General features: G+C 33.3%; 2 protein-coding genes across 3 annotated transcripts; one reads left to right on the forward strand and one right to left on the reverse strand.

Annotated features, from left to right (window-relative positions):
- Positions 1-3244: 3244 nt before the first annotated feature.
- LOC126768612 (dedicator of cytokinesis protein 3) lies at positions 3245-54496 on the reverse strand. Of its 2 annotated transcripts, XM_050486802.1 has the most exons (36): positions 54334-54496; positions 53055-53138; positions 50677-50870; positions 49581-49729; positions 26423-26537; positions 23186-23470; positions 22208-22414; positions 21895-21994; positions 21562-21797; positions 21005-21164; positions 20364-20487; positions 19272-19426; positions 18848-19016; positions 18627-18761; positions 17938-18184; positions 17469-17655; positions 16831-17078; positions 16314-16475; positions 15739-15867; positions 15342-15483; positions 14938-15166; positions 14353-14370; positions 13966-14122; positions 13503-13616; positions 13286-13414; positions 11160-11354; positions 10917-11058; positions 9995-10155; positions 9253-9360; positions 8849-9162; positions 8176-8265; positions 7767-7866; positions 7205-7392; positions 6943-7037; positions 5921-6061; positions 3245-5349 (listed from the first exon to the last, which is right to left on the reverse strand). In XM_050486802.1, the coding sequence occupies exons 1-36, from the start codon at positions 54368-54370 to the stop codon at positions 5183-5185; spliced, it is 5613 nt and encodes a 1870-aa protein (XP_050342759.1). In that variant the 5' UTR covers positions 54371-54496; the 3' UTR covers positions 3245-5182. The 2 variants fall into 2 exon arrangements, with proteins under 2 accessions (XP_050342759.1, XP_050342760.1); XM_050486803.1 differs by lacking the exon at positions 14353-14370 and having other exon boundaries at positions 54334-54490.
- Positions 32853-47297, forward strand: LOC126768680 (innexin inx3). The gene is made up of 9 exons (XM_050486934.1): positions 32853-33109; positions 38071-38255; positions 43049-43245; positions 43607-43729; positions 44144-44239; positions 44629-44739; positions 44929-45065; positions 45313-45460; positions 45579-47297. The coding sequence occupies exons 2-9, from the start codon at positions 38093-38095 to the stop codon at positions 45762-45764; spliced, it is 1161 nt and encodes a 386-aa protein (XP_050342891.1). The 5' UTR covers positions 32853-33109; positions 38071-38092; the 3' UTR covers positions 45765-47297.
- Positions 54497-60594: the final 6098 nt, after the last annotated feature.

A 60594-nucleotide genomic window follows, 5' to 3' on the forward strand; every position in this document is an offset into this window, starting at 1 on the left:
AAACAAAAATCCAAACATAAAATAACAGCAAAACCAACAGGGCATAAAAAAAAAACAAATAATTAGACACCGACTTGAAGATTAAGTTAAAATGTATAAAATCCTTTACCTTTGTTATTATTCAAATAAATACTTTTTGTTACTAGAATAATCAATTCATTCTATCATAAAAATAGTAGCGTTTAAACAGAAAAAAACAGCTATGATTTATGAGCGATTTATGAAATATATCTTCGGATTGATCTCGAGATGAGACGAGATTCTAGATGAATAGGTGTGTCCAATACGCTGGCTGCGCTCAATTACAGTGTAAGAGCAGTTATTATTTCGAAATGCACTCGATAAATACAATAATCGCCTCGACATGACAACGCGCCGTCGGCAATGCGCGTGCGCAAGTAGGTGGGGTTTAAAAACACTTTCCTTTTCTTATACTAAATCACAAGTTGGTTATTAGAATTTCGGTTATATTGTACGATTTGTTTGTACTTTAAATAAAGCATTTTTTGTACTAAGTATATTTGTTCTCAATTACGTGTATAAATAGCACTTTATTGTACGTACAGTATGTACGAAGTTAAAAGAATAGAGTACCTACTCTAACTTCTAACGCAATCGATGGAGTAAAGTCCATCGATTGCGTCCTAATAGCGAAAACAAACCGAGGTACCGGAATATGTTCTTCTAATGATTTGTCTTAGATTACAGACTTCTTATGATAATTTCATTGACATGTTACTTTTTTTCATTGACATGTTACGTTTATATTTATTATTTTATTATTATTTAATGTAAAAGTGTTTTTACTATAGAACTGCACGAGGTACATATAAATATTGTTATTCGAAAGATTAAAAAAACAATCCATTTCCATCTAAATATTTATTTCGCCCATTTGCATAAACATTTCAACTGCATACGGATTACATTTTATATTCAGCAAATCCTTCATAACATTAAACATTATCATTTGTACTTGACGATTTTTTGGCGATCTTCATTCATTCAAGTATTGCCAGTGGAAAAATCAAAGAAAAAATTACTTTTTAGATTACTTAAGCTCAACACAAAGAAATATAGTATTACGGACAACCGATGTTTGGTTTTATATATTTTATTTTAAAGGAGTTTAAGTAAATTCTACTCAATAATATTAGTTTTATATAGTTATTTGCTGCGCCACATATTATGAAGTGACGCAAAATATATAAAATATATAAATAAGGAATAATAGCACAAAATATATTACATATTAGAATCATTTAAAATAACGGCAACATGACTTGATTATCTGGCACTTTTATCCACTGACAATTATTCTCAAACTCTCAATAATAGCGAAGTACAAAGTGATTGCAATTACCTTAATAAAATGACGAAATAAACAATGTTACAAATCCATTTGAGATAATACGATATAAAAATAGCCGACGTTTTTTGGTAAGATTATGATACAAATTACAGAAGTTTTATTAAATTTTATTATTTAAAACTACAGCTACTGAGAAATATTCATGTAACAAACGAATATAATGATATTAAAATTCACTAATTAACTATAGAATAATATCAGTCAAAATCATACATACTTAGGTAACTCAATTTTTTTATTATTTCAGTCACTATTTACAACTTTTCTTATTCTTATTTAGAACGCAATCGAAACTGAATTTTTTTTATTACAAATATTTTTAAACCGGTGGTCGCTGGTTCGAACCGGAACTATCATTAAGTTTTCATGTGCTTTATAAATATGTGTATATAATTAATAATCTGCTTGGCGGAGAAGGAAAAATCGTGAGAAAGCCTGCCTCTGACATGTACCATTGGAGAAATACATTACAAACTTTTTTTTTATGAAGAGACTTGACTTTTAGGGGCTGTTTTTGATTAAAACTGTTTATTAAAATATAGTCATATTTTTTACTATGTATCATAATTGATCTTTTTTTTTAATACGTGACGTAAGAGTGGCGTCAAAATACAATTACAGACTAATATATAAACTTAATATGAGTCATGATACAAGTTTTATTCATGACAACTTAGCCGCTGAAATAACAAAACCGAATGTTAACTGAACGAAAGCTAAAAAAATAAGAAGAATAAACAATCAGAATCAAAAAAAGAAATCTTCAAGCGTTAAATTAATTTTTTTTTTGTTTCATTATTTGAAATAGTGACTTAAATAACAAATATTTAAAAATGTAACTATATGATTAAAATACAAATATGAACAAGTCCTAATGACAACTATAGAAGATAAATACGATTAAACACATTAGTATAATAATAGTTATAACGTTATAGACATTGTTCGTTGGAAATTTGCCTTTACGGTTAAAGACTTAAGAGCTACATATATTTAAAGATCATGTATATAATTTAAAAATATCACTTGTTTATTGGAAAGACTTGTATGAAAGACAGTTTCCGGAGTTATTGATCAATAATTATCGTGTTGTTTATACGAAACATTTAATTATATTAGTTATATAAAAATTCAATTCAAAATCGTGTCATTTTTTAAAAAAAATTATGAAATTTATCATTAACATAAGAGATCATTGAATTAAAGCCGAATAAAATATAGAATGTTCACAGTACATTAGGAATAAAACCTTTAAAATATTTATCAAAGATAATAAATGAATAAAAATCTCTTAAATTTCACTGTTAATATTAATAATACAAGTCATTGGACATATAATGCATCCAGTTTAAACCGGTTCGAAGTGAATTGATTTAGCGAAGTTCTAATATCTATTTCAAACGTTTTTCTTAACAATATCGATCAAGTAGTAAAAAAAGTCATCGTCAATACAACGAAAATAAGCATATCCAATAGAATGATGAAACAGTCATGAAAAAAATATTATATTAACTTCAATATTTATATAAAACACTATAGTATAATATTTATTTCATTAATTATTTCAATATTAAAAAGAGTAAATTGTATTAGTTATAAAAAAAATCTTTCATCATTCTATTGGACGTGATAACAGAATCAGTCCCATAAGATATACATGAATAGTAGACATTTTATTTAATTAAAGTTGATAAAAGTATTACATAATAATTCTCATTATCATAAAATCATTTCCAAATTTAAATAATGTAAAATAAATAGCATATAATAACATGATGCTAATTTAAAATATGATTTTAGTGTTTTTTGTTGAGTTAATTAAAAATTGATATTTTGAGCAATGAAATAGGATTTTGGTCAAAAAAATCACTTGCCAAAAAGCTTCTGTCGATAAAAAAATACAATTAATATATTTTTACTTAAATTGATAATAAATGAATTGAAAATAAATTTAATAAATTAATTACTAAAAATTAATACTATTAAATGATCTTAATAATAACGACGATTTCATGCATACTTTGATAAATTGAATTGTATTGATAATAAAAAAAAACTTTAGTTCATCGAAAATGCAAAATAAATTTAAAAAGAAATACTAATCAGTTTTTAAGAAAATAAATAAATAATCCATTTACTTTGACACATAATTATCACCACTAGCATGTACTTAATTAAATTTTAATAAACTAAAATATCAATATATTTGGTTAATAAAAGAAAATTACTATGAAGCTTAACAATAGCTCCTCAACAATAGAAATGTAATTAAAAACATCAAATTCACACGTAAACGTGAACAATGAAAAGCTTGACAGCGTTCCTTTAGCTATTATGAGATAACGTGACCTGCTCACTACAAGAATTAAAACAAATTATCTATCAACTGTCATATGGCCCCAATGAAAAATTAAATGATTGAATAACTATTTCAACGTCCATTCGATAACATTAAGCTAATGATACACTTATTCCTAAAAATGATATGCATATCTATATGAAAAAAGCTTCAGACTCTTTAAACATCTTCAAAACTATTTAATGAATTGTAACGCCTTATAAATGTTAGCAGCAATTTATCACAAGGTAATATTGCTATAAGCATTAAACAGGCGCAAGTTTATTGTACGATCTTTTTCATCATGCATTTACTATATTTTCTTAGCAATTAAATGCAATAGATACAACATTCCATTATAGTTCACCAAATGTTAAGCACAAGTCTAAATACGTCTATTTTTTGTTAATGTAAAAATATTATGTTTGTAAGATTATACATGCACATTACACTTCTAACATAAAATATCTATCGCTATAAAAATATAGATTATATTCTCGTACTTTCGTGTACTTAATAATAATAAATTATTCGTTTTTAATTGAAACTAATAATAAAATACACAAGTGTTGAATTGTAAATAAAAATATTTTCGGTATATGGCACACTGAAACAACCCTTTAGCAATTCTCTCTGTACAAATAATTAAAAATTAAAAAAAAAGTATTATTTTTTAGATTTATGTTTTTCAATGAATTTTATAATTATTTTGGTCATTGTTAACACTGACATTTATGAACATCTAGTAACGACGATAATTTTCGTTAAAATATGTAGCATGGACTCCTTATTCTTAGTTAAAATCACTTTATAACATATTTATAACATCTGAAATTGCATTGGCATCGATAACTGGCTTTTTATTGAAATTATTTGTCAGATATCTACTTGATTTGACACTATAACAATATTAATTATTAATAATTCTTCCTACTTTTTAACTCTTTCAAAGTGCTCATGTCAAATATACAACGATCATACTTTGAATTAATCATGTCATTTAAAACATATTTTTGAAAATTTATTATTTCAGATTACCCTGGATAAATAAGGACACACATTAGATCTAAGATACTAAGATGTACAAATCTGAAATTGGATTTTACGTTTCTCATGGTTTATAGAACTCTACATAGCTTACTTAAGCTTTATGTAAGGTATTCTTTAAAAAAGGTTTTTTTTTGTAAAAAGACAGATTTGTAAGGACACTATGTAAACAACTAGACGAATGCCGACTACCGAATAACTGCAATTAAATATCTTAGTAATTTTTTCGTGTATAATATTTGATTATTAAGTATGTCGTCAACTAGTTGAATTAATCATTTTGTCTTGCTCTTTTACGATACATGTAAACAAGATGACATCATCCTGATCATCACATACTAACAAACTCAAAAGTCTAATACAAAGTATTGTGTCAGTGTGCCCTTAATCCAATCGTCTCTGAAATAACGCCTTGGTGGTAATTGTTAGCAATGCGACTCGCCGTTCTCGTGGTGTCCTGAATCGAAGCTGCTGAGATGTCCAAGGCCCTTCGGTGGAATAGGGGGCGGAGTCTCGCCCTCGTCGACGTGTAAGGGTTCAGACATCATTGAGATTATTTCTTCATAACGAAGCGATTCAATTATGTCGATGTCTGAAGAAAAGGATATAACATTAGTATTGCGTACAAAATTATGTAGGTGAAACATATTTGTAATAAAATCTGGCTTTTAATAAGACAGCTATATTAAGTTTAAGATTTCGTAGAAAAAGAAACGGTATTTTTCTAAATTATTTGACATGATATCGCTGATTATGTCACCACAGTTAGTTACGAGAGAGTAGTTTAAAAATTTCATAGGCTTTAATAATATCTTTCATCATCATCGATACTTTTTTTTCCATATAATATGCCTGTCCAATGCACTCATTGTAATGTGTTGTCCATACTCGCCGTACTTGCGACAAAGACGCTGCTGCTTACCACTTGACCTAGTCCTTCAGTCGCCTTTACGACATATACGATGTCATAGGGGAGTGCTATACTATTCCGGTACTCCGCTGGAAGACGCAGAAGAAGTGGGAGCTGCCAAAAGGAACGGGCCGAGGAGCCGTAACTATCTATATCTATCCGAGCAGGGGATAGATTAGCCTTGATAGCGGTGACGTTTCGAGGCGTTTGACCTCTCGTCGAGATGTCGGCGCGGCGGCTTGTCCCGCATTACCGTGTTCGTGTCGCTCGTGGCGCTCGTGTCGCTCGGGCGCGTTGGTGTACAGGTGGTCGACGCTGACGCCCGAGTCGCGCTCCTCCGAGCAGCGCGCGCGCCGCGGCACCGCCGGCGCCTCGCCCCACGACCGCTTGTCGCCTGGCGGGACATACATATTGCTCGTCAGATCGTAACATATTTCATTCATGTTATTTATAAAAGTCAATAAAACCGTTTCAAATCATACTATCGCTAAAATAAAATCGATACATAATGATGCTTAATGCAGGCCGAGGTACAATCTTCGAAATTAGATACGAGCATTGTTTAACTCAATAGTTACGGGTGATGAATAAAAATTTAAAAGAATCAATCAGTTATTTTTCAGTCGAATCCATTTTAGTTAGCTGTCGAATCACTTGATTTCTGATGTGTTCTTTCAGAATAACTTTGTCCAACTTGAGTTTGGTTTCCTAATAGAGTGCAATGTCATCCCCAGATAAACATATGCTTGAACAACCTCATGAGTTCTGCATTAAGTCTGGAGCTGATCGCTCCGATGTTACGTGTTTGTAGTTTTAAATTTATTTTACCGATGTTCATTTGTAAGCCGACGCTTTAAGAATTAACTAGGTTTTCCAGCAATCGAAAATGTCTTCATTTTTAAATTATTTATTTGCAAAGTTGTAGGTTCATTTTTGATGTTATAATTCTTCAAATTGCAATTGTGAGATATACCATCTTGAATATACCATCTTTTTCCTTACAGTAAGCCTTTTCTGGGACATAATAAATAAAATAATTTAATGGGGCTCGTTTCGGACACAATTTGTGATCAACTTATAGAGGGTAATGGGTCAATTTTTTTTAACAGGTAACCTTAATATAGCGAATATCTGGATTCTTCGCAAAACCTGGCTAATATTATTAGTATGATTACCAGGGTGGCGCTCGAGTACCGGGAACTAGGGGTCGTGATAGGTGTATTCAAGTGCCATGAAAAGTTCTTTCATTTACATTTGAAAGAAGAAAATACTCACCAGATACCCTTGGCGGCAAGGGCGGAGCGTCCCCGGGCTCACTCCACGACGTGCGGCTGTGGCGACGAGTCTCGACCTCCTCGTCTACGACATCTCTGTAATAAAAAGTATAAAGTGGTAATTTATATAGGTTATGGAGATTTCGACCAATGAGCGTTCAGTATTTTGTCAAATTAGTCTTATCCCTGTCGTTTCAAAATCTGACGGTTGATCAATAAGAATGTATCATAGTATACAAATATCTGTATATTTTTTTACTTGCCTATATTTTTCTAAGGGTGGTCTAGTAGGGCTTCTTGGATCTCCCGATTTAGGTCTAGACGGCAAAGGTGGTGCCGATTTGACCATGGAATTATCGTCGTTACAATCTCTATTATCTCTATTGTCAGTCACTGGCAGACTGTTTGACATTATACCACTCTGCTGATCGGCTGAATCTTCAAGGGAATACTGAAAATTAAAAAATTAAACTTAAAACACTAACATATACAAAAATATATATTTCAATTATTGTATAAATAGTACCAATAATCAAAAGGTAATATGCAGGTATTATTATATATATATAGGTATTATTATTAGGTATGCAAGTTTCATTAAAAAGTTATATGCAATTCATACGGTACAAAAACTCTAACTCCAAATTAAAACTTCAAATTGAAATAAATCCGAATTAAATAAATTGCATCATAGTTTCCATGTATATTTGACAGTAATTTTCTTTTATTTAATTAGCTAAGTGCACTCATCTCATACAAGTGGGATCGAGGCATTAATAAATTGCATAAAAACAGTTTTTTTAATTACATTAGTATAAAACTTACAATCGGTTTGTTATAGAGATGTCCATCTTCATAATAGCTGTCATTTTGTTGAATACTATGCGACCTTTTATCCAAAGCTGGCACGGGCGGCAATGGCGTGCTAGAATAAAAAAAAATGTAATAAATTTAGTTTCATTAATCATACCATAGGTACAGATATTCTATCGCAAAACAGCAGTACTTGTTACTGTTGTGTTCCGGTTTGAAGGTTGAGTGAGCCAGTGTAATTACAGGCGCAAGGGATATAAAATCTTAGTTCCCAAGGTTGGTGGCGCATTGGCTATGTAAGCGATGGTTGACATTTCTTACAATGCCAATGTCTAAGGGCGTTAGTGACCACTTACCATCAGGTGGCCCATATGCTCGTCCGCCTTCCTATTCTATAAAAAAATGATTGAATTGTACTTACTTTACTATACTTTCCGATAGTTGTCTTCGAGCACGTGCCAATCCCGGTCCTAAGTTCTGTCTCAATTGTGTGAACCGCTCTACTAATCGCCTGTATGGACAGATATAAATTTGATTCAAATTTATTTTCTTTTACTATTTCAATTTTTAAACAATTGAAAGCGGAGAGACTTGCACATTTTAACTATAGCAAGCTCGTCTTATTTGTTTCGAAATTACATAACTGGCTACTATCGCGGTTCGCTAAGTATATATATCGATTGTATTTTTTGGATAACAGAAATAACACCAATAATCCTGGTTTCATACAATAAAGTAACAGTAACAGCCTGTTAATGTCCCACTGCTGGGCTAAGGCCTCCTCTACATTTTGAGGAGAAGGTATGGAGCTTATTCCACCACGCTGCTCCAATGTGGTTTGGTAGAATACACATTTGGCAGAATTTCAATGAAATTAGACACACGAAGGTTTCCTCACGATGTTTTCCTTCACGGTCAAGCACGAGATGAATTATAAACACAAATTAAGCACATGAATATTCAGTGGTGCTTGCCCGGGTTTGAACCCACGATCATCGGTTAAGATTCACACGTTCTTACCAATAGGCCATCTCGGCTTCATACAATATAAATTATTATTAATAATCGTTATAAATTAAAAAAAATCTATTTACCTATGTAAAGGTTTGACTTCCTCGGGTGCTAATCGACCATGTAAAGTGAGTCCCGCTTCAACGACAGCAAGCTGCGAAGAAATCAGCCTCCTCAACTTAGCCGCGGCGGCCGCCTCCCGCGTGGAGGCATTTCTACTGAACTCCGCGGTGAGGAAGGCTTGTTCGTACTTTGTGATGCCGCCTTGTACGTTCGCGTCGATAGTGCCTTGTAGCCTCATTGAGAACGGATTGATGTTCTGAGTGGGATCCGCCGTGTATTGGGATATAAGGCTACGCAGTTCACGTTCCGTTGCCTCCATTGTTTCGCATGCGAACTAAAACATATATTATTAAATAAAAATACATACATTTAAATTTAAAATAAGATTTTTATATGTATTGTGATATTATAATGTTGTGCTCACTTCGACTGGAGGTATTTCTTCGACAGACCGAGATATGACTTCAGACCACCTCAGTATCCCAGGAAGTGTGTTTTCCGTCACGAGTGTTGTACGTTCGATCCATAAACTCTACAAAAAAAAAAGAACAATATTATCAGTTTGTTTAAAGTACTGTTTTGTTTAAATAACAAATTTCGATGATAATTGTCACATATTTTGTCATTTGAAAATTACTGATTTATTATAAGAAGATTATTTTATGTATTGATCATTTATTTTCTATGCTCAACACTGTCCATAGTCAGACTATATAGAAACAACCGAATTGAAAAAAAAAAAGATAATAATTTAATAATATAAGCATTCGATATCAATCCTACTCCAAATGTGTCAGATTAAGCTGGATTTAGCAGACGCTTATGAACTATAATATCTTCAATACAGAGGGCCGGTCTTTGAAAAATGGTTCCGTGACGTGTACCTCTACGTCGCTCTACTGGTGGTAGAGCTTTGTACAAGCTTGTCTGGGTAGGGTCACAACAATACTTGGTATTGTTGTGTTCCAGTTTGAAAGGAGAGTGAGCCAGTGTAATTACAGGCACAAGGGACATAACATCATAGTTCCCAAGGTTGGTGGCGCATTGGTGATGTAAGCGATGGTTAACATTTCTTACAATGCCAATGTTAACATTAGTGAGCACTTATCATCAGGTGGCCCATCTTATTCATTATACGTCCGCGTTCTTATTCTATAAAAACAAACCTTGAACTCGTTGTCCTTGTCGATGGGCGGCTTGTGCAGCGGGCGGTCGCACAGGAAGGTGTCGACGTCGTTGCAGGCGTAGAAGCGCTTGACGGGCTCGGGCGCGCCGCCCGGCCACGAGCGCCGCGACGACACCGGCTTCACGTTGCAGATCTGGATATCTGCACAATAATAATATTTTAACACTTACTCGTTTACATTTCGTTAATTAAATATATTTTGTGTTGGAAGTAAACATACATTATTCATTTTTTACGTAAAAATTGCGTAACGTACGCACCACATTACACACTTGTAGCCATCCGACTATCCAAATTTTCTGATTAGCATTAACAATGTGTATATATAAAAATCATTTATATAGCAGTAGGCCTAAAAAGCGGCTAATTCAATTTATCGATTAATGAATTTGCTTTATATTTGAAAAATTAAAGAGAAACGGCATAAATACTTGAATAAAAATAAACAAAATAAATACTCGATTCGAATGCATTTGTTTAAGCTCGCAAAGCGTCCAATTATTGAAGCGCCTATGATGAATTCTAACGTTTATGACCAGAGATAAATCCTTACTTCTATTCCCTACTACTTGTTCGTCCATTTTCTTAAAACAATACTGATAATAATAATAATAATAATATCCTGGGACATTTTTCAGACACGGCCATCTGATCCCAAATTAAGCTTGTATAAAGCTTGTGCTATGGAAACTAGACAACTGATATACTACATATACTACTTTTTCTTTTATAAATACATACTTATATAGATAATTACACCCAGACTCAGGACAAACAGACATGTTCATGCACACAAATGTCTGTCCTGGGTGGGATACGAACCCACAACCTTCGGCGTGAAAGGCAAGTGTTCTACCAAGCACGCCAACCGGCTCGTCAACTGATAAATTATAATAGCTTACATTGACCGTCGGATGCTATGACCGAATCATCCGGTGGCGTATTCCGCATAAGAATATGCGCGGACACGTACTCGGACTGCAGACGTTGAGTGAATGCACCGATACGCTCGTAGTCAAGCCCACGATATACGAACTGCTTATTCTGTATAGGAAACAAAAAATGTTTAAACCTGTCTCATCCTATTTCGGTATATTTTATCAGTAACAAAAGCAAAACATATGACGTTTCCTTATAAAACTCACCCGAACGAATAAGGGACAGCCCTTCCCATAGAAGCCGACGCGGAAGTACTCGGGCTCGGGTCGGAGCTGGTCGAGCACGCAGTCGAGGAACGTGGCGTGCGTGCGCAGGCAGTGCGCCAGGCGCGCGTAGTCGCACAGCCGAGACTCGTACAGCGTGGCCAGCTCCCGCAGCAGCGGCAGGCCTTTTTCCCAGCACTGGATTCACATTTTAATGAATGGTTTGTAATTAATATTTTGTTTTTCTTTTCCGGTAAGGCGATTATATTTTAATGTATTTGTTTTGTATTGTATGCCCTTTTTCTTGGGAAATACATATTTATATATGTATTTATAACGTCTATTTTAGCTTAGTTATCATTTACATTTTCGTTGCTTTCGTTTTAAAAAATGTTATAACTTGTCTTTAAATTGAGTTATTTGTTTAGTAGCTAAGTTTAAAAAATATTACATAATTATTATTGCCAATTAAATTTCGTCATTAATAACTTAGTTACTTTCACTACGAAAGTAACTAAGTAATTTCAAAAAATCAATCAACAGCCAATCGTTGTCCACTGCTGAACATAGGCCTCTCCCAAGGTGCGCCAAAGCTCCCTGTCCTCCGCCTTCCGCATCCAGTTGGTGCCCGCCACCTTCTTAAGGTCGTCGGTCCACCTGGCTGGAGGGCGCCCTACGCTGCGCTTGCCGATTCGCGGTCTCCACTCTAGGACTCGTCTGCTCCAACGGCCATCGGTCCTACGACATACGTGACCAGCCCACTGCCACTTCAGCCTGCTAATTTTGCAAGCTATGTCGGTGACTCCGGTTCTTTTCCGGATAATCTCATTTCTGATCTTATCCTTCAAAGATACTCCGAGCATAGCTCGCTCCATAGCACGCTGAGCGACTTTGAATTTGTGGACTAGTCCCGCAGTTAGTGTCCACGTTTCGGCACCGTATGTCATGGCAGGTAAGACGCATTGGTTGAAGACTTTCGTCTTCAAACATTGCGGTATAGACGACTTGAGGATTTGACGAAGGTTGCCAAATGCTGCCCATCCCAAGCGAATTCTTCGATCGGCTTCCTTCTCGAAGTTGTTCCTACCGACTTGTATTATCTGTCCTAGGTAGGTATATTCACTAACAACTTCGAGAGGTTTCCCCTCGACGTATATCGGTCCCGGCACGACATGCCTATTGAACATGACCTTGGTCTTGTCCAAGTTTATACCGAGACCGACACACCGGGAAGACTCGCCTAGGCTACGCAGCATTTCGGTGAGTTGTTCCAGCGACTCTGTTATGATGACGATATCGTCGGCAAATCGAAGGTGTACTAGGGTATGTACTCGCCGTTTACATTGATTCCATACCTAGTCCAATCCAGCGTTTTGAAAACGTCTTCCAACGCGTTGGTGAACAGTTTCGGGGATATTACATCCCCCTGTCTCACCCCTCTGCGCAGTTGGATCGCCTTCGCCTTACAGTCCTGGATGTGGACAGTCATTGTAGCGGCGTTGTACAGACATCTCAGTACCTCGATATATCTCCAATCGATATGACATGTCTGCAATGAGTCGAGCACTGCCCAGGTTTCGATGGAGTCGAAGGCTTTCTCGTAGTTTACAAATGCCATACACAGCGGCTGATTGTACTCTTCGGTCTTCTGCACAATCTGCCGAACAGTATGGATGTGGTCCACGGTGCTGTAGCCTGATCGAAAGCCGGCTTGCTCTGGGGGCTGGAACTCGTCAAGTTGTCTGGCGAGACGGTTCGTGACGACTCTTGAGAACAGCTTATACACGTGATTCAGGAGGGAGATTGGTCTGTAGTTTTTCAAGAGCGTTTTATCACCTTTCTTGAAAAACAGTACCACCTCACTCCCGCTCCACGTTTCCGGGGTCTTGCCATGTTGGATGACGGAATTAAAGAGGCTTGCTAGCTCTTTCAGGACCGGAGTCCCGCCTGCCTTAAGCAACTCTGTTGTGATTCCGTCATCTCCCGGAGCTTTGTTGTTTTTAAGCTGTTCTAGAGCCGCCCTAATCTCTCCTTGGTCAACGACCGGGAGCTCCTCGGAGTAATGGTACTAAGTAAGACTAAGTAATTTACTAAAAAATATAGTGTAATAATGAACGATAATTTCTTACCTTTCCTCGATCGAAATATTGCAGAACTTGGTTATACAACGCCTCTTTACGTTTCCACTCGGGTGTTTCAGGATGTTCCGAGTCTACGCCTATTTGATCACTGTCCCAATTCAATGTTTCCGCATAAAGCTGTAAGTAATTTAAATATATATTTAATATGAATTTTCCATGAAATATATAAGTAATTATAAAACAATATTAGTTTTTCATGTCTTACCAATAGCGTACAACCAGCTTCAACCCAGTTGTCTGAAGCTATGTGTAGATCGTGAAGTTTGTAAACGTAGCGCAAATACATTTCTTTGCGGTCTATTTCGTTTTTGTAGAAGTTCTGTGAGTATATTTATAAACTTTATTATCATAGCATAGTAAGCAAAAATAATGTACCAACGTAATCGTGATATATTACAATTTTCTACATAGATGAGGAATACAAATTAAAATAATTTTAGATTATTTTACTACAGAGATACGTTGGTAACATTTTACGTTGTCAATAATACCGTTTATATATATAATATATTCGATGTTTATACGATCCTCAAAAATATAACTAAAGCAAAATAAAAACACTGATCTGACTTGTAGTTCATGATATTAACGCGTTCGTATAAACACTCTCCAGCATCAGTGATCACTAAGTCGTGGCGGGATGTGCGTCGTGGGGGGTCGGCACTCACGAGCAGGTTGACGGTGGCGGCCATGCGCTTGTCGCGGTGCTCGGCGCCCTGCATGACGGCGCGGTAGTCCAGCAGGCGCTCCAGCAGGCGCGTCACGCAGCCCACGAAGGCCGCGCCCGCCTCGCGCCAGCCCTCCGTCGACACGCGCTCCATCAGCCTGCGGACACACCTCGCGTTAGCGGAACGTGACCAAACTATATTTGTGCGAATTGCTAATATAAATTTTATTTTAGTCGTGCTAATAATTGTTTTATTATTTTGATATAAACTTTGTGGTCCCACGAAATCTTTAACTATTTTCGACTAGTCTCCAGGCTTTATAAGTATCATTACAAAATCGATAAAAAAAACCATGACAATAATTATAAAGACTAACTAAATACTTACACAGAACTCAAGTGCTCCCTGTCGTTTGCATGAACATCACAATAAGACATTTTTTTTAAATATTTTAAAATAAATCGGTAACTAAACACTAAAAAAAATGTACATTACATTTACCATTTTATAACAAAATGAGCAAGCTAGTATATGTGGGTATATTCTTATCTCTATAGCCTCCGAATAATTTATCAACGAATAACACAATATTTAGGCGAATAGTTTTTTTTTTTTTTTTATAGAATAGGAAGGTGGACGAGCATATGGGCTACCTGATGGTAAATGGTCACCAAACGCCCTTAGACATTAGCATTGTAAGAAATGTCAACCATCGCTTACATATCCCATGCGCCACCAACCTTGGGAATTAAGATTTTATGTCCCTTGTGCCTGTAATTACACTGGCTCACTCACCATTCAAACCGGAACACAACAATTCCAAGTACTGCTGTTTTGCGGTAGAATATCTGATGAGTGGGTGGTACCTACCCAGACGAGCTTGCACAAAGCCCTACCACCAGTAGTAATAGATATAAATAGTGAACTCGTACAAAAATAAAATCTGAGAGGACAAAACGGAATCCGACTAACACAGTGTCGAAGAGGCGGCGGTAGTGGTCGTCGGCCTTGTTGTCGGCGACGAGCGAGTCGAGCTTGTCGACGAGCGCGGCCTCGGTGCGGCGCGCGGAGCCCGTGGCGGCGCGCTCGGCCGCCATGAGCGCCACCAGCGCGCCCAGCGCCGCGCGCCGCAGCGAGCCCACCAGCGTCACCTCCAGCAGCGCGCCCACCGCCGGCCCGATCAGCTGCAGCTGCGCCGACCCTGCGCCCGACCAAACTCTTTCTTACACTAGCCTGCCTTGGTCTTATCCAATCGTTAGTATTTCTATCACTAAGCGACAATACGGTGCGATCGTCCGTGAGCGGTGGTGACCTCCTCCCACGAGATAGTCCATTAGCTCACGTAGGCAAGGTGTGGATGACAAGTAGTCGCGTACCGAGCCTGGTCCAGACGGCGAGCAGATGCAGCGCGGCGGCGGCCCGCATGGCGGCTCGCTGCGGGCCGCGCGCCCACTGCTCGGCCTGCAGCGCGCTCGCCGTCACCAGCGACACGCCCAGCTCCAGGTAGCCCGACCACAGCTGTGCACACACACTTATGTTACTGACGGTCCTTTTGTCATTTTAAAGATTTTATATACATTCATTTTTAAAGGAGCACAAAATTGGTAATAATACTTTTAAGGGAACTTATATTATTGAAATACAAAAATATATATTTTTTTCTATTTGAAATAACAAAGTCTGACCTTGAAAATAAAATAACAAGCGACCGCTCAATATATATTTTATACAAATATTGGCACTTTTATTAAAATTCATAATTAGAGTTTGCACCTGAGAATCAAACTGTGGTGGTTCGTCTCCTAAAAATCTCTCCAGTAGCGGCTTGGCCAAATCTTGTAAAGCGGACAGCAATACTTTGCAGCTCTGCACTCGTAGTACCATCCAGTCAGATGGAAACACCTAATATTGTGAAGTATTTAAAAACAGTTCATACATAATACTGTAATACAAAATAATTATAATCGTAAAACTATGAATAATGTCACGATTACAATTTTATCAATACTTACAAGTATTAAAACATGCACAAAAAGCAAAAGATACAGGAACAGCATTCGTTTTCAACGGTACACACATTTACAATATGTATTTTTTTAATTTAAAGTTAATAAATCAAATAAAAAGATTATTGTATAACTAAAACAATTACTTGCATAAAAATATTTTTAGATAATTTTATTTCTTAATTCTAGCATAATATATTTCACTATATCATCCATTATTCTACAAAATTATGAAATACGAAATACGGTATTTCATAATAAAATAAACAATAAACAGATTTACGCATTTGCAATATCAAAATCTTGAAAAATGACCCTTGAGGTATATAATGTAATACATACATCTTGCTCGATCAGATGTCTGAAGACCAGAAAAGCTCGCATAAGAAAGTCTTTAAGCGGTTTTCGGTCGTGTGGGTGAGGCGCTAGGTGACTCCACAGACGTTGGTAGTGCGCTGGCTTCAGTAACTCCATCACGCCCAGCAACCCGGCTACCATCGGACCCTGAAATATGAAAATAATTACAAAATATTTTATTAAACACATCTAAACGAATGTTATTAAGCAGATTTATACAAATCTATACAAATATTATAAATGCGATGGTAACCCTGTTTGTCTGTTACGCTTTTACGGCTAAACCACTGAACTATATTTTAATGAAATTTGGTATAAAGCAAATTTGAGCCCCAAGCAAGGACATAGGCTACTTCCCCCTTTGCCTAAAATGCGCACGAAAACTAGTACCCAATAAATGTTAAATATATAAACGCCGGATTGTTATCTAATTCTAATGTTCTTCTCAATTGAACTGAAAGTATTGTGAATTATATTTTTTAGAAATTAAATAAAAACTTACCAATACAGGAGAATTGCCACCAATCAAGTGTAGCACTGTCTCCACTAACACATCCAAAGTGTTCAAGCACAATACGTCCACGTCTGGGTCTAATTCGTCCTCGTCTACTGGTTGATCGGGATCTTCCTTCTTCCACAGTAAAGTGACTAATTCTCCAAGCATATTAGCACATTGAGATAATTCGTCACGTCTTGCGAGATGTACGCGTAGGTGATGACAGGCGGTTGTCAATACGATGTTGCGTGCCTCTGTAATTATTGTAAATGTGTTTTTTTATTGTTTATTTATTTTGAACGAATTATACATATCATAAACAATATATATGATAGTAACTACAATAGTATAATACTGTGTCGTGGCTACTTACTTTATGTTTAGAACTTAATTTATATTGAATATGAGATTTATTTGTTTTTAAAATACGTACTAATCGGAGAAAACTCATTTTATTTTTGTATCTCCTAACATTAAAACACACACGGAAACTTATCAAAATTCGTGTTCAATATATAATATGTAAAATACTTTTATTATTTTATGCTCTAGTGGTTTACCAAACAATGTCAACATATTTTCATTTGGTTTCGAATTACGAAATATGAAAAAAAGTGTGCCATTTTGAACAGTTTAATAAATACCGGGATCTTGTCCAAGTGGCCCTTTCAGTATGTCCTGTGCAGCTGAAAGTCGGGCCTTGGCTAGAGCTGGGGGGGCATTTGCCGCGGGAGCGTCCAACATGGCCGCAGTGATGCGTCCGGCCTCGACAGGTCCTAGGGCTGAAGCGACTTCCTTCGCTACACTCGCCCACGATGTCATAAGAGCGATCTGAAACAACATTCCTTACAACTACATTTTCAGTTACATGATGTACATTTTAATGAGTGCATCTCAAACTTTAATACTAAATAATAAAATTATAATAGTATATAGTTGAGGCCGACTGCGATTGAGCATATAGCAATAACCGTTATTATACTTTCATTATGGTGGTGGACCACCACCACCTTTTACTTTACTTATTTACATCTTTGACAAGAAATCGGGCTCATTACCATAACTTCCAAATGGAACCTTAAAGATTACAAACTGATCCCGCCAGTCACGGACCTGCGCGGGCGCCAGGTGGTCGCGGTGCGGGTGCTGCGCGAGCGCCTTGAGCGCGTGCAGCGCGGCGCGCACGTCGCGGCGGAAGCTGTCCTCGTACTGGCCGCCCGTGGCGCGCGCGAACAGGCAGCGCGAGCGCACCGCCAGCCGGAACACGGCGCCCAGCGAGCGCAGGCACTTGCGGATCGGCTCCTGCCCCTCCGCGCCCGCCGCCCACTCCGCGCAGTGCTGCACCGACGACAGCAGCCCCCTGCGAACCATCCGGACTTGGCATATCGAGCCGTGCGACAGAATCACTTCTAAACACTTTGCGGCCTCTGACTTTATTGCGAGTGCGAGCTTTGAAAGAAGTACACTTGAATTCTTTGTAGCAATCGAATTAGTAACTTAAAACTCTTTATATATTTTTTGATGTTCATGAGAGTATCGATTTAAGCCGCATCGATAGTAGAGATTCGATAAATGCACAGGAGATATTATGGCAATCCGATACGAACAGAGAGCATTCAGTCGCAGGAGCAAAAAAGAAATTGTAATTTAAAAAAAAAGCCACTTCAAACTGATTAAGAATTTTTAGCAGAACCCAATTGCATTTTGTAGTCTTGATCAACAGCCTTAGTAGCTGGATACTCTACCAACGAGACCGTCATATAACCAAAATACGACAAAAAAAATAACAATATGTAACTTACTTGTAAACGAGAGCGGCTGAAAAATGCTCCTCTATATAAACGTCCAGAACGGGTCGGAAGTGTTGGAACCGAGTTTCATCAAGCAAACTGCAGATTGACACCAGCACGAGGAAGACTGTGCCCGAATGCGGTGTGCTGAAAAATTAAATTATATTATTAATTTTATGCTTAAAATCAACTCATATCTAATTAGTTCACTAAAAAAACATTACAACTCTTACCTATTACCATCCTCAGTGGAGAACAAAGCAAATAAAGCATCTAAGACGTCTCTTAGGAACTTTATTAGTTCCTCGCAGCTCAAACCGTCTCCCAGTCGTAAGACACGTAGTAATGTTTCTTGTACCTTTTCTGGTCTCGCGCGCCATTGTAACAACGCTAGTAAGTCCTCTGTGAATATTATTTAGAATTAAAGCTAATGGAGGACATTCTACAAACATTTCTAATATTAAAACAAAACGATTAATATGGGTATGTTAAAATGTACTCCAAAAAAAAAATAGTATACTTTGATTGTACTTTATTCAAAGGAAGTACATAGCATAACGTATTTTCCTTCGTAGTTCAAATTAACTAGTATCAAGATGACAAAATACTATAATCCTGAAATTATTCTTGATCATAGAAAATGATGTCTTTATTTACCATTTTGCGTCAACTTCGTGGAACAAAGTAAAGTGCTAATAATACAGTTTTCTTTTGTACTCCGTTGGAATGTCGCGAGCACACCGTTCGTTGCTGGTGATCGAGCGGTGTCATTAGCACAGGAAGGTAGGGATAGATAACTGCCTGAAAGTAACCTGTTAAAGAACATTGAGGTTAAAAAAATATATACACAGTACAGCACAGCACAGTAGTGAAACATTAACAGTAATGGGTAATGTAATGCGATAAGGTGGTGGTTTAACTTGTGGTAGGGCTTTGTGCAAGCTCGTCTGGGTAGGTACCACCCACTCATCAGATATTCTACCGCAAAACAGCATTACTTGATATTGTTGTGTTCCGGTTTGAAGGGTGAGTGAGCCAGTGTAATTACAGGCACAAGGGACATAAAATCTTAGTTCCCAAGGTTGGTGGCGCATTGGATATGTAAGCGATGGTTGACATTTCTTACAATGCCAATGTCTAAGGGCGTTAGTGACCACTTACCATCAGGTGGCCCATATGCTCGTCCGCCTTCCTATTCTATAAAAAAAAAGGTCGACATTACTTACTTTCTATAACAAACAAACTAACAGATTCAAATCAAGTCGACGAAGACTACAGAAGACGTATCATGAAGAAGGTATAGTTAAGCTTTTTTATTAAGTATATAAAAATAATTGTTATCGCTACTCTCTCTCTCTATCGTTCGAGATCATCTGTTAGTGGTGGGGCTTTGTGCAAGCCCGTCAGTGTAGGTACCACCTACTAATCACTTATTCTTTCGCTATATATAAATTATTTGTATAGCTGTGTAAAAGTTTAATTACAGACAAGGAAAATCACATAATTAATCCCACGGTGCCACAGCGGAGCATTGTCGGAGTTAGGGATATTATTATTTACCGATTCCGATTTCACCAACGTAGGCGACGTGATTTCGACCGTAGTCGAAACACGTGGAGTATTCGTCCATAAATAACGTCAATGATACCGGAACAGTTAATAACAGTATCGCGAGGATCACTTGCGGCTCATTCCGTTGCGATAAAGGTCTAAAAATTGGTTAGCACTAGTTGGGGGGCGGGGTCTCACTTGGAGGGGTCGTCGCACTTGTAGACGTAGAGGTCGTGCGCGCCGTCCCGCAGCGTGGCGCCGCTCGCCTCCATGAGGCGCGCGAACGAGAAGCCGAACAGCTTGCGCTCGTTCTTGTCGCGCGCTGCAAGCGGACACGGACGTACAGCTCACTCCGACCACAGGAGCACAGACAAACAACTTTGATGTCATTGGTATCAACTTGATATCAAATCTTAAATAGTCTACGATATCGATAAACGTTGATCGAATCTTTGCAAGTAAAATAAAACTGCATTTAAGTAGTAATAAAGTAAGATATAAGCCGAGATGGCCTAGTGGTTAGAACGCGTGAATCTTAACCGATGATCGTGGGTTCAAACCCGGACAAGCACCACTGAATTATCATGTGCTTAATTTGTGTTTATAATTAAACTCGTGCTTGACGGTGAAGGAAAACATCGTGAGGAAGGCTTCATGTGTCTAATTCCATTGAAATTCTGCCACATGTGTATTCTACCGACCCGCATTGGAGCAGCGTGGTGGAATAAGCTCCAAACCTTCTCCTCAAAATGGAGAGGAGGCCTTAGCCCAGCAGTGGGACATTAACAGGCTGTTACTGATAATTAGTCCATAACATTGTGCGAGTCTTGTGTACTCACTGGAGCAGTGCCTGTACTCGATGCGCACGTGAGCGTGTGTGAAGGTCTCCAGCGGCACCGTGAGCCGCAGCTGCTCCCCCCACGCGGGCCCGTTGTTGTGATACAGTACCAGTGACTCATAGGATGTGGCACCGACGCCGCTAGCACCCCACACGCAATCCTATAATTAAATTAATATTTGCTATATTTTTCAGCTATATCCAAAAATATTTTATATATATTTTTTTTAATCAATTGGACGCTTTGAAAGCATAGGTGCTAGAAGATAAATTATTAGCGAAGATACCGCGTAATATACAGACAAAAAAAATGCGAATCGAACACTTCTTTTACTCCCACTTTCTAGCGGAGCGTCGCGTATATAGTAGCGGAATGGTAGTATTTAATTATTACAATATTATAAGACTTTGTTGACGTGATTTTCGAAAAAGATTAGTTTAACATTTTTATTAATTGCCCACACATGTACAATGGCCAGGGTAAGTTTAGATGAAGGCCCTTTCGCGTCTTTATATATTACATAAAATAACACATATATAAAAATTCATCAAACTAACGTTGATAACTTGTCCTGTACTGTCGTGTACACTGACAGTGGCCAGGACATTCTTCGCCGTACTTTTACCGCCTCTCTCAAACTCCGCTCTCTCCAATGTGAGGTATAGGTCATTTCGTACATCGCCCGGCATTATCACGTCAGGGAATCCCCGTTTAGCTGTCACCGTTGCACCGGATGCGACCGCTTCTGATATACTGCCTGGGTTTGTTATTAGTCTAAGAGCTACAACTATACCTGAAAAAGAAGTATTTAATACAATCATAAGGCTTTTAATTTTGGTAACAGCAAGAATCAGCTTGGAAAAGTAGGTATTAGTTTGTAGATAAGTTACCATAATTTGGTTGACCAGGTAAGATATTGCACTTGTTAGTCTGCTTTCGAATGAGCATATCATGTAACTGGTGGAAGTCCTTCTCTTCACATTGATACACCTGAAAGAAATAAAAACAAATGTTTGAAGAAATAATATCACAAAGTTGAAGTCACACATATATCAAATGTTTTAAATTTATGAATAAAATCTATTGATTTCATTATTCTGCATACATTATTCTAACTTTTTATTCTTAAATATCTACACCAATAATCTGGATAAATAATCAGGAAATAATTAAGTCTCCTCCTTAAAGAATTCATCTATTTACCTTAAAGGTGTACTCTTTCTCGGTAGTTTGCGGTTCAGACTGCCTGAGGAATTCGGACAGCGGTAATACCCCGGCCCCGAGGGGTCTTCTAGCCACCGGGCCTCGTCTTTCACCCGTTCCACTACCGCCCGCGCCCGCCCATCGCCCCACACGGATAACCCACGCCACGAGCCACAGTTCCCGAGATAGGTCAGTACTAGAAAGATCCTGAAACAATTTTGTCATGTGATATGAAGTTACGCATAATAATGCAGATAAGAAATGAAATATATTCAAATTACATTCGAATATTGAATTTGCAAAATATCACATGCGGGCTGGTTATAAACGGAAACGATTGACGGAAAAACCAATAAATTATTAAAATTTTAATTATTTCAACTTGATTATTATACACAAATCTATTGAATTAATTAATTCTTACTAATATTTTAAAAGATGTAAAGCTAATATTTGTTTTTAAAAGTTTCTAATTAACGAAAAAAATAAATAGAATTTACACGCGTTTTATAAATACAATACATTTTATAAGTACAAATATTTTAAATAATATAACAGAAAAAGTTAATTACAATACTATTTTACATTGATGATATTTAAATTAAAAGCTCATATAAAAGTGACGTCACAGCAAAGTATCTCCATGCGTATCCAAATATAAATATTATATTTTATAACTGTTCTCCGCGTGTTGACGAAATAATTAAGATATATGAGTGTATATATACATATACACTAATGCTATGATTTCTGTATATAAATTTCAAAGTTTATTTACAGTTACCAATATTGTTCCAAACAATCACACAGATAATAAGATGATCGTCTTAGACCGAGATTGTAAGCAATTACGTTACAAGGTATTACGAGTGGAAATTGCACATTTGATTGCAACTTGTAAGTGTAAAACCTTCCAGCCCGCGCTAAAGCCCTAGGGGACATTACACTTAGTAAAAAAATATTAAGGCAAATATTTACTGCAAAAAGTGTGCTATTAGCGTGCAGCCTGTCTACGTAGTTGGAAAACCCATCTCTCGCTATCCGCACTCTAAACCTTTCTGACAGGGGCTGAGCTCTTCTCGCGTCGTGGAGCCACAACAATAATTCAGCCTCATCACCCCCAGCGGTATGTCCAAAGTCGCGCATACTGCATATTAGGTAGTGTGATTGGACTAAGGTAGCTGTTATATTTGAATTGTTTGTGAGTGTGCCGGAATTGAAACTGCTTCCTGAACCGCCAGCGCGTCGCAATGTGCCGCGCCACTGAAAACGTATAAAAATAAATTATAGGTATAATCTAACATTGTTTCTGATATAGTCTATTCCAATGGCAGGAGTAAGGAATAAACCACTTTGACATTGAATTTTCATGACATCATTGGTAGAAATCTATCACATAATAGTATTCAGTATCATTTCACAAAAAGGGGGGTGATGTCAGCGAAGATCTTATAGAAATTTTGACAGTAAAATAAAAGTGGATAAAAGTGACCCATTCCAGTCTTGTATTATAAGTATACTGTTTGTAGTGCCTAATATAGTAGAGTTATTAGCAAATCACATGTAATATGTAAAACTAAGGTTTATTTTTATTTCTTCTGCAATTGGAATAAAGTATAAACATTTAAATGACATATCAAAAACAAGAGGTGTAAAACAGCTTTATTTCGTGACTTATTCATTTTATGATGAGTAAGCTAAAATGCACCCTGAGTCAATACTCTTTCGGGATTTATTTCAATTCCTTTCCCGTGATTTATATTATTTCCAATATTTATATTGTCCAAAACATTCGATTTAAAAACACATAAGTATGTAAATTGTTGTTGCATTATCATACACATGGGCGAGTATATTTAACTATTAAGAAATATGACCGATTATATCTCATGGAGGTACAAACAGAGATCTATAAAAGGCTTAATGTTGCGTATGCGCAAGTTTTGCCGCGTCAATGTAAAAGGATATTGTCAATTACGCACACAAAGACATACAGTTAAGATATGATTTATTTAAAACGACTTATTTATCACTAAGTGACTCAATGCCACTTAAAGAAGAGCTTGTCAATTTTATTGTGTTTTAATTGAACAAATATCTGAAAGCGTTTAGTGAAAATTTCAATTCAAATTTCTTTGGAGATTCAATAAAACGTTTTTGCCGCAAATATATTTCATCGCTGTCATATGTACGAGTTGCACGTTCTCTTTTCCTTATTTGTAATCCATACTAATATTATAAATGCGAAAATAAATCTGTCTGTCACGGCTAAACCACTAATGCGGTTTTGATGAAATTTAGTATGATGCAAGCTTAAACCCTGAGGAAAGACATAGGCTTTTTTATTACTTTTAGACATTTAGGCTAGACTTTTTTATACCTAAAGGCGGTTGAAAACTATTTATAAATAAAGCACATTGGTGATGGTTTAGTTAAGTAAATTAAATATATTTTTAGGTATATATAAAAGTCGCAGTTTGTTTACCTATTCAATATATTACTATGTGCAAAGACGTTAAAAGTAAGAATATTTAATGATGTTTGTTTTCCTTAATAAAGAGAAAATAACATATTATATATATATATATATATATATATATATATATACCGTAACAGCCTGTGAATGTCCCACTGCTGGGCTAAAGGCCTCCTCTCCTCTTTTTTGAGGAGAAGGTTTGGAGCTTATTCCACCACGCTGCTCCAATGCGGGTTGGTAGAATTCACATGTGGCAGAATTTCAGTGAAATTAGACACATGCAGGTTTCCTCACGATGTTTTCCTTCACCGTAAAGCACGAGATGAATTATAATCACAAATTAAGCACATGAAAATTCAGTGGTGCTTGCCCGGGTTTGAACCCACGATCATCGGTTAAGATTCACGCGTTCTTACCACAGGGCCATCTCGGCTTTTATATATATATATATATATATATATATATATATATATATATATATAATCAAAAAGTTTTTAGTACTAAATATTGTTTAAAATATAAAATTTCATTTTTTTATAGTATAGGAAGGCGGACGAGCATATGGCCCACCTGATGGTAAGTGGTCACCAAACGCCCTTAGACATTGGCATTGTAAGAAATGTCAACCATCGCTTACATAGCCAATGCGCCACCAACCTTGGGAACTAAGATTTTATGTCCTTTGTGCCTGTAATTATATTAATTATAATAAATAATAATATTCATAATCTCGTGCAAAATTAAAATATAGAGATATATCTTATTTTTGATCTTCTTTTAATTTGCATTTTAAGTATTAATAATGTTATCCGTTAGACATGTTTCTTTATAAAATATTTTATTTTTAACTAAAAATACAATGCGGTGCTTTATAAGTATGTAAATAAGCTATAAAGATCAAATAAAGTTTTCGTCATTCGCATATAAGTTGCATCACCCGCGGGGATCCGCTTTGATGAGCATAAAATATGGTTCGATTATAAGGTGACATACAAAAATTAATTTTATTTTTATTTATTTATTTATTTTGACACTTTATTGCACCCAAACTTGAAAAAGTTGCATGAGGTGCAACAGGCGGCCTTATCGCTAAGCAGCGATCTCTTCCAGGCAACCTTTGGGCAGAGGATCATAATATTTATAAATGGGAAGGGATACAAAAATTAATATGATTAATAAGGAAAAAAAACAAAAAAAAAAACAATATTTAAAAATTTTGAAATTATATATATGTACCTATATTAAATTTAGAATGAAAATATAAATAAAATACTATATATGCACACCGTGAAATATTTCAAACAAATATTAGAAACAATTCACTGGATCCAGTATCCTTTTAGATTTCATCGCAAGTCTTACATCAATGCGAATACCTATAGTTTCAAGTGAATATAATAGTTTTCCAAGAAAAAGAAATCATGACAAATCAAGTTTAGAGATAGAACCGTTAGTCTCAAATATTATTAAAAAAAGACAAGGCATAAAACGATATCATGCGACAACTTCGTATAAATTTATAATTAAAACCACTCGATAATCTTTCATTAAGCATTTTTTACATGTACATGACGTGATTGAATATTTACAGATCGTTTTACTCTCATTCTGTTACCAGTAATTTGACATTCGAAAGAAGAAGACAGAGCATTGTGTATGTTGTATACAGTCAATATACAACTTTCATTGGTATGGGTGATTATCATATAATATAGCAATAGCAATAATGAGTTTCTTACTGCTGCAGCTCGTTCCGCACTCTCCGCGTGTACTCTATAAAGCTCGACTAAGCTTATGTTCTCCGGGTCAACGGCTTCAGCGCCGCGACGAGGCACCAGCTCGAGACCGAGCTTTCTGCAAAACGATATAAAATAAACGTTAACATAATTCGGAGACACTTAATTTGAATATGTAACCACGATCAAAAATATTAATTACGGAGAATATGTTGAAATACAAGTTGAGATGGAAAAAGCGCCACTGCTTTTATTTTTGCTACATACTATTTAACAATATTTCTATATGTTTTATTACCTAATTTAAATTAAAAAAAAACACGAAGAAAAAATATCTCTTTATAGTCATTATACTATTAGTAATTACATGAATTACATAGTATAGTTAAGTATCGTTAGGTAGTTAACAAGTTCATACACCTTAGAAATAAAAGAAAAGGCATAGAAAAAATATTTTTATCCAAAGGTGTCCAAACAAGGTGACACTCATTCGATAACGGAAGTTCATTTTTTTTTTATAGAATAGGACGAGCATATGGGCCACCTAATGTATGGTCACCAACGCCCGTAGACATTGGCATTGTAAGAAATGTTAACCATCGCTTACATCATTAATGCGCCACCAACCTTGAGAACTAAGATGTTATGTCCCTTGTACCTGTAATTACACTAATGTTAATATATACTCATTAAATAATTATTGTTGTTAAAGCTTAAAGTATACATTAAGTAATTGATAATAAGTTAAGTGCACTTTACGATAATATAATACTTCACAAATTATAATAATTAGTTAATTATTAAAAGCTGTCATTAACAACACAAATAACAAACGTAAAGTCCCAATTCCAAACTATTCGAGAAATCGCATGTAGGCACGATGACATGAAATTATTATACTACCTATTATCCTTATATGTTTAAAAACCTGACTGGTGAAACGTTTTTCGAAGGCTCGTGCAAGACGTCATTCCGAGTAAAAAAAAACGAAACCGTGCAAATGTAGGTATACACATACATACATGTGAATATTTTATTGTGAATCACCAAACTGTTACTGAGAACTGGTACCTACCAAGCAATACGGATTACCAATAGGTGCATCCTATTACAAACCTTTTGTATTAAACAAAGTGAAAAACTTAACAGGCAGTATTGTGATTGCAAATTTGCCATACCGCTTAGTGTTAAGCTTACGAATTTGAACCAAGTAAATGAAACGATTTTATTGATCACATTATAGCTATTATTATAATTAGAAATATATTTATTTCGTAATATAATTCTAAAGCCTGTTAACCGGTAACAATAATGAAGCAAAATTTGAACGAACTAACTAGATGAATATATTATATCTGTATTTCATACATGAACATTCTTCCCTAGGAATCATACACATAAAGATGACAATTTGAATAAAGCATCCAATCAACTCACGTAGCAACCGTACAATAATGCTGCATGTCAAGATTTCAAAAATGATGTAACCAAAACGAGTAATGTAAGCGATACCGAGAATACTTAAGCAAATTCAAATATCTGATGGTACAAAATTACAAAAGTTATATAAAACAAAAATTGAAACTGCTCGACATATCGAAACGCGCAAAGTCCTTTGGTAGACATGAAAATTAATTAAAATGATTTGAATTTATTAGCTAATCAAAAATTCCAAATTTCAAGGAAACATACTATTAAGGATAACCTACTTAATTATGAAACAGATTGAATAATGGGTTAATATTTTGCCACACGTATAACTATATACTCACACTATATCAAAATAAAACAAAAATGTGATGATAAATCGTATAATAAGTTCGAATATCAAACAAAAACACATATATATATATTTCTTTCGGCGTGGTGCAGGAAGGTTGCCAAACCAGTTAAACGAGCGTCACTTACTGACGTCGATACCAACCGTCTCCAGAATCCAGATACACGAAATCGTTCAAATTTTATATAAACAAAGCAAAATAATAAATTGCAACTTAAAACGCCATGTGGTTTTTCAATTATATTTATTTCTATTGTGGATTATATTTCCAATGAGATTGAATAAACATTGAGAAATAAGATTAATATAAATTCAGAAAATGTTAATTCAGAAATAGCCTGTCGATCGATTTAATTTTCATGACATTACGCTGATAATTACGTGACATAAAGAGATTTATTTATAATCTTCGTGAAAGGACTACGACTAACGTTAAAATTATCTATTACTAAAGCTGTATTATAATCCAATTTTGGCAAGAAGCAATATATAGGAAAACGTAGGACATATTTACTAATTATTAATTGAATACGAAGTAATTGTCTTACGAAAAAATATAGTACATTTCTGCAAAGAATATAATCAAATGATTTTCTTCTTTTTTTATCCCAGCAAATACATTTTGATATTGGTATAATGTAATTAATTTTAGTAAAAGTTGTTAATTCGGTGTGACAACACTTACTACCAATGACGTAATACATAGGTGATACTGGCAAGGTAAATTAATTAAGAAATGATCACGGCGCGATTTAGTATGTTTTGTACTGCCAACTTACCATTTAATACCAGGTTTGCACAAAAAACCATAAAGATTAATTTTGCTATATTACGCCGCTAAGTTCGGTTCACGCAAACTTACATAATGACACGTAAAATAAGTTTTTCTTCATTTTCAGTTCTAAAGTGAAAGTTTATTTCCAAGGAGACAAGAAGTCAAAGCAGAAAAATCAGCGAGCGTGAACAGCATTAAGGCCTCCGTTCTGAAGTTATTTTCGCAATTATTTTTATAAACGAACTAGATATTTTATATTTGAAAAAAGGAAAATGTTAAGCTAGGGCCAAAAGAAAAATTTAATTAATACTTCGAAGTATCACGCTGAACTGGATTTTTTTTGTCACGGTTTAAAAGTTTAAACAAAATATGGATTCATCATTTTAATCGATCGCTTAAAAAATCTAATTTCCTTGATTCCGGTAAATTACGTTTCAAATTTAGCTAAAAAGGTAACTTCGAGGAAATTACAACCGATGATCGTGGGTCCAAACTCGGGCAACACTGAATTTACATGTGTATTCCACCAACCCGCATTGGAGCAGCGTGGTGGAATAAGCTCGAAACCTTTTCCTCAAAAAGGGGACAGGAGGCCTTTAGCCCAGCAGTGGGACATTTACAGTCTGTTACAGTACTACGAATATATTAAGAAGAGTCATGTTTCATTAAACCTATGTAGCTCACACAAAGTAAAAGTTGCTATGTATGCTGTCATCCGAAAATCAGCTACAAACTACTTGAAGTCTTGAACACCTACTCCTTATCAGAGTTTATCCTAAGTAACATCCATTTTATACCTCTGTTTAAATAATCGACAAAATATATGTTATGACAGGATAAATTAATATTTAGATCATCAATCCATACACAAACATTTTTTTTATAAAAATGAAGCTGTGTAAAATAAAATTTAAGAAGACAAAAACGTTAAATATTACATACAAAAATTGTAATATAATTATTATATTAAAGTAATTTGAAACGAAAACATTTAAGAGATTAGATCTCAGACTAAACTATCAATATCATAGTTACCATACTTAATTGCATATTACAATCGACTTTACATCATGTTATTTAACGTTACGTGAATAACGAATCGAGTTTGCGGATATATCTATAATCTTACATCAGATACAAAATTAGTTAGACGTCTAGATCTCGCACTGTCGTGGAACTGGTATATCAAGTTTTGGTAGCGTTTTTAGCGCATTGAACTTTAGACGTTCATAGTCCTATATTTATATTATATATCGTGGCAAATTATTAATTGGAGATACAAAGTTATATTCAATATCATTCTCTACATTCCTTTATGAATTAGCTTCACACAAAACATTGGGGTTCACGTCATTTAAAAGCCTATTTGAATATATTAGTTTATATTTTTTAACAAAAAATAAGTCTGTAATATAAGCATAATTAAAACATCGTAGAGCTTGCATTAGAAAAATTAATGTAATTTATTGATTGTCCATTAGAAAATAAAATCAATTCAATAAATAATAATTCATTTTTTCATTTATGGTTTTAAGAAAATGTTTCAATGTGTTTTAAAAAAATGGTTTTTTCTTGACTAAATTCATTTATCATTTAACTGTTAAAGTTTTAATAAATAATCGATCATGTAATTTTCTGTTAACTCTGTACAACTTATTAACATTCCATAGAAAAAATTAAATATCTAAATAGCGATGTTTTCTAGTTAATTTTTTGGCCAGACGGTTTACTTATCTATTTTTTTATTAATTTAATGACATAGCAAATAATTTAATACGGTCAGTATCGCGCCAAGTAATCTCAATCTGCGTACCCATCCGGCCTACCCAATACTAATTCATAATCTAAGGCCTCTGACGACTTTTTTCTCAAACGTTCTTCAATTGTAATCTTTTGCAAAATTTACTTTAACAATGATATAAGTTCTCAAGCGAAAACGGCACCCAATTAATAACATAATTGGGTATAATTAATATGTTATTTCTTTTAAGAACAGTACTGCTAAAATGTCTAATTAAATAAGCCTTAATTTTTTGTCGGTACATTTTTCATAGCTGATTTTAAATTAGTGACTCAGCATATATTACTAGCACTACTGCTGCTATAAATTTATTTGACGAAAACTATATATGTACATATATCTACAGAGTTCTTCAAGCAGTTCAAGCAGCTAGTTATAAGTGAAAACTTGACTGGTATGTGTGCTAAAATTAATACCATAGTTTTAAGAATGAATGTACTGTTTGTTTCCCAAATAAATAATTAAAAAAAAGCATTCGGCAAATAAACGCCAGACCGACGAAGATTTTCTCTACGTTTTGACATGAATAGCAATTATATTTAAATATATATAAACAACATTACATGCTTGCCTATCCTGTATCGTAAACGATCCTCTATCTCTCAATTATCTTAGTGTGAAAGTTATATAGCAATGGGATTAACAGTTTTAGTAAGAAATCACCAAAAAACAAAAAACTAAGGTTGCGTTTATAAATTTAGTATTACTTATTTGTTAAAGCAAATTTTGTATTTTTCGATTAAAGGTTCCCGTTTACGGTTTAAATATATTAACATTTAATAGAATAGATAAAATTTAGGTAACGTCAATATTATCCGACTTGAAGATAAATAAATAATTACTTTAAAAATATTAGTAATATGCCATCGAAAAATCGTAAATGGGGCAATGAATTGAGGCATACTACTGAACTCAAATCAAATCTAAAAATAATCACGAGTTCTAGATTTCAGTTATTGTTATAACTTTTTTCAACTTCAATAAAGTTTTTAATAATAATCGTCGATAGATTGATATTGTTAATGTGATATAAAATATACATATAATTATAATAATAAATATATATGTTAAACGACGAAAGCAAAATTCTTGTGTTTGAAATTTCGTAAAAAATTTCAAGCATTTTAGTATTTTTTTTAATGTCATGATACAGTGAATTCTCAAGGCGCATGAGCCTTGCAATTTGCTTTATGTGTAAAAAATAAAAAAGAAAAGATCGAAGCACAGGTAGAACGGTCAAAATGCCTAGCCAATGACAGAGCAGCTGACCTCAGCTCCAGACAAGAACTCTTTGGATAGATTATTATTAATTGTGATGCTCGTGCACATTGGCGAGAGGCGAGAATACAGACGTATATTCATAAAGTTTAATGAATTCTACTTTAATGATTAAGAATGATGAATTAATGTGATACTCATATTACACGTGCGTTAATAAAGAATAATTGCTCGCCACGAAGCTCTTTAAAGCAGAAAATGCATAATTACTTTAGGTTTAAAATATAAGCAACTATATCAAACCGCTATTAAATTTACAAACATTATAATTAAATAATTAAATGTACCTAAAATAATGTTAAATACATCATAATAATACCGAAACTATCATTAAACAAAATATTTTCATACAAAAATAGTTATAGCTGGTTGTTTATCAGATGTCAAAATGTGCATTATATACTATTAAAATTAAAATATTTTTCATATAAAGTACGTGCAAACAAACAATGAGTAGAACTAATATTTAAAGCTTACATAATAATAGGAGTGACCAATGTATTTAATTAAAAGCCGCGAGCAATTTTCACCCGTTACAATCAGTAATCATGTTCATAACCGCTTTAAATTGGCGTACAAAACTTTGAAGCATCCGCTACGGAGAAAACGCAAGAAGTCGAGATAGACAGAACTCGTTCCCCGGTGGATTCTCGAGACTCGACTACTGTGCATTTACTCAGATTTCGGGGAAGCGAGACGGCTAATGTTAGTAGCATCATTGACGCGCGCGAGAAAGAGACAGGCATTGATGCGCATACGCTGCTGTTCGGTAGTGAAACACGCGCTAGTCGACGCTCGAGCCGATCAAGTCGAGTGCGCTTTCCAGTTCGCGTTCTCAACCCATGAGCAGATGGTGTGCGGCGTGGCGGCCGTTTAGCCACTCGTTTTACTCCAATAATTTTGCTTCACTAACCTACGCATCCCAAATAATATGACGTAAAACTGACGTGACTACGTGCAATCGAACGTGCGCTTGTGTTTGTTGTGTAGTGATACGAAAAGACGTGCACGTTTTACAAAATCTCGGCGAGTAAAATAACAGTTACTTTTGAAAAGGTAAGCTATGCTACAAAAGCTCAGAATGTATTGAGACACGCTTAGCGGCTATCGACGACGGTGGAATGCAGTTTGACGGCATACATATGAGCATGTGCAGGAACAAAAGCCTCTTGCATAGCCATCGAAACTTTTTTATTTGCTCTGCTTTCTTGTAAGGGCGGTTCGTTAAACACGACAGATGAAGGTGACGTAAAATGTGCAGGTTATGAATCAAACCAGTTGCGAGGTGTAAAGTCTTCCACAGGTAGCGACTATGCTCTCTATTTACCTGAAAAAAGGGGAAGGGACGCTGTGCCGTTTACTAGGAATTTTATGAATAGAACAAAAGAGACGAGTTACGATTTATTATTATAAATACTTTGTTTGTAAAACTGACTTAATATTGCCACGTACATTTGAATTTTAACAGTCACTTGACTAATAATTATATAATAAATGATTGACATAATTGAATTGCTCATAAATATTATTATAACGACAATCGTTCACTTATTTATTGGATAATTATGTAATTTGCCTATTATTAAATAATTTTCATTCTTCATTATTATTTCAAATATTCCACCGAGGACATATGATAATTACTGACGAATAACACTGATGTTTTGATTTAATTTTGTGTTATCAACCAGGGCAAAATCAACTAAATATTAAAACTGTGTCATTGAGAATTAATTTGTACTTAGTGAAGTTCATATTATTTTCGTTTCTAAAACATTTCGATTATGCGAGCATCTACAAATATAGGACAAGTACACACCTACCTACAAAATCATATAAAATATTTAAAAGTAATTTCTAGAAGTTTGTAAAGATTACACATTTTTTTCTATAATAACTCTATTTACATAATATAATACGTTATTATACGGTATGTGTTTAATGTTACATTCATTAAAAAATCGATCTTTACAAGAAATATAAAACTTTATCCTTTGATTGCATTCATTGTTAAAATAGCATTGTAATAAAAAAAAAATTTTAAGTTATAAATCTTTTTAAATTCCATCCGAGTAAAAAACACGAATTCTCAAAACATATTTGAATAACAAATTACAATGCGCTCGACGCGACTAGAAGATAATGCGATGGGTTTGAACAACCATTCCCATGATCATAATTATTAGTATTAGGGTTTAAAGTGAAAAATATAAGAAAAAATAACTCGATGACTACACTTGACAGTAAAAAAAAACGGTTACAGCTCGTCGATTCCTCGAATCGTGTGTTAACGTTACGGTATCTTCTATTTGCTTTTAATATGTGAAACGAATGATAAGAATTTTAAGTTTATCTTTGATGGAGTTATGAAATTTAACTTTAAAAATCACATTATTTTCTACATAGAAAAAAGTAAAAACTTAAATTTCGGTGGCTAAATAAATACAACGTGTAATACATTCAGCATGTAGTTCATTGCACGGGCAATGAGCATATCTTTAACAGGTCACAATCAAGGAATTCTTGTCACGGACTATGCCCGCCACCTGCATAGTGATCCAGAACACACGATAACCTTTATCCCCGTATATATGGGTCTATTTGAATTTAACGTTCTTTACTTTAAGACTAGATTTTTTTTTACGTCTAAATTTATTTATCTTATATTATAAATCCAAAGGTTTATTTGGATGTTACTTTCTCGATCACGCTCGAACGATAAAATAAATTGTTATCAAATTTAGTAAAAAACTATGTACGTTTCATTTGAATTATATATTCGAAGGGATCAGCTAGTTCAACATATGTTTAATTATTTATTTACGTCACGAATGTATAAGCAAAGACACACAGACAAACGGGTTCACCAATCCATATTAAGACATGTTGTTGTGCACGTGTGATTTAAACAAAACGACGACCGAACAAATAGGATTCCGACGGTTCGGAATGTACAAAAAATACAGTAATATCTCATACAAACATGACTGACTTGACTATAAAATGATTAACGCGTAAAGTAAAAGCAGAGTCAGTAATTAAATTTTTCACAAGAAAGTTACCAAATTGTGTCATGTCTTATGCTTCGTATCATTTGTATACTTTTGCAGAGTCAGCTCTTTGTCAACTATCGTGAATCATTAATGTGTAATGTAGTTTAAAACAGTGCATTGTGTATTACAAACACGCGATAACAATTAGTCTGACAAGTTTTTCAATACGCGACTTGTATCTTGATTAACTCGCAACTTTGACCTTTGTGATAACGGTACATCTGGCGGATCATTATAATATTGCTAAGACGGACCGATGTCACTCCACTTATATAATGAGGACATACAATTACCGCTACTTCGTGTTTTTATTTAAAAGCTATTGCTTGAAAATTGTTGTTTTATTATAACATTCAAAGAGTGTTTTAAGCATTTTTATGAATATAGTTTGATATTTTACGATGATTACTCTTTGTATTAAGAACAAACCCATCGCGAAACGGAAATACCTATTATGAGAAAAATGCCGTCATTAACTTGAATATAAAAATATCATAAATTTATAATCATGTAATAATGAATAATCCATCATTTCAAAGCATGTTACATGAAACTTATACCTTTATTGCAACCACAATGTAGGTTTTGGAGCGCATTTCCGTATTATGATATTATATTGGTGACTGGTAAAGGACGGCGGATGCGATGACCGATATTACCTAAAGGCTTATCTTACTCACTCCCATTCATAGAAATAGATGAAATATTTATACGTATCTTTTTTTTAATGAATATAAAATGCGTCTTATTATTTCAGACCCCTTTATGTTTATATCAGGTACATAGATTGTGTAATTTAGGAAATAACTTGCAAAAGAAAAATGTTTTAAGTGAACACAATTAAAATTACACAATTATTTCTTGTTCAGTATAACATTAAAGAAAAAAATTAACTGTATTGTTTTTCCAATATTTTATTTTCCCATAAAATCTACGAGGTAAACAACGTGGAACGATGCAATAGTCAATGGAGTTAATTATATCGGACTAGACGTCATCGTCCGGCGAACACCACGACATAGCTAGATCACGTAGATAACACCAGACGACAATTCACCATTCACTCGCATTCTAATATATGTCGACATTTCTTTACATAAATTATTTCTTTTACGTGATAGAAAGGACAAATAGATTACGACGTGTTATAAATAGCTTTCGAGTGTAACGATGCGTTAATCCTCGTACATGAGCGTAAAATTATTACCGAGAATAGATAAATGTACGTAGATTCTTTCCCACGATCGTATTGCTTGGACTATGGGAGATGTAAGTACTGGACGGCCGCGTCCGTCTGCCGTAATTAGTATTAGAGGACCGGCGCGTGCCGGCAGCTGTTAACAAGCCCAAACCATTATAGCCGATAACATTACACTATCCTTAAGTCAGTCAAGCCAACAAAAAAACGAAGTAAGCCGTTTTGGTGTTCGAAAATTAAATGGTTATTGAACTGAAACAAAAACCTGCACGTGGTATAAAATATCAAACATCTTCGAATTTTTTCGCCTTTTATTTTTTTTATCTATTTGAAACAATGGAAAAATCGTTTCTTAGTATGCTTCTATACAGATTTAACAAGCTTTAATACTTACGCGGAACTTGAACAATCATACGCAGTTATATGTCATAAATCGTGGACTATACGTACGTTCGCTCAGCTACTTGACTCCCTACGCTTGGCTTTTATTTGTTAACAGGTACCTTAAATAGACAATGAATACGACAAAAAGGAAATATATTCTAAAGAAACTGTTTCCTAATTTTTATAACCAAATGAAATGAAGCAATACCGTAGCCATTTTTAGTTATTTATTTTAATGGTATTTGTGAAATTAAGTTAATCGTAGACTTCGACGTGCCAAACCGGCAAAGGTTGTCGCTACCCGGACTGGTAAACTGGTTTCCGCGTAAAATTCGCTTTGCCACGCGATGCATCACTCTGGACTGAGGGCGGTAAGGCAATGGGAGAAGAGGAGGGGAGGTTGAAAACGCAGGAGGCGAACCGCGGTCGACGACCCGCCTCAGGCCCTGCGTTTGCGCACCATTCGCCTTACCGCAACCAGGGCCAATCCAAGCCAAGAGAATAATGAGATTATGATGGAATGTGAAACAATATGAATACAATATTGACAAATATGTATAGATTCAATTTAATAACATTACAGATTGATCAGTCACATAATAATGTAAGTTAAACAACATCGTACGATAGAATAGATGCGACGCCTACATTCTTAAGACAATTGTAGGCGACACTGATAAAAATTATTAATTTTTGTTCCCCTCACGACTTAAGTAAAATTTATCTTAGACACACGACACCGCGTAGGAACGGGATCAAGAAGTCGTCAAGGTTGGATCCATTTGTGATGAATTGCCACTTATGATAGTTGGTACCCATTTATGTTATATTTATCTTACCGCTCATTCAGGTCAATTTAATATCGAAGACTTAGTTTGTCGTCATTAAGAAACATGCATGTTAAGCCTAAGACGAAAAAAAAGTTCTAAAAATTACTTTAAATTACGCGTATGAGTGGACACGTATTCAAATCATGAGAGGTCATCGATTTAAAGAAACGTAACTCGTATAATGACATGTAACCAAATATGGTAGCTGTAATTGTCGCTTAACGGGATTCTGAACATCTGACTAACAATTCAACGCAATATGAAATCTTCCAGACTCATAAAACTATCATATCGAAATAAGTGTGAAAAATAAATATACTGTCGATATCGGTATTCATCTTCCTTTGGTTTATTTAAAAGTATTAATAGAATTTAAAATGGGCGCAATAAAGTTGCCGTTTAAGTTAATCTCGTATGAATAACAGACGCTGTTTGTATTTTATTTGTTTATAGTGACTCCTTATGGTGACGATTGTGTTTAATTATAGATTTTTCTATAAATTGAATGCTGGTACTTTGAAACTGTAAAACGTGATGTTTACTTTGTTATAGACACAGACGAGACTGATTCGAGATGGCTGTGTTCGGATTGGCATCTGCGGTAGCGGGCTTTGTCAAAGTCCGCTACCTCATCGACAAGGCTGTCATCGACAATATGGTCTTCAGGATGCATTATAGAATCACTTCGGCCATTATGTTCCTGTCGTGCATCCTTGTTACTGCTAACAATCTAATCGGTGAGTTTCCTTAAGCACTATTTACCTAATTTACAAATTGCCCGTCATTTAGAATTTAAATATACTTTTGTTTCAAACACTATGAACGTTTTTAATAATCTAATTAGCGAGTTTCCTTAAGCACTATTTATCTAATTTATAATTTACCGATCATTTAGAATTTAAATATACTTTTGTTTCAAACATTATGAAAGTTTTTTAATAAGCAAAAAGAGAAAGTAAGTAGTTAATCGGGAACAGTATTAAGTTACGAATTGTTCATGAAATATTATCCATGTTAATTAACACCAAAGTCTTGACCTGGAAATAGTGGACTAATAACCTGGGCATAGGCGAAAATAACCGTCTGTCTGGTCAATCATCTCAGAACTCGGAGAAAATGAGTCATTTTAGTACATTGTTGAATAAGCCATCTGGAAGTAATGTAACAGTTACCCAAATTAGGACGTCATGAGTAAATTTATTGTACACACAAATACCGAGGCGAGTACGAAGGTGATAAGGTTGAAATCATTGAACGAATTGAGCCACTGAATTATTACGTATATAAAAAAATAGAATCTTTTTAAGAAACATTAACGAATTTACAATTATTACTTAATAGGAGCATTAATGTTATTTGAAGATACTCAATCAACTCCCATAATACATAATATGAAATCTTGTTATTGCAATGACTTTTAAAATAATTTTAATAGCGGACATCATTTATTAATAAATATGAATTACATATAACTCATCCTCCATATTAATTAATGTATGAATTATACGAAATGAGTTAAAATACATATAACTTAAAATAATTTTATTAAATAGCAAAACTAAAAAATTATTACAAAGCACATAATATAAATAAAATACGCTCAAACTTAAATATGTAAACTATTCATTTTTATTACAAATTATGCTACCAAGTTGAGAAGACCTCAAGTGGCAACAAAACTGTAAGAACGACCACCGCATATTGTTTATGATTGCGTTATCACGTGCCCCTTGTTTATAATACTACCAATATAAACAGCCACTTAATCACGTAGCGAAGAGCCAAACAACTAATATCCCCTATTGTTTTGAACTTCCTAACTAAATTGAATATTGGTTTTGTTGGCGAAAAAATATTTTAAGAAATGTCGTCGTTGTTATTTCTTTCACATCTATCCTTGAATAATAATTAGATTTTGAACAATTTTCCTTATTAAGTTTAACCTTTCATCGTAATTATTGTGAGTCAGAGAGAATTTTGTTCCGCTTTACAGCGACAATTATCTAAGTAAATAAAGATCGATTTAATCAATCTGTTGATGTTGGAAATTTGAAAAAAAAAACAACTGTATCGTGCCATACCCTTATTACATATGCAGTATTTCTTCTGCGTAATTAACTTCTAAACTAACCAACCCGCATTGGAGCAGCGTGGTGGAATAAGCTCCATCAATCTCCTCAAAAAGGGAGAGGAGGCCTTAGCCCAGCAGTGGGACATTAACAGGCTGTTACTGTTACTGTAATTAACTTCTAGTTTCTTTGTTTTTTTTTATCGTAAATTTTATAGTTTGTAGGTTAAGATTCCATGGTAGAAACTCTAATATAATTCATCTTATCTACAGAGCTAACATTTGCAAACCATATATTGTACTAGGTCACGTTTCAAATCATAAACATTTATTATTGAGAAGAAGTATAAAGGTAGGTACACATTTATACTACTCAACATATTCAATCTCTTTCGAGCAAGTTTTTAATATAAAATGTATCGCTTAACGTAAAAGATATTTACTAGAGAATATATCACTTTTACAACCTATACAAAAAACCGAAGCTGGGGACAGTTATTGCATAATTAAATATAAAATAGTTAACGATACAACTTGTGGTTCAGGATTTCATCATTGTCCTTGCGTCATCAAAAGGCTTGACGAAATCTACAAACTTAACTTCACTTATTACGTTAACAAATAAACTGAATCATTGTTTTATTATATTTATATATTATTATGACAACATTTTTTTTTTTAGACATTATTTTAATATTTCATAATTATTAAAAAAATGGCGTAGATATGTATTAAATAAATTATCACTTCCAAGTGTGTAAAAGGGTTAATATTAGTATTTGCATTTTACAATCACTGCAATGTTGCAAGCTATGGTGTTTAATATTATGGGACCACATCAGCAGGCCAGGTGCAGGTTATCAAAACCGCACACGTAGCGATAAAGCCTACTCGAGGCGGTTGCTAAGCAAAACTACTTGATACTGCAATAATAGCAAAATATAAAAATATACGAACCGCTAATCGAATAATTATATACTTTTGAGAAGTATATTCCATATCATATAGGGACAACTAAATAATATTAAATATTTATATTGATTTATCAACCGTGATTCAGTATGTACTCAAAATCAATTTTATTTAATGTATTTAATATATTGGTCATTCGTTTCCTTTATTTACTTTAAAAACGACGTTATAATATAAATATTACAGAGGTCGATTAGAGATAAGCTTGCTCCTCTTTATATAACAAAGTTTAACCTTTGTTTAATATCTAAATCAATATACCATATATTATATATTATATATATCTTAAGCCTCGAATTTTCAATCTTGTTATTTTCAGATACATTTGTTACTTAGTTTGTTTAATGATCATAGTCTATTTTGAGGTTAGGTATCAAAATGAAAATCTCGAATGTTCTGTTTACTAGACCTGAAGTTTACCGTGACCTAGAATAGGGCTAGAAGCCTAGATCGTTAGAAATAATGCAACATATGTTGTAAGTATTTTTCCTAAAATATGAAGACAACTCATTTTTACAGTACAGCAGTTAGGCTAAGGTCTCCTCTCCCTTTTTGAGGAGAAGGTTTAGAGCTTATTCCACCACGCTGCTGAAATGCGGGTAGAATACACATGTGACATAATTTTAATGAAATTAGACACATGCAGGATTCCTCACGATGTTTTCCTTCACCGTCAAGCACGAGATGAATTATAATCACAAATTATGCACATAACAATTCAGTGGTGCTTGCCCGGGTTTGAACCCCTGATCATCGGTTAAGATTCACGCGTTCTAATTACTAGGCCATCTCGGCTTTCATTTTTACCAAAAAAAAAAAAAATTATATATAGAACGAGACAATTTTTGATATTCATTTCGAATTCATTTGACATTTTACAACATCGGATAGTTGATCTATAACCGTCATATTAAGCAATAGCAATCAATGTTAGTAATTAACCTATTCACGGGGCGCCCGTATTAGTCAGTACCTGTATTCTCATCAATTACCAACGAAGATGACCTAAATTAATTAACTGCCTTCGCATATGTGCAATGTGCAGTTTATTTATGTCATTTGCATCTTTATTGCTTAATGTTTATCTTTGTTATAACGAGGAGCGCGTGGCGTGCATTTCATAGAATCACTGCTTTAGGAATCAGTTAGAATGACACATAGTTTGTTTAATACAGAATTATTTGTATTTTTAATCTCGAAATAAGTTGTCTGCAATATATAATTTTCATAAGTAAAATTTGACAAAAAATGTAACTAGATCATTTTGATAATTTCACTAAAATCGATATTAGTATATTTATACCAATACCGTAACGACTTTCTTCGATCGAATTTCTTGACCTAGGATGATATATTATAAGGCAATTCGATGATAAACGTTCTAACTATGCTAAGTGCTCGTTATAGGGCAATTAGCAACTGTGCGACTGCTTCAATTGGCACTAATCTTCTAACTATTTATTCAGTTCACGCAAATATTATTTACATCTTACTGAATTTCACTAGACAATCCAATATATACGGATAGGTCAGTTTATTTTTTGAGCGTATAGTAATACGCTGATTATTTTGTACCTTTGCCTCGCGATTTTCTAATTGCTTTTAAAATGAATATATCAAAGTTTTAATATACGATATCAGTGACTCCATGTTAACAACACACATTGTTGTTACAAAGAACGTTTAGATATACACACTGGCAGATCACATTTAGTTCAATGTCATATAACAAATAACAATAAAAGGGCAGTATACAGAGAAATTTATATAATATAACAAGCGTCAGTAAAAAGGTTTTATATAATATTCGTATAATGATCCTTAATATTTAATTATTATTAATTGAATCCTGGATTTAGTCATTGCTTTGATAGGTTCATTGCAAATAATAATACATGCAGTTTATTTAATTTGCCTTATGGAGTAATATACATATTACTGGGAATTTGCAAACGTGATTTCATTGTCAAACTTCGCAGAACTGCATTATGATTGTACCGTAAAATGTTTGAACCGACGCAATGTAGATACAAATCGAAAAACATTTAAATTTAAAAATGCTAAATGTTTTCATTTATTTAAATTATAAATAGTATAACCCTCGATACGGACAAGGTGATCAAGTCACGACCGACAATTACGGCAGGTGGGGGCAGCTGCACTATTAAACTCAACATTAGTGTCATCCGCAATATACGATACAATGTCGAGGACGCGTGAGAAATCTGTAATACATCCTACTTCATAGATAGCACTCACGTTCCGCATATGTAAAGAAAAAAATGCAGAATAATATATGAGTGTTCTACTAATGCATTGTGATGTTATTGTAATATGTACGAAATTTAGAAGCATTTATTCAAAATTTCATATGCGCTTTTACATATTCAAAGACAATTGAATTTTAACTAAATTTCAATCATTTTTTAAATAATTGACATCATTCGCAGACCAAATCACACCAAGACCAATATTTTTTTTTTATTCTAGGTGACCCGATTTCTTGCATCAGTGATGGAGCCGTTCCAACGCACATCCTTAACACTTATTGCTGGATCACTTACACGTTCACACTGCCCTACAGCGGATCTAAAGGGATTGCCCACCCAGGTCTCGGCAACGATTACGAAGAAGAGAAACGCATCCATTCATACTATCAATGGGTGCCATTTATGCTGTTCTTCCAGGTAAATATAATAAAACAAAAGACAGTTAACTTACCTGTTTTCATTACAATGAACACAAAGTGTGTTCATGTAAAGGTTTTTGTTAAGTACGGATGTGAAAAAAACCATTTGTTATTAAATTATATTAAAAATGAAATACATTTTTAACTACGATAATTATTATTTACAATGTATTTAAATATACGTTAAAGTAAATGCTTGTAAATACTGCTAAGCTTATTCCACTACGCTGCTCCGATGCGGATTTGGTGGATACACATTTGGCAGATTTGAACCTGCGATCTTCGGCAAGATTCACTTGTTTTATCCACTGAGCCTTCTTGGGAACGATATGTTAGCAATAATTCATCTTTATTTTCAGGGTCTGCTATTCTATATCCCCCATTGGATTTGGAAGAACTGGGAAGAAGGCAAAGTACGCATGATATCTGATGGAATGCGCGGAACATTAGGCACAATTGCCGACGATAAAACGAAGAGTCAGGTAAACAAAATAATTAATATACATAATAAAATTGTTACTCGTTCAAATTGAACTTAATTGATATAACTATACGGTTCAAGTTTATTTAAATAAGATTTTATAATGTCAGGAGACATCGATATTGTTATTTAGTTATTTCCTTTATCATCTTTGTACACAGATACGTAAATAAGCAACCGTAATTTTACGCAGGATTTCTGTTTTAATGTGTCGTGTCTCATCATGAGCATAGTGTCCAGTTCCATCAATTGGTACAATTAAGATAAGACGTACTAATAAAACTCGACGTCCCTAATAATTGACCCCCGATCTTTGTTTCATAATGTGATTGAAGAATGCCTTAACAATTTATGTAAAAGATTTTGTAGTTATTTGTACTTTATATGATAATGACATTAATTTATTTTGTTTCAGAATCGCTTGGTCCAATACTTGCTCGATACACTTCATATGCATAACACATACTCTTTCGGTTACTTCTTCTGTGAAGTTCTTAACTTCGTTAATGTTGTAAGTAATGTAATCTATTATTAGACGTCATGATCTACAACTAATATGGTGCAGTAACAGCCTGTTAATGTCCCACTGCTGGGCTAAGGCCTCCTCTCCCTTTTTGAGGAGAAGGTTTGGAGCTTATTCCACCACGCTGCTCCAATGCGGGTTGGAATATACATGTGGCAGAATTTCAATGAAATTAGACACATGCAGGTTCCCTCAGGATGTTTTTCTTCATCGTCAAGCACGAGATGAATTATAAACACAAATTAAGCACATGAAAATGCAGTGGTGCTTGCCCAGGTTTTAACCCACGATCATCGGTTAAGATTCACGCATTCTAACCATCTTGGCAATTTACTAATACTAATATGGTATATTACTAATAATACTATTATTCTTAGGTTGGCAACATCTTCTTTTTGGACACGTTCCTTGGGGGTGCATTCTTGGCTTACGGAACTGACGTGGTTAAATTCTCCAACATGAACCAGGAGCAACGTACTGATCCTATGGTAAGTAAATCATACAAAAACATCCCGTTAATGTTCCACTACTTAACCTAGGGTTACTCTCCTTTTTGGGGAAAAATTTGGAGCTTTTTCTACCACACTCAAATAGGGATTGGATAAACATGTGGTGGATTGATGACATTTAAAACTTATTTTAGTTTACTAAACTTTTTTATTATTTTGTCATTTCAGATCGAAGTATTTCCCAGAATCACGAAATGTACTTTCCACAAATACGGAGCTTCTGGAACGATCCAGAAACATGATGCCCTGTGTGTTCTCGCTCTGAACATCCTCAATGAGAAGATATTCATTTTCCTTTGGTTCTGGTGAGCAAGCGTTTATAATTACACACTTTTTAAATTATTTGACTGCATGCATTTAAAAATAAGAGAACTTCAAAACCTTTATATCAACTAATCGTAATTATAAACAACCTTGATTCGGTGAACGAACCTAACGCGGACTAAATTATCGTTGCTTTGTGATTCAAGGCTTCATTTATATGAAGTTTTATCTTATATAACAAAAAATCCAGTTACGTCACTTTAATAATGTTTTTTTTACGATTTCCAGGTTTATTATCCTCTCCGTTGTTTCCGGCTTGGCTCTCGTTTACTCAGCTGCCGTCATTCTTTTACCGAGTACCCGCGAGACTATTCTTAAAAGGCGATTCCGTTTTGGATCTCCCAATGGAGTGGAGGCTCTTGTTAGAAAGACACAGGTTGGTTAGCTCGCTATATATTATTATTGAGTTTAGATTTAGAATAATTTAAGCGAAGAAGAATTAAAATCGATTTTTATATGTAAAAGATAGCCTAAAATAATGAATAAAATTTTAGGTTGGAGACTTCCTTCTTTTGCATCTTCTTGGACAAAACATATCGCTACGCGTTTTTGGCGAGGTATTGGATGAGCTAGCTCGTCGACTTCACCTTGGCTCTAATCCACCGTCCGCGCCTTCCACGCTCGAAATGGCACCGATTTATCCCGACATCGACAAATTCTCTAAGGAAACTGAGACGTAAGGTGGTGCCGATGCTAACTTGCAATATAATCCTCTCAGAAAAATTAAACCTTATAAAATAGATTGTTCCAACACCTTTTTCGAGATATATCTGTTACTTCCGATATTACCTTAATATGATGTTTCTCAAATCTTGTGTTCGAACTTTGATCGATATAATGAGGATATATTGCTTAACAATGAATGTGTATTAAGCGGTTACTATTTCAGTAGTTGGTCGTGTACATTGACTATGCAAATTATTAACGTTCATGACATTCCTTTGTTTTAACTTAGAAAATATTACTTTTTGCAAGCAGCCGTATTTGCTTTAGTAAAGCATAAGATTTCGGACTTGAGGTCTCAATAAATTTACAGCCATGTTTTGACCAACATTAGTTAAATGATTGTTTTAAAAAATGAATTTATTAAACTTCAAAACGCTAAAGACTGTTTGCGTAGTTTTAATTGGTTAAACATTTTTGGGGTATTTGAAAATATGTATAGTTTATATGTATACGAAATATTGTATACATTGTCAAACATTTAATTATAATAGGTATATAATAATTATTTGTGATAAGTTTAAAAATGAAGTTAATCTCATTTACGAAAAGAATGGCATACATATCACCAGCTCAACATTCTGTTTGTCATATAAATAAAAAGAATGACAAACGAATACATTATATTTTGATTATTATATATTTAAAATTATCGTAAACTAGATATTCCATTTAATGAAAAGACAAGTTATATAAAAGGCAAATAAAGTAAAGTACAAACGGTTCCTTTGGTAATGATAAGTTTGACATTTGACATGGCTTTTGATGTTTTCGTTTATTTTAGTACTAGTAGGTTAAAAATATTTTGTGCAAAAGGCAAGGTGTTTATTCTGTAGTGGTTTATACTCAACTGTATCACTCAAACATTAGTGCCATTTAACTGATACTTTTCAGAATTCACTCATCATATATGCATTTTAAAGAAATGTCTTTAAAACAACAGATTTTATCATTCCGTAAGCATTGTATTCCTTTTTATATAATTATTTAGGTTAGGTATAAGTGGTTATTACAGTCAATTAAGCCATATTCATTATGATATTAAGATCTTATAGTACTGGACTACCAAGAATCTCTTGTATCGTACATAAAATAGCATAATAAGTCCCCGATATATTGATAATATAATATTTTTTTATACTAAGTATTATGATAAAAGTTAGAAATAAATCATATATAGTCCTTCGTACTTTTATTACGATTTTGCAAGTAATTAATAGTACGTAATATTTTATATGCAGCTTTTTTTTTCTTTTTCGCATTGATGTTTATAGCGTTAGTTAACCGATTTTATTTAGCCCAATGAAATTATTACTAGATTTTAGGAGACTTTGTAACGTTGGTCCACTATGATCCTCGTTAATTCATAAAAGTTTCATGAAACGCTGACACATTTATCATTCCGATATCAAGACTTGTAAGAACTTGCCCGACTATTTTAATTGTATTTTTGGTATTGTACCTATGAATTAAACAAATCATAAAACATTTCTGTTGTTGTTTTATTTATATATTATATATTATGTGGTTTTGAATTTATCTATTGTTAGTGTAATATGGTTTTATAACTGAAGAAGTATTTGTTTTTGTATTACTTTATTTCAAGTGATACAATAAGAATTTATTTCAAGTTCCTGTTACTCATGTATAGTTTTAGATATGATAAAAAAAAAATATGAAAAATAAGATGATAACATTCAACACTTACGGTTGAAACTGTTTAACATTGATGGTTTGGTAAATCATAATAATGATAATTATTATTATTTTTATACTGTCTTAATATCATTAAATAAGTATTTGTTTAATATACTTTTGTTCCTCTGCCCATCGAGGTCCATTCTTATAGAAACTGTTTTAACTATATGTAAATAAATTACTAAATATTCTAGCAAGTCTAACTTCACAAAAAAATATTGATGTCGAATGCTGAGAGGACAGAAAACATTAAAGTCATGGATGTAATTATGTAAAGTGGATATATTTGCATTGCATTAAAACCTTTGTTCTCCGTAATTGTTATCAAAATAACTTTTAAAAATATGTTAATTTATATTCTTTAAATCATGTCCTCTTCACTACATTTTTTTAAACAAATTTTATATGAAATAGAAATAAATATATGCCTTCTGTTTTCGTAATTGTTCCCTTTTTGCTCTGAAGCTATCTATCACAAGACTTTTTTGTTGAGATCAAGTAATTGAATAATAATAACACCAACCTTCGACTTCTATTGCAAAATATTTTTTATTAAATTTTCAGTGAGGGGCGAGACGCGTTTCTACACTATAAATACATTTTCTTAATTCAATAAGTTTTTATTGAAACAGCAAAATAAATTTATTTTGCTATTATTAAATAGGGTGCTTAACATGAAATCGACAAAGAAGCGATTATATTAGTGAATAAACGCTTGTCGGGTAAAAAATACAAACAAACTCAACCCAACAATAAACAAATGTATATGTGTACATATGTCGCTGTATTACCTAAAAAAACCTGAACCCGTTTTTTAACGCCAATATGTACAGGAATGCAACATTACGAACTTCCTAACTTTTGGCTATTACTGAGAACTCATGACAGAAAAACTCAATAGCTGTTTACTTGCCCGCGATTCGATTCTCAATATACAGCCTTATACGCATGCCACTTGACCAAGGAGTAATTCTAATACAATCAGACACATCAACCAATATACATACAAAAGCCACCACAAGAAAACCATGACCAATAATCAAACCAATATCTATCTAATGTTATGTACGTATAAAGGTTATAAATTAAATGTCAAAAAACAATAGAATACAAAATAAATAAGAGTACCAAAATCCTTTAACAAAAACAATCAATTATTAGAAAAAAAACGTACTAAATAAATCCTAATACAGTTGTAACATTACAGTTAGAGATGGATGTCAGAAAGCTGATAGCAAGAAAAAAAAATCATAAGCGAAATAAGAATAAGAATTTTCTAGAATAAAAAAAAAACTCTACATGCTTAAGATATGCATAGACATACCATTAACCCGAATATATCTTGTTAGTATTCTGTCATTAAAATAAATTGCTAGTTTAGAAAATTCTAGACATATTTATTTGAGACTATTCGCAATCCACGCTGATAGTTATCAAATTCAAATTTATTATTTCTAAAATTAATACTAGCTGTATCGCACGGTTTCACCCACGTTAAACGTTACTGCTCCGCCCCCTTGGATAATATAATGTATAGCTTTCTCGTTGAATGGACTATATTTAATGCAAAAACATATTTTTCAAATTGGACTGTAGATCTTGTGACTTTACCGCATTCAAACAAACTCTTCAGCTTTATATATTCGCATAGATTGATCGATTAGACTTATTTATATAAAAGGCAAAAACTACCACCGGTTCGGTAAAGAAACACCTAGACTTGAGTAGAACCGGTTATAGAAACGAAAAGAGTTTTGGCTCGAGTATTGTAGTTGTAGTACTAAAGGTAAGATAAATAAATGTCCTTAAGGATATGAGCATTCAAAAAACAACTTATAATCGACGAATTACAGAAGTCGTTAAATTTAAACAATTCAAAGGCAAAGATTGAGCCAATATCTAAATTCACATGACAACCTAAGCACATTATAATAAGTAGCACATTGCCTATTCCAACCAAAGGAGTTAAGCGTAATAAGCAACTTTAACATTAAATTTACGCGATATAATTGTTCGAGGTCCTGAATAATCAATGACATTCATTAATTCATGCGTGTAAATAAATCCTCACTGACCTGTTACCCCAGTCTAGCTTAGTGACTAGCTTCAGTCGCAAGGCTCTCGTCTGATCTTGAGTCAAGGTACCGGCGAGGAGAGCCCGTCGACCACTCAGGAGTTCATGCATCACCTTCGCCACCGCACTAAATCTGTATGTTTCCCTTTCCTACGAATTTCGCAAAAATATTTATATATATTTTTTAAATATTAAAAATTACTTATAGCATATTTTATCTATACCACATTTGTATATATTTTCAATTACTATTTAAATATTTATTTAAGAAAAATAATATAACAATTAATGATAGGCGATGATAAATATCTAAAACATATATTTGAGGAATAATTTGCGTTTATAATTCACTTCGTGTTCGGCGGGGACGGAAAATAAAGCGGGACATCTACGCGTGTCGACAAACTCCGTAAGAGAGGAGGTCCAATTTTAGAAGGAATATTTGACAAATAAAACGAATAAACAATAATAGTAACAAATTGACATGCAATCCTCAGCATAAATGTTCCGTAGTCAGCAAAGGCGCTTACTATCTAATCGAGACTTTTTACTAAGCATATCGTCTGTTACACTAATCTTTTGTTAGACGTGTTTATGCATGGTTCATTGATTTACGCGAAACAGATACAAGCTATATCGAAATAGTTTCAAAGGAAACATGTCTAGACTTGTTATAACTGAGCATTAAATTCCTCTTAAAGTTTTACGACTTCTAAAGAGCCGTCGTCTTTATCGTTTTCTTTTTACAAAACCTATCATAATTATGTCAAATTTTCCACTCATATTCGTTATATCTTTCCTTACAAAATAATTACTTTTATTAATTTATCCATGACCTTGACTAAACATAATAAAAACAACGCAATCTTTACTTCCTTATCCTCAGAAGAATAATGTACTGTGAGATAGAGATAAATGTAGGGGCGAGACATAAAACAGGCCAAACAGTTATTTCAAGAGGCATTGTTAGAATGACAAAGTATGATTCAGACGCTAATGGACAAAGAAACTAGGTACTGAATGTAATTGTTTGACATTTATCTCCAAGTAATTAAATAAAAAACAATATTAATATGTATACATACTATAATACTAACCACATACAACTTTTTCCAAAGTCGAGCCCATTCTCTTAATACACATGCGATTTCACGGACCAGAGGATCATCCTTGAATTCCGCGATCGCTGAAGCACCACTTCCTTTTTCGGTGCATGGTCGAATAGAAACAACACATGCCGGAAATATACCCCAAGTTGATCTATTTTTTGTGCTGAAGCCACGAAACCAAGCTGCAATTATGTAAAACAGAGTGTTAATTATAATTACTTGTATTAATGAAATTGTACGGTATTAAATATGGTATACTCTGAGCCAAGTTCTACCCAGCGGCCATTGTAAATATGGTTTCACCAACTGCGTAGGAGATATTATAGTGCACAAGTGTTTATGCAATCTCATCTCCCTATTTCCTTACTCTCATTGTCCGATGGGACGGTAATGCGACACGACTTTGTGTTGCCACTGAAAATGTCTGAGTAGAAGAACCCGTGAGTGACCCGGAGTTTAAGCGAAGGACCTCGAGATCTGCGGCCTTATGAGCTAATACTAGACGAACGATCCAATTACATTTACACAAAAACCTATAAAATTTACATTTTTAAAGTAATGCCAAGCTATTTCGGCAATCCCAATATTATACAGTGTGATTTTGGTACCTAAGTACTAGTAAATACGAGTACACGAGTAATGCAGTAAGCAACTTCATCTTTGGCTATTGAATAATCCCTCTTGGAAAACAAATCTTATTTTATAATTGTTATCTTATTAGTGAGTGCATTACACTAATTTACATGATATATTAAAATTGACAAGGTAAGCTGCAACTCATTTCAAGCAGCGTTAACGTATACTGCAAAAAGAAGTCTACATGACAAACTTTTTAACAAGCCCTATTACATCTTTTGTCATTTGTCATCCTTAGTGACACCCAGGAAATCGGATGAGTCTATTAGGTCCAGTGCTCCTTGGTAGTACGTCAACTTACAACAACTTACTTATTTAACTTACCTAATAAATAATATGAACGAATTACTTACGTTTATCTTATTTTTATTTTAGTAGGTAATAAACAAATTTACAAAGAATAAGAAAAGAAGCGCACCAAGAGTTAATTGCCTTGTATGATCATAATTAGTTAAGCTTAAATCGCTTTTGATTATATGATATTAATCAAATATTAAGGGAACCTCTATCTTTATAATAGTGTAATTTTCTAATCAATATATTCCGCTACATGCAATCAAAAACTTAAAACAAGTCATAAAAATAGTAACTTATTTTTATTATTCAGTAATCTTTTATTCAATTCGTTTCTTGCATATGTTTTTAATTTCAATAAAAAATTACTTAACTAATTTAAATTATTATTATATATTATTATCATTACTAATATTATAAATGCGAAAGTAAATCTGTTTGTCTATATGTTACTTTTTCATGGCTTAATTAAACCGAGTTTGATGAAATTTGGTAGGAAACAATCTTGAAACCCAGATGACATGGGCTAGGCATACTTTTTATAAATACCACCAACAAAACAGGTGGGCACAACCGCGGGAAAAAACTAGTGTATAATTTAAATAAAAAACTCCTTAATATAAATCCTGCTTAAAATAAAATAATTATTTTGAAATTACAAAAACAAAATCATATATCACATTCTTAAGCATTACTTCCAGGGAACGATTCGGCGACGGTTACACCGGAAATAAGTAATTTAGTTATAAATTGACAGCTAAAAAAAACTTCAAGAACCATTGCAACAGTCCAAACTAAATTGATAAGTTTGGTATCAATATTTGGACACAGTCAGGATATGTAAAATTTGACTCTCACACTTTTTTTAATAAAATGTATTCCACAAAACTGACCTCAATTTTATCAAGTGCACTTCACTTCCCAGCAATGGAACACACTTACTGTTTATAAAAAAAATAATATTGAAATGAATGTGTACTTTCATTATAGAGCCCAACTAATACTACAATATACCATATTGTACACTAATAAATTCTACAGTTCCATGGTTATTAAATAGAAAAAACTCAGAATTAAATCAGTTTTAAAATTAAAAAATGAACCTTCAGTTTATTATTAATTCATAAAATATTAATATATAATGCACACAGTATTAAGATTCTTAATACAATATAAATGAGAGACTGTCACCATTATAGATCTTAAATATAAAATGCACATATATAAATTGTATAAATGTTGTTTTATGGTGATTAGGAACATTGCTGTCTTCTTCTTTCAAATGTCAAATTGATGATGTTAGAAAGAGAGAAATGAGTAATAAACTATAAAATGTTTATAAGAAATGCCATTGTGATGAACTATCATAAATCAAACTCTACTACAAATTTATTATTCACTTATAGTTATATATTTTAAAAATAAATTAATTTTACCTCCATGCTCTTCCAATATTTGTACTGTTTCTCCGATCTCGAGCGGCAACCCCGAACGAACATCACCCTTCCAGTTATAAACAGCTAAAACAAATCAACCATTTAAAAATAAACAGTGTGTTACATTTATTTAAAGAACAAATGAGTCATTCAAAATATCTGATAACTCTTCACTACAATTTTATAATAACCAGTGATTCAGATTGTATTTATCTAAACAACATATAATACTCATACAGTGTACATCCTATTGTAAGTGTGGGATTTTTTTTTATTATTTTCAAATTTGTTGCAGTCTCATCTGTCTATGTTAAGAATTTAGATTTACTTGATTGGTTTATAATTTTAATGTAATATTTTTTAGTAAGTACATATGCTTTAATTGTTTGTCAAAATAACAAAAAAAAGCAAATGAATAAATTAAAATAAAATAAAATTGAAAATGAAATACGGATAAAGAGAATTGTGGAAATGTTTCTTTGAACATAATACAAATTATAAAGTAACTTTATAGCTTTTGTAAATACTATTGTCTTTGTATATGTTTTATTTCCATTACAAATTTCTATTTATAAAATCTAGTTGGATTATTAAACTACAACTTGTAGAGACAATCATAATGAATAAACATTAATTAAAATGAGATTTTTTTTAAACTAAGTAAATGTTTGTTTTTGTATTCCAAAAATTTTCAATTATATATAATACATCAATTTCAATTTAATTAATTATTAAAGAATTGATCAAAAATATTTTTAATCTAAACTAAACATTTTTTTTTTAAATATAACATTTAATATTCCTCATATTTTTTATATGAGGTACACAGCTGAATTTAAATATTTAATGTAATGATTAATAATATTAAGCATTAAAATTTCCATTTTTAATTTCATTGCATTTTCTACAATATATGTTAGTGTTATATTTAAAATTAATTATTACAATATATATGTATAGCACTTAATATAATATAGTAAGAACTTATTTACTTCTAGTTAAGTGCCTCCTCATAATAATTACATGTTCTGTATACGATTATTATTTTTGTGTAAACATAATATAAGAAAGTACACAAATATATGTAGGTTTATTTATATTTTTTCTATAAGCAGAGACATATTTCGAGATATATCTAAAACATTATATTGATAAAATTATTTTTGGAGAATATTAGCATCGGAAATAATTTATTAAATATTCATAACATGTATTTACGTTTCCTGTAATTGTGCAGGATGTATTGATGATTGAATTGAATCTTAAACGTCAAACTTACCGACAGCCAATTTCGGAGATTTCGTAGGAATCCACATTTTGCAATGTTCTCGTACCGAACACAAAATCGGTTGTTAAATTATCACGAAATCATCATATTATCTTTATTAAAAATAAATCACAATTTTCATTATGAATCTGCGACCAAAAAACTTTTGTTTTTAGCCTGCGCAAAGATTTAAACTGACTTGGAATCATGGGTTTTAAGATTGCTTGCAATGTTGCTGTAAGAGAATATAATCATGTAAGATTTTTAAAGTATTGTACTAATTTCATTCTTATTACATAATAATATACCATTAAAAAAAGGTAAAAATAATCGAAATTATTCATATGCCTTATAAAAATCATCGCAAAAATCTTTTTTTTTTCATTTTTCAAAATAAAATTCAATTATTTTCAAAAGTATAGGATGATTTTTATGAAAATTAATTATACTACAGAAATTCTTTTTCTTTTATTTTTGTAAAAAAAATCGAATGAAGAAAATAATTTAGCAAAATGAATAATTAATAAGAGAAAACGTTAAAATCATCAAATTTTTCATACATATGATAACTTTTAATAAATTTACAACATTGTCCCTAATTAGTATATTTTATTTCAAATTTGATTAATAACATACTTAGTAATAATCTTAAGTTTAAGTTTATCAAATAAGATGTAAGTTCTTACTTATGTTTTTATGTAGGCACATTTTTTTACATTTTTTAGAGCTAGTAGCATTTTATTCGTACTCGTGACTAATTTCGTCCTGAAACGTAATATTTTATATGCCTGATAAAGATAATAATTATTATAAATTTAATTTATAGTAGTTCTTCAAAGAATTCTATTCTTATAGCTAGTGTAATGTTATTTTGAATTTTTAAACTAGTAGCAATAAATACGTTTGCGTCATATGTATTATGAATTTTACTTAAACTATGTTATACTTCATAATGTGTTCAGTTTTTGCTAAATGTTTTCTTTTACCTGTGAATTTAAGATAGTATATCAATTACTAAAAATGTCAGTAAAAAAACAATAATCACCAATATATATTTATATTTTGTAAATTTTGTATGGCAGCCCCATTAGTTACCTCAAACTTAAAATTTTGTTTTGACATTGACAAATCACTTGTCGCAGTTGGGACTTGTTAATGTTTATATTTTGATATTGTTGTGTTAATGTTAATATAACTGTTAAATAAACAACGTACATACTATAATTTGTTTTCTTTTTAACGTTAATAAAATACTATTATTTGGTTGATATTTTTATAATTTTCGTATTTTACAAAAAATAAAAAGCTTAATGTTACATAGCTTGTAACCAAAAAGTAATATGTCTGACGATTTTATTCCTTTAAATCAAAGCACTCCAGTTCAAAACAAGTGGCAAGATAGAAATCAACAGTATAGCGGTTACCAAAATAATTGGCAACATAAGAACCACAGGCGTCGTGGTCATAATCAAAAACAATGGTCACATAATTCTCAACACAGTAGTAGTTTTGGGGTAAGTTGAAATGAAGGGTCTTAAATGAAATATTTTACAATTGTCCTTTTTAAATTGTATTGATATTTTTAGATATTAATTTACTGTGAGAGTAGATGTTTGTTGAAAACATTAATTTCTGTCCATCTGTTCATTGAACTCAACTTTTTATTGATTCTTTCTTATTCATCATCATCTTATTATTTTCAAGAATATTATTCTTATACTATCTTTCTTTAATCAAATACTAGAAGAGTTTATAGAACAATTGTATGTTTAATTAGATATATCTAGATGATGGTTATCAAAATCTGAGACTGCAAATTTTACCTCCCAAACACCTTCCAAGATTGTCCTAGATATACAAAATTATAATTAATTTGGATAGATTAAAGCACAACATTTTTTTTTCCAGAGTGATTGCAATGGCAGCTATGGTAGAGAAAACAAAACTGGTATTGATGCATATTTACATCCTTCAATGTTAAAAGACCCTTGGGCTCACTTAAGAAAAAGGATGCAGTGACAGGGAGAATGTTATTACATTTTATTAACACATTATAATGCCAATTGTCTGATTGATTTATTTGTTGTTAAATAAAATGTAGTCCAAATATTAATGACAAACAATATAGTTTTAACATATTTTTTTATTTTTTTTGTTTCCAATAATTGATAAGAAATACTTTATTATATAATTCCTTAACATTAATTGTAATTCATTTTTATGAAAAATGTCCCAGGATATTATTATATTATGTTATAAATGTGAAAGTTTGTGAGGATGGATGAATGAATCTATGTCACTGTTACATGGAAATATTACTGAATGGATTTAAATGAATTTTGAAATAGAGATAGCTTATACCTATGCTTATAGCTTATACCTATTAGCTATGCTTGATGGTGAAGGAAAACATCGTGAGGAAATCTGCATGTGTTTAATTTCACTGAAATTTTGCCACATGTATACTCAAACCACATTGGAGCAGCGTGGTGGAATAAGCTCCAAAAAACCTTGTCCTAAAAAGGGAGTGGAGGCCTTAGCCCAGCAGTAGTACATTCACATGCTGTTACTGTATTGTACTGTATTGTATACCCTGACTTGATATCCTCCTCTCATATGCGGGACGGAAGCAAATTTTCTCATAAAATATGCAATTTATGTTCTTATATTCAAAGGTAATAAAAAAGTTTGCAATATCTTATAAAGTGATAGAAACTTTTAAGGCAAAAATCGATTTACCAAATCAACATTTACAGAAAATAAATTTTGAAAATATTTAAATAAATTCAATTTAGAATAATATTAAGGATTGCAAAACAACTTATTAAGCATTGAGGTATTGTTAAAATATTGCTTGTAACATGTGATCGTAAGTTATAACCATTGAAATACAATACATATGTTTATTTTTTTAAATAATTGTCGTTCTAAATCATATATACTGAGTAAAGTAATACTAAAAGTAATATTTGCTTTCGTAAATGAAAAGTTTTTTGAATCTCCTTTTTTATGTGGAATTTCTAAATTACTGGAACTGCGACTACCTGCACTTCAGACCGATTTCGGCTACGGCGGCCAATCACAAGATGCACTCTCTTTTCCCTAGAATTCGGCACGACTGGAAAGAGTTCAGGCGCATTCTCTTTTCCCAAGAATCCGACACGACTGGAAAGAGTTCAGGCGCAGGACCAACGGCTTTACGTGGTTTCCGAGGCACAGGAGTGTACACACTTCCAACTTCCAAGCCCCGTTCTGCTACTGAGAATTTTCTGACAGAAAAATCCAATAACTTTTTATTGGTTCAACGTGGGAATGCTTGCAGGATGCTTTTTGAGGAAGAGTTTTAGAGGTTACTCCACCACGCTGCTTCAATGCGGGTCAGTGGATACACATGGAAGATTTTCGTTCGCCAAATACATATTTCCTCAAGATATTTTCCTACACCACCGAACACGAAATAATAAATACAAATTAATCACATGGATTCCGTGCTTGCCTGGGTTTGTACTCGGAATCGTTGATTTCACGTCTCTATCCACTAGGCAATTACGGCTCTTGTTATTGTCTTTTGTTTATTTTTATATTCACATAAACGCAAACGTTAAGGGGGATTTCGTCAATTATAGGGGTTTCATGTTACTATTTTAAGTAATATTCCAAATCGCAAAAAATTATATAGTTTTATAGATTAGGTTCTTTGTTCTGATTTGGGTGATGGGTACACAGCATGTACTATTGATCCATACGGTTTTGTTCCCAACTTCTCGTTCATTAAAACGGTGTCCTTCACAGTATCTAAGACGTGTGTGTGCCCGCCATTTTACAGAAGCGTGGTAGAAAAAGCTTTTTTCCTAAAGAGCAAAAGAGAAATATCCTAGCCCTATTCTTATTAGTGTACGGAACTACATAGAGCAGTCATACAATATTTGATTTTTTAGAAGTCGTTATTGTCTTTTAGGATAAAAAGCAATTAATAATTTCCTCCAGACCGATTTCGGCCACGGCGGCCAATCTCAAGAGAGATTAGCCAACTACGCAGAAGATATTATAGTGCACAAGTGTGTGCGTAAACACAGGTGCACTCTCTATTCCCTCTAACTCTCATAATCCGATGGGACGGCAATCCGACACGTCCGGAAAGAGTTCAGGCGCAGGACCAACAGCTTAACGTGCTTTCCGAGGCACGGGAGTGTACACACTTCCAACTTCCAGACTCCAAGCTGCTACTGAGAATTTTCTGACAGAAAAACCCAATAACTTTTTATTGGCCCGACCTGGGGATTGAACCCAGGACCTCGGGGTCTGCGGCCTTATATCAAGCCACTAGACCAACGAGGCAGTTACGACAACTCCATATTTATGACTAAAATTATACATACTTATACTAAAAGAGATGGTACAGATGCTTGTATTTACAATAATAATAATATATAAAAATGTATAAACCAGAGTTATTTGATGAGTCTTATTAAATGTAACTAACTTGATTATGAATAAACTCGCCATTTCTAAAGTTAGATAATTTAAATGTATTTTTTTTCAATTTAAGGGTTCATTTTTGTGGATTATAATTTTTCAATATTCGTTCATATCTTACACATCTACATTATGAGTTTTTTGACACTAATATCTATAAAGAAAGCCTTAGGATTCTTTTGAACCCGATAAAGACTTGGATAGTTTCCAATGACCGAATTTGTGAGGACTAAAATATATAGGGCAGTTTAATGTAAGGCTTATTTAAGCATATAGGAAGGTAAGTTATATATTATATTGTAGTTCGTAGGTAGTTATGTTTCTTTTATATGTAATCGTTTTACTTGCTTATTTTGAATGTTATCACTTAAGTAGAGATAATGATAAGCTGATTTTAGATAATATCAAAGTTAATATGATAATATATTAAAAAAAAAAAACAAAAAAATTAATCTTTTTACTACTTTGTACTGGAGTAATGATAGTGTTGTATTTTTATTTGACGTTGCATATTGTATATCTTCAACTTAATAACCGCCTTTGGGGGTAGTTACAACAAATTCAGTTTTTATGTCAGGTATTATAAATTCCTACTCACCCATCAATATTTTGCTGTTGTATTGCTGTATATGCACAAGGAATAAAATATCTTAGTTCGTTTCGTCAGTTGGCAGCGCATTGACAATGTAAGAAATAATTTATTTTGACTCAATGTTTAAGTGCCAATGTATTTGACAAATAAATTACTTATTTACACTTCCATCTTCTTTCTTATAGTAAAAAAAAATGTATTCGCGGATTCAAAATCTTGTAAGCGGCAAATCAGCATATTATGCTCGGCAGTGAGATGTAATGACATTTCCATCTAAATTTTAAGACATGCAAGTATATCGTACCGTATAGTTTAAAATTACCTATTTTTATCACATTTATCTTTATGCTTACCTTAAAAAATTAACAATATAGAACATGATTTAATTGAATAAAAGATATTAAAATTTATTTAATACGTACTAAGTTTTTTGTGACTTATGAAACAAATTATTAAGTAGGTGTGCTTTTACGAATTGTTTTTAGCAAGTCATAGCTGCCAAAGAAACTAAAATAAAAACTATTTACTAAATTGCCCTAATCAATTCTCGCGGGGAACTCCACGCTATTTCGAAATTAAAAACTACTTTAAGAGGTCCTGCATATTTGAATATTTGAAAATTCTGAAACACCAGTGCCATAAGTTTTGAATTACAGCGATAATTTTTTTTCAAAGTAAAATGGAAACTCGTGTTCTACCTAAGTAATTTTAATAACAAATTAATATTTCGTTAGGTTAATTACGATAATTGGCTACGCAACTTGACGTGCATTATGTAATTCCCCCTTTAATTGGCTGAATTGCCTGACGTGTCAATTTAGACGCGTGCAAGTACGACCAAAAGGGTCGTTGAATTTCCATTAAATTACCAAAACGAGAAAGTGGACGAGGAAGTGCGTTCCAGGACTTTGTGATCCTCCCTGTGCGGTTTTGTCGGCTCTTTGTGTGGTTGCCGGAAGTTATACCTTCCCAGCTGTGGCTTATTATCATCCTAACAATGTATAAACTTCTGGTCCTTTTAATTAGGTAGGTACTACATTCCACATTAAAATTTGCTTATCCGAATCTTTTAGAACTTTCATGATTTTATTCGTTAATTTTGAAATATCATGATCTAAAATAAATAGAATACTTTCTAATAATATAAATGCATTACTCAATGACTAAATAGTGAAAAAAGAAGTTATATTCATTCAATATTTGGA

This window comes from Nymphalis io, chromosome 5 (assembly GCF_905147045.1).
Source record: "Nymphalis io chromosome 5, ilAglIoxx1.1, whole genome shotgun sequence".
Lineage (NCBI taxonomy): Eukaryota > Metazoa > Arthropoda > Insecta > Lepidoptera > Nymphalidae > Nymphalis > Nymphalis io.

Coding starts and splice junctions, on each gene's coding strand:
- LOC126768680 (XM_050486934.1), top strand. CDS start 38,093: ATGGCTGTGTTCGGATTGGCATCTGCGGTAGCGGGCTTTGTCAAAGTC. Junction 38,256..43,048: donor TACTGCTAACAATCTAATCG/GTGAGTTTCCTT, acceptor TTTTTATTCTAG/GTGACCCGATTTCTTGCATC. Junction 45,066..45,312: donor TTCATTTTCCTTTGGTTCTG/GTGAGCAAGCGT, acceptor TACGATTTCCAG/GTTTATTATCCTCTCCGTTG.
- LOC126768612 (XM_050486802.1), bottom strand. CDS start 54,370: ATGTGGATTCCTACGAAATCTCCGAAATTGGCTGTCG. Junction 23,471..26,422: donor GTGCGGAACGAGCTGCAGCA/GTAAGAAACTCA, acceptor ATACGTTTTCAG/TGGCGCGGCACATTGCGACG. Junction 7,867..8,175: donor CTATCGGAAAGTATAGTAAA/GTAAGTACAATT, acceptor TTTTTATTCTAG/CACGCCATTGCCGCCCGTGC.